The sequence below is a fragment of the Osmerus eperlanus genome, chromosome 3, assembly GCF_963692335.1.
Source record: "Osmerus eperlanus chromosome 3, fOsmEpe2.1, whole genome shotgun sequence".
In the NCBI taxonomy this organism is placed as follows: Eukaryota; Metazoa; Chordata; class Actinopteri; order Osmeriformes; family Osmeridae; genus Osmerus; species Osmerus eperlanus.
Genome location: NC_085020.1, coordinates 14537189 through 14609277, shown reverse-complemented (window position 1 = coordinate 14609277; position 72089 = coordinate 14537189). Strand labels below are relative to the sequence as shown.

General features: G+C 41.8%; 1 protein-coding gene across 1 annotated transcript; it reads right to left on the bottom strand.

The window, feature by feature from the left end:
* Positions 1-16559: 16559 nt before the first annotated feature.
* On the bottom strand, positions 16560-47720 carry LOC134017606 (transmembrane protease serine 3-like). Its single transcript, XM_062457437.1, has 10 exons — positions 47641-47720; positions 29239-29355; positions 28954-29077; positions 28548-28676; positions 28258-28304; positions 27970-28135; positions 26310-26479; positions 17271-17366; positions 16969-17111; positions 16560-16736 (listed from the first exon to the last, which is right to left on the bottom strand). Exons 1-10 carry the CDS (start codon positions 47705-47707, stop codon positions 16560-16562), a joined length of 1236 nt encoding a protein of 411 aa, XP_062313421.1. The 5' UTR covers positions 47708-47720.
* Positions 47721-72089: the final 24369 nt, after the last annotated feature.

Below are 72089 nucleotides of genomic sequence, written 5' to 3'. Positions count from 1 at the left end.
GAGTCAAACATTAGCCTACGTGTATATTATAAACATAAGACTCAATTTACTGTGTATTTTGAGAAACTTTACCTTTATTATCTATATGAAAACGTTCAGACAATGTAGTTTTAGCTAATGTTAGCTAACAGCTAACCAAAAATAACTCACACTTTTACTCACGCCACCTAGTAAACCATAATATTATCCGTATTCCTTGACTTGGCTATCACTTTCAACATATTTTACTATTGTACAACCAACCATAGATCGAAAATAATAGATATACATTCACAAATATGCATCTAAAACATCCGACATTCGTCTGTCTTTCGTCTCGTATTTACTTGCGGCCATCTTCGATTTTTTTGTGTTCCGGCAACAAAGATGAACTTTGATGATGTACCACTTGACCCCGTACACCTCAGTTTTTTCTTGTGAGAAGAGTAGGTTATCTCGTTGACCCTTTGACACCCACAATGCATTGAGTACTGATCAAAACAAAAAACATGGCAGCCCACATGATCGGTTATAGCCAAGTTAGCTTGTCGACAGCTACATTTACATTACATTTACATTTAGTCATTTAGCAGATGCTCTTATCCAGAGCGTCATTTGACATGGCCAGGAATCGAACTGGCAACCTTCAGATTACTAGCCCGATTCCCTAACCACTCAGCCACCTGACTCCCCTCCTACATACGATCCTATACCATATCCGATCACTGTGGATTCACTTATATGAATATTTCAAATTCGGAACAGTAATGACAGTAATAAGTTATAACCCTAATTCGCAACAACCTATAAAAAACCCACACAAACACGTTTCTTAATTTTTACCACAGTATTACCGAATTTGTTTCAGGCGTTTTCAGGTACATGTCCAGGAAAGGGTACAATCACGTCACTCTCACGTTACATATCAAGGAATATTATTAGCACAAACATTGAGCCATAAAACATCACAACTCAAACATGTACAGCATGTTTGAGTTGTGTGATGTACTTGCTATATTTAGGACCTTTACACAGGATCCACTATGGACATCCAGGATCATGATGGGCTTGGGATATCTGGGTCTGTTGACTTGACAAGTCAACTGGCATTTATTGTCATCATACACTTACATTACACAATGAAACAAAACAACATTCTTCCAGGACCTAGACATAACCTAGACAACTACAACAACTAAGTAGAATTAGGTAAATAAAATTGGTCCAACAAGACAAGATGAAATTTGTGACAAATTCCCCAAGACACAAAGAGGTGGGGATACTTCAAGTATTTTATTGTCAGATGCACAGAACACCACAAGGTCAGACTGGGCACTGAAATTCTTAGGACAAGACAACACAAGGCAACCTGGCATAAGATAACATATAAGTACACAGAACATAGATTACATCTATGATAATCTAAAATATAGGGAACCTCCTAAATATACAGATAATATACAATATGTGAATGTGAACATAACATACTAATACCATATGTGAACATCAGTTATTGAGGTAGCATCCTTATGCAAAAATATTGAGTGGAGTCTGATGATGTACAGGTGCGTGTGGGGTGCATGGGTTTGTCCACAATGCGTGTGGCTTTGCGGATGCAGCGTTATAAATGTTTGTGAGGGAGGGAAGAGAGACCCCGACTATCTTCTCGGCTGTCCTCACTATCCTCTGCAGAGTTGCGGTTCGAAGCGGTGCAGGACCCCGTTCGTCGTAAGTGTTCGGTCGTGGTAATCGTAATAAGACCAGGTAGAGTTAGAGTTGGATTCATTGTCTCTTTACTTCACTCGCTTGCATACAACACAGTATACATACATTTCCCCTGATGCAATGCGGGGGTTGTACCACGGATGTCAGCGAGGAACATAATACATAACAACTCCTCCCCCCTTAAATGAAAAGTACCACCTTGAAATGCAACAAATAACAAACCCCACTTACAGACTAACTCTACCCATAACCACACTACCTTAATCTCATGTGTGTGTGTTCCTAGGCTATGCTACGGAAATGAGGGTAGACTGCCTCAAATCCCGACATCACCCTGGGGATTATTCTGCCCACAGCACTGGGTATGTCACCTATCTAATACCTCAACCGGTCCGGTGGTCGGTGTTCCCTGACTGGATACCGACGAACAGACAAGTCTCTGGGTGAGGATACACCGGGGTTGACAGGCAGTGGCACCGGCGCAGATGGAGATGACATAGACTCAGCCATTGGAGAAACTGGGTCTAGCACGACTGTGGCAGACTCTGGAATTTGTGCTGGCACACTGATGGTAGCAGGTACCTCAGTGGGAAGTGGTGGCACTGGTTGTGGACACCCCCCAGGTGACGACAACACTGGAGTTGCTGCTCCCTGTAGCAGTTGATCTGTGTGTCTCCTCCAGACCCTGTCCTCAGTTGTTTGGATCGTGTAAGACACAGGACCCGTCTGTGCAATAATTGTGCCTGGAACCCATTTTGCACCACTTGTATAATTACGTGCCATCACCGGGTCTCCAGGACAGAATACTTCGTCTCTTGCCATCTTCTGCCGCCTTTGTATCTGCGCCTGTTGTTCACGCCACACCACCAACTTAGTCTTGGGAGGTTTCAGAAGATCGAAGCTGGTACGCAAACGTCTTTTCATCAGAAGGGTTGATGGACTCTCTTTCGTCGTGCCATGTGGCACATTCCTGTATGACAACAAGAAAGCGTGCAGTCGTTGATAGAGGGAACCTTGTCCTTGTGAAGCCTTGAGTGAGTGTTTCATGCTCTGAATAAATCTTTCTGCTGATCCGTTAGTAGCGGGGTGATATGGAGCAGACCGTATATGTTGAATTTTGTGCCTTTCAAGGAACTTGGCAAGATCCTCAGAGACAAACTGCGGACCATTGTCACTCACCAGCTGTTCTGGAAAACCAAAACGACTGAACATTTCCGCCAGCTTCTCAATCGTTTTCTGGGCTGTGGTTGATCTCATAATTGCAACTTCTGGCCACTTACTATGTGCATCAATAGCTACCAGCAACATCCTCTCTTCAAATGGCCCGGCAAAATCGATATGTATCCGTTGCCATGCTTCCTCAGGCCAGTCCCATGGGTGCAGAGGGGCCAACGGTGGTGTGTTGCGGACGCTCTGACATGAGCCACAAGACTTCACCCTGTCTTCAATATGACCATCGAGTCCTGGCCACCAGAAGTAGCTCCTCGCGAATTCTTTCATGCGAACCATTCCACAGTGCCCTGAATGTAACTGTTGTAGCAGCGCTTCCCTCAGCTTTGGTGGAATGATTACCCTCTGCCCCCATAACAGACATCCTGCTTGGACCGAGAGTTCCGTCATCCTTGAGAGATACGGTTTCAGTTCTGCTAAACTCTCCACTTTCCTTCCACTCACCACAACATCAATCATCTTAGAGAGCACAGGGTCATTTCTGCTCTGACGTCTCACCTGTGTACAGGTGATTGGTGTCCCGTCTACCTGCTGGAAGTAGAAGATGTCTGCTTGCTCAGACATGACATGAGTGTCAGGCAATGGCAGTCTGGAGAGACCATCAGCATTTGAGTGCAGTTCAGACTTCCGGTACTTAATGTCTAGGTGTGAGCGGAGAGAATCAATGCCCACCTCTGCATCCGACTCGCAGCCAACGACGGAATCCCGGTGTGTGGCCCAAAAATGGTGGTAAGAGGACGATGATCTGTTAGCAGAGTGAACTTCCTCCCAAACAGGTATTGGTGGAACTTCCGGACACCAAAAACTATCCCTAAGGCCTCCCTCTCTATTTGGGCGTAGTTGCTTTTGGCCTGGTTGAGTGAGCGTGACGCAAACGCTATTGGTCTTTCCTCACCATTTGCCAGAACATGTGACACCACGGCACCTACGCCATACGGCGATGCATCACAGGCTAATTGTAGCGGAAGCGAGGGGTCAAAGTGTATCAATGCCTCTGATTTCACTAAAGCTTCTTTGGTTTGTGCAAACACCTGCTCACATTGAGCTGTCCATTTCCACACCTTGTCTTGGCACAAAAGCTGATGGAGTGGCTTCAACATGGATGCCAGATTAGGAATAAACTTCCCATAATAATTAAGCAGACCAAGATAGGAACGTAGTTGACTTACATTTTGAGGCGCTGGGGCCCCAGTGATGGCTCGGACCTTTGATGGAGCTTTGTGCAAGCCTTGGGCATCAATCACATGCCCCAAGTACTCCACAGAAGATTTAAAGAATTCACATTTAGCCTTGCGGACTCTTGAGTCCATATTCTTTCAGTCTTTGTAGGGTGGCCTCAAGATTTCTCAAGTGCTCTTCCTCAGTCTTCCCTGTGACTAAGATATCGTCCAGGTAGCACTGTACTCCAGACAGACCACTTAAGACCTGATCCATCGCTCGCTGAAACAAAGACGGGGCAGATGTGATCCCAAAAGGCAGACGGAAGTATCTGTATAGCCCCTTATGAGTGTTGATGGTCAGCTGCTGTCGTGACTGCTCCGCGACATGCATCTGCAGGTATGCCTGGCTCAGGTCAATTTTGCTGAATTGTATTCCTCCTGCTAGGCCAGCAAACAGATCCTCGATGAGAGGGAGTGGATATTGTTCCACTTCCAACACCGGGTTAACTGTCACCTTGAAATCCCCACAAATTCTGAGCGCGCCGTTCTTTTTCATTACAGGAACTATGGGCGTTGCCCATTCACTCACACTGACAGGCTCAAGCACGCCACTCTCTACTAACGCTTGCAACTCTGCTTCCACTTTTGGTCTAAGATCATAGGGCACCGCTCTGGCTTTCATGAACCTTGGTTTGCTACCAGCCTTCAGATCTAGTTTAGTCATGATATCCTTCATGCTTCCCAGCTCGTCTTTAAACACCTCTGCGTACTTCTCTAAGACGGTGGTTAGACCTGGCTTCGCCTTGGAGATCATGAAGATGGTTGACCAGTCAAAACGCATCTTTTCCAGCCATGCACGACCACAGAGAGATGGAAAATTGCCTTGCACGATGTAGAGCGGCAATGTAGCTGTTTGTTTATTCAGTTGGACCCCTACCTCAACTAAGCCGCTGACTGGCACTGTTTCACCAGTGTAGGTCTTTAAGAGGATGTTAGACCTTTTTAACGGCAGATGTTTTAATGCCTTGTTGTAGACGCGGTCTGATACAATTGACACTGCTGCCCCAGTGTCAATCTCCATAGGAGTGGGTTGCCCTTCCAATAATGGAGTAACAGAGTACCCCTGTGACCCTCCGTTAATGGTCAGTATGTGAACTCTCCGATCATCTGAGCTGCTACTATCTCCAGATGAGTCATTCTGGTAACCCACATTATACACCCCTTTCTTCTTCCAAACCCGTTTTGGTGGCTGAGGCTCTCTTTTACTGTTGGTGACCCTTCTACTCTGGCAAGCACGTTTGATGTGACCCTTCTTCCCGCACTTCCTACAATCTAGGTCCTTGCTCCAGCATTCAGATGCTACATGTCCCATCCTATCACACCTGTAGCATTTGATGTGCTTTTCATAAGTGTCACTTGCAATCTTATGCAGTGTGGTACTTGAACTCAGCTGATGGGCCTCTTTAGCTGCCATCTCCATGGACACGCTTATTTCCACGGCTCTGTCTAGTGTCAATGCCTTTTCCGTAAGCAATCTCTTCTGTATGGCTTCACTCCTGAGACCACACACCAGTCTGTCTCTTATTACTTCGCTTAGTGACTCTTTAAATTCACAATGCTCAGCTAGCCTTTTCATGGTAGCAACAAACATATTCACGGACTCCCCCTCCTCCTGATTCCTCTTATGGAAACGGAAACGTTCCGCTATGGTCAATGGTTGTGGCGAGAAGTGCCTTGCCAATGTTTGCACAATCACATCATACGTCTTGACACCGGGTTTATCCGGCTGTATCAAAGAGCGCAACAGATTAAACGTCTTAGCTCCCATCACGCTAAGAAACGTGGGTACTGTCTTCTCCTCGCCAATGCTATTTGCAGCTACAAAGTATCCAAAACGTTCAGTGTACGCGGCCCATGGTTCAACCAGTTCATCAAAAGCACCAATGCTCCCGATTATCCCCGCCATGTCTTCAAATTTTCACTTTCTCCAATACAGGTTTAAGCAGAATGCACTGGTCTCTTTTACAGTCACGTATCCCCGCAGTCGCTGCACTCACAATTCCTTCCTTTACCGCTCCTCTTGTAGACTCGGTTCGTTAGCTTGCCAGCAACGGTATCCACGAAAAGTTAGTATCCCGGTCGATTGCAGTTTTCCAAGCGCTAAACACGTCTTCCTAGCCCCACAAACACGCATGCATCCGCCATCCTTGTCGCCAGTTGTTCGGTCGTGGTAATCGTAATAAGACCAGGTAGAGTCAGAGTTGGATTCATTGTCTCTTTACTTCACTCGCTTGCATACAACACAGTATACATACATTTCCCCTGATGCAATGCGGGGGTTGTACCACGGATGTCAGCGAGGAACATAATACATAACAGTAAGGTTTGAAGCTAAGTTAATCAATTGTCCCTTTAGCCCGTTAACATTAGCGAGCTGATTGAGAACAGCAAATATCGGTTCGTCAACGGCTAATCCGCATCGAAATCATGTGGTTAATTTCAATCAGGCTAAACTTATCAGGGAAATTGCATGTGCATGTCCTACTTCAAAAGGCAGGAAAGGTCGATCACCAAAACCGTGATTTTCTAACAGTATGATGGCGGAAAAGACGAAAGAGAGAGCGGTGATATTCTCGCCATCCGAGCAAACTATTATAATGAGTCTCTACGAAGACAATAAGCATATTATCATGGCTAAGTCAAACACAGCCACCGCTGCCAGAGCAAGACAAGCAGCTTGGCAAAAAATTGACGATAAGCTAAATGCGTAAGTTTTGGGAAAATGTATAGGCTCATCTTAAGTGCCTCATTACCCCAATCAATCAGATCACATTTCTTTAAATGTGCCTGCTGGCAGTAGGCTTAATGGAAATTAATAATCGAATGAGATCTTGCTAGCGAAAATAATGATCTCAACTCTTTAAGAATAAGTAGATAAAAACAAGGCCAAAGAGGAGCCTATCTAAATGATACGAATTCATAGACACTTATGAGGATATATGTACTGAAAGCGCTTATATCATGTACTATATGCATGTAGGCCTATGTGTAAATCCCTCTTTGATTTCATTGACTGGGACATAGCAGGGAATATGATGAATTGATTCATCAGCTGGTTAAGCGCCAAGTACACTTTTATTACAGCAACGCATGCTGCGGCTTTGCCAATGTTTTCTACATCGCCTATAGACACGTTTACACGCCAAATCCCAGGGGGCCGCCATAACTCTACACAAATGCATTTCATTTCCGCCGGAAGTGGTTTGCAAAGCGTCTGCCGGTGTGAACACAGCGATGTTGATGCTAGCTTGGGATCACGGTTCTACTACTTTGACATACTTGTCGTTTGACATTTACTACTGGATAAGTTGCCAACGTCGTCGCCATACTTTTAAGTACATTTTAGAGTTATAAAGCTTTTGCCAGTCCATCATTTTGTAGCTTTTAACATGGAGCAAAGGCAATGTCAGAAGATGACTTTAGTCGGTGATTCATTAGAACATTTGTTGTCTAGCTCTTCAATCTCTCAGCAAAATGTAGGCTAATTATTTGGCTAAAGGATGCCACACGTATCAGACAGAAGTTGTTCTATAAATTCGTAGCCCGACATTAAAAACATTTATAGTCGGTTGACTGATCGCGTTGTTGTACCCAGTCAAAGGAATAAACACACAGGAACATCATGAACATTCAATGGTCTTGCCCGTTATCCTGGCAAAACATGTAGCATAATGTTCTTTATTTATTGCCAGGACACGGTCCAAGTAGCCTAGGTATACATAACATTGAAAGCTAATTCGTTTGGAATTTCTAGGCTATTGATGTTACATGTTGATGTTCAGCCTATTCAATTTAACAACTTCAGAAGGACAAGACAGGCAGTACACTGTTATCCTTATTTAAGTGGCTTGTCACTGCCTGAAGTGCCTACTTATCTATCTATTCTTCCTATGAACCCGGTTATGACTGCTTTAAACAAGTAAGTAAGTAAGACTTTATTTATATAGCGCATTTCATACAAGAATTGCAGCTCAAGGTGCTTTACATAAAATCAATAAAAACAATAATACAAGTGATAAACAATTCAAACAAAAATAAAAATCCCAATAAGATCTCTGTTCAAGAGAGAAACCAACTTTAAACATGCATCTTAAAAGTAACCATAATATAATTAATAAAAGTAGGAAAACCCTTTTGAGATAAAATTACTTAAATGCTTCGGTAAAAAGGTAGGTTTTAAGCTGTCTTTTAAAAATGTCTAGAGTGTTTGCTTCCCTAATATTTATGGGTAATTTGTTCCATAGTTTTGGGGCGTAATTGACAAAGGCCGAATCACCAATCTTCTTATGACTGCTTCTGGTGACCTCTAATAGGCCTGCATTTGATGATCGCAGTGTTCTAGCTGGTGTGTAGTTTATAAAGGAGTTAGCAATGTAGCTAGGTCCTTGTCCGTGTAGAGCTTTGTATGTGAGGAAAAGGACCTTAAAGTCAATTCTGAAGGTAACAGGGAGCCAGTGTAAAGTAGCTAGGACAGGACTAATGTGTTCTCTCCTTTTAGTTTTAGTTAATAATCTAGCTGCAGAATTTTGAATGAGCTGTAGTCTTTCAGTGGTTTTCTTGGGAAGACCAGTGAAAAGTGCGTTACAGTAGTCCAGCCGGCTGGATATAAAAGCATGAATTAACTTCTCTGCATCATTTTGGTTTATGAATGGTCGTACCTTTGCTATATTCGTCAGGTGAAAGAAAGCTGTTTTGGTCACTTTATTAATGTGAGAGTTGAAATTCAAATCTGAGTCCAGGATTACACCGAGACTTGTCACCTCTGGTTTAAGACAGGGGGTTAAACCTCCAAGATTCTTAATAAGCATCTCTCTTTTGGATTTGGGGCCACATAGTAGGACTTCGGTTTTGTCTTCATTTAATTTAAGAAAGTTAGCGTTCATCCATTTGTTTATTGCCAACAGGCAGTTGGTAATGGAATTGATGGCCGTTGCATCGTTGGGTTCAGTGGATATATATAGTTGTGTGTCATCCGCATAGCTATGGAAATCTATGTTATGTTCTCTGATTATGTCGCCGAGTGGTAACATATAAAGAGAAAAAAGTAATGGACCTAAGAAGCTTCCTTGAGCAACCCCGTAGCAGTTCTCATGTTTCTTGGACCTATGGTCACCTAAACTAACATAAAACTTCCTTCCTGTGATATATGATTTCATCCAGTTCAATACACTATCCGTGAACCCAATAAGCTTTTCCAGTCTATTGATTAGGATGTCGTGATCAATTGTATCAAATGCTGCACTGAGATCTAACAGGATAAGGATAGAGACTTTATTTGCATCAGAGTTTAGTCTGAGGTCGCTAATTATTTTGGTGAGAGCAGTTTCAGTACTGTGATATTTCCTGAAACCTGACTGCGAGACTTCCAGGATGTTATTTTCTTCAAGAAAATAATTTAATTGGACTAAAACTATCTTTTCCAGTACTTTACTAATAAATGGAAGGTTTGATATTGGTCTGTAATTTGCAAGTAGACTGTTATCCAATTTGGGTTTCTTTAATAGGGGCTTTACAACAGCTGTTTTGAAGGCATCTGGGAAAACGCCAGTTCTAAGGGATGTGTTTATAATCTCTAGCACCGGACCTGAGACACTATCAAACACTCGCTTAAAGAATGTTGTGGGTATAGGATCAATATCTGAGGTTGTGGAGTTAGATTCGCTGACAATTTTGGAAAGTTCACTAAGTGTGATACAGGTAAATGTGCTCATGGTTATGTTGCAGAATCTACTGATGTCAGTTTCGACCCCACTATTAATAATACTAGCTCTGATCAAAGTTATTTTGTTCTTGAAGAACAAAGCAAGCTCTTCACATTTAACTACTGAGGATGGAGGTGGAGCAGGGACAGTGTTTAGCAGCTGGTCAATGGTGGAGAAAAGAACTCTGGAATTTCTGGCATTTTCTGTAATAATGTTGGAGAAATATTCTCTCCTTGCTAGACGGATGGTTTTGTTATAGGTGGTTAGTGTATCTTTGTAGATATTGTAGTGGATAGTGATCTTTGTTTTCCTCCATTTTCTCTCTGCTGCACGGCATTTTCTTTTTGTTTCACTAACATTTTTATTTCTCAGCCATGGGGAGGTTCTGCTTGTGCACTTCTTTTTGGTTTTCAGTGGTGCAACAGAGTCTAACACAGATAATAGTGCATCATTGAGGTTCTCTACCATTTCATTCAGAGAGCAATCATGGTTAGTCGGCTCATATAGAGCAAATTGTTCAGAAAATTTCATCATAGCTGTATCGTCTAAATATCTTCTATGGACTAAGAATTCTTTTTTGTTTTTTGTTAGGATAATTTCCACATTAAAAAGTATATAATGATGGTCTGAGAGAGGTAGATCAGTTATTGAAATATTATTGATATTTAGTCCAGTTGTTATCACTAGATCTAGTGTGTTTCCGTGTCGGTGTGTTGGGTCTGTTATGTGTTGAGTTAGATTGAAACTGTCAAGGAGATTTAAGAGCTCAATAGTTCTTGGGTCTGCTTTTTTATTTACTTGGATATTTAAGTCTCCGTTTAAAACTACTTTGTCATATCTAGTGACACATAGTGATAATAGTTCAGAGAATTCTTGTATGAATATTGGCGAGTGCTTGGGTGGCCGATATATAATAACAAAAAGTATTGATTCGGTTTTGAGCTCTATAGCAAGATATTCATATGATGTGAATTCACCTAGCTCAGTGATTTTGAACAACAGTTTAGAGGAGAAAATAGCTGCAACTCCTCCACCTTTTTTTGATGTCCTAGAAACTTGGTGAAAGCTGTAATCGGGCGGACACGCTTCTATCAAAGTTGCTGTTGCCGTGTCATTGTTTAGCCAGGTTTCTGTTAGACAGATGCAGTCTAAGTTGTTTTCTTTGACCGGATCATTAACTAGAAATGTTTTGTTATTTAGTGATCTAACATTTAGAAGGGCCAGTTTCATCTGTGGGGTATTAACAGATAAAACAGGGGTAGATAAATCTGTTGGAAGAATATGGATAGTTCTGTGACTTCTAACACTAGTTTCAGGTTTGTAACCATGCATTTTACCATGCCATTTTCTGTTTGTGATGATCTGTTCTGAGCTGTTCCATCACAAGGGAATTCATCCGGGGGGTGCAGATCTGTGCAGGGCCCATGTCCTTGCAGGAGGCTGTTTGAATGTTCTGTTCTGTTCCATGGGAGGTTGTTTGGGATGCGTCAGTCAGCTTAGACACAACAGGGATAGGGAGAGAAGCTTGATTTGTGGTCAGGAGCACGTGATTGATATTTGCTGTTAGTAGTCGAGATCCTCTACGGTTTGGGTGGAGTCCGTCAGCTTGAAAACGGTCTGCACAGTTCCAGAACACATTGAAGTTGTCGATAAATCTCAGTTTGTGTGTCAGACAGACAGATGCCAACCATGTGTTGAAAGATAGTAGTCGACTGAAGGCTTCTTTTCCTCTGCGAAAGCATGCAATCGGTCCACTGATGAATACATCTTGATATCCGTTGAGTGTGTTCAGTAGCTGGGTGAAATGTTTTTTAAGTATCTCAGTGCCAGTTTTCTTGTGTAGGATATCAAACGAGCCAGTGTGGATGATAATCTTAGGGTTGTTTGGTTTATTGTTGAGGATTGTTTGTACCTCTGACGACAGTTCCTCGACAGATGTGTTGCTAAGACAAATATTTTCTGTCTTTGCCAGTTTAACATGTGCTGTCATGGCATCTCCAATCAAGATAGTGGCCATATGTGGTGTTGTGTTTGCCTTGTCAGTAGCTGCGGGGCCAGTTCTTATCTTATTTGGGTTAGCAATGATAGGACCTTGTGCTAGGCCAAGGTTAGACACTGCGTTAGTGCTAGCAGTAGATTCTATAGTGCTAGCAGTGTTAGCTCCTCTAAGTGTTGATGGGCTGTGGGTAGTCTTAGCATACCTTGGATCTTGATAATCCTGTGATATTGTTGTCTGATTAGGCTTGATAGGGGGTCGAACAGCGCCCCGAGTGGTCCGAGAGGGGCTTGGAGTGAAATGGGGGACTCCCGGTCGCAGCAGACGATGATGTGTTGGATTTGCATGTGTGTAGTAGCTACCGTCATGGTGTGTCGGCGATCTGGGCCCTTCATGTTTGTTAGCTGCGTGGCTAGCACTCCTGTGCCTCTTCGCCTTGGATTCCACACACAAGGGAGAGAAAGTTCCCAGTGGTTCGAAACTGTTTCTGAGTGTGACAGGAGGAGAGGTGATGCGGGAAGAGTTTCTGCCTCGCTTTTTTTGCTGTTTATCCTTGGTGACAGTCCCATCTCTGATGAAGGTAGAAGCGGCGCTAGGCCTCTTTGGTTTAGCGCCGAGAGCAGGCCATGACTCATCCTGTCCAACGGCCGGTGGAGAGAAAGCTGATTCCAAGGGTGGCTCATTGGCAGGTAGCTTAGCCTCCGGGCTAGGTAGCATGGAATCTATAAAGTCTTCGGTCTCTCTGATATCTAAGAGGGTTCTGACTCTTAGCTCCAGTTCGACTATCCTCTGAGTAAGTTGTTTGCAGTCATTACAAGCCATAGTTCTACAGGGAACAAGCTTAAGTTTGCTTGCCTGTGGTCAGTCTTGGAGGGCAGCCCAAAATACTTCTGTTCTCCTTGGGCTTCAGTCCTCTTAGGTTGTTCCTTTTTGTAGTATTTGATTTTGAGTAATATCTTCAAAAACTATCCAAATGATTGAAACTTCAGAGCATTTCTCCGTGAATAACTAGACAATACGATAGAAGCCAAGCAGGGAAGCAAGCAGGGAAGGTCAGGGGGAGGAGAGGGAAAGCACCGGTTGGCTACACACCTCATGCCGGGCTTGTACAGATGTGTGTATTGGCACTTTGAAAGGTTTGAATTATTATATCCACATATCAATGTATAATTATTAAATCCACTGCAACAATAGGACAAAGGAACACCAACAAAATGTGAATAGCCTACAAACAATAAGCATACTACTGTAGTATAACTGTAACAGGCTAGAGGCGATTCTAGGTTTTAAAACTGGTGGTCGTAGCACTATCTAACCACTCGTTCAGGTGCTTTCTCGAGTGTTTGCAACCAACTACCGCTCATGTCGTTCCCGAACCACTTTTCTTCATGTTGTAAATTGTATATCCTCTTTGTCACTGCGATATCAGTGCTTTGTCGGCACAACGGAGCTAGCTAGCAAAACAAACCCAGCCCGCCAGAACGGAAGTTAATTGCATCGAACTGAGGAGTTTAGGAAGTAGAGCGGAAACGGCTCATAAACTTGTCTATACTGTATAAAAATGTACCTGACGCAAAAAACCTCAAGGCTATGCAGAGAGTCTGAAGCACAGTTAAAGTTTCAAGTAGCTTTATTGTCAATTTCTTCACATGTCAAGACATAAAAAGGAATCGATATGACGTTTCCCACTCTCCCACAGTGAAACATAAAAAGCATAGGCACAACAGATAAGACAAGACATTTCCTAAAACATAGCGTATCTGTTTTCAATCGTTAAAATAAACATTCCTCACAAATACATTTTCGTTGTAGGATTTATTATGACATTAGATTACAAGTAAACGATTTGTGGGTGAAATTATCATTACCTGTGGTGTCAAACCAGTGTAGCTCACTGCAACGCTGTAGCCTAGTCTAGTAGCTAACAAAAACATCTCCACAGCTGTTTACAGTATGAAGTCAAACGGCGGCACATGTTCGGCACTACCCTTACTTAAATCAAAAGTCTTTCAATAGGTAGGAAACTATCTGACTAGTGACTACTAACCTGAACTCCATTGCCACAGCCTAAACTTTGTCAATCTGTTCATGAAAATGATTCATTTCAGCCTAAACCGTACAACGGAACGTTAAATCGAATTCAACCAAGGCAATCGCTACCAAGACGAGCACAGTCTAGTACTATACGGCCGCGTCAATTCGGTTATTATGAAAGGTTATCAATGGTCAGGCTTGATATCTCACAAGACATCAAGAGACAAATAAATTACTTCAACAAACACTTCAACAGTTATTAGCCAAAACACGTTTAAGCTTCCGGCCACGCCCCTTTTTAGTCACGACACAATTTTTGGAGGACATCCTCAGAATTAGGTTCCGAGTAGGCGTACCAAATTTGGTGTCACTGCCTCAAAGATCTACTGAGATATGACTTAACTTCCTGTTTGGTGTCTTTTCTGCTGAAGTTGATTGGCTGTCACGGACAAACGGTTGTGGGGATCAAAATTCTTTACCATAACTTTTGTAAGGCTTGGTCTGAAGAGCATATCTGGTAATTTTGAAGAAGATTTGACAAAAATTGTAGGAGGAGTAGGCTTTCAAAGGTTTTTGATAAAACCGGAAATGGCGGAAAATCTATATAACCGGAAATTGACGCCATGGTGTGCGTTGAATTCGGCTTGATCCAAGGAATCCAACGGTACCTCATTTTTGACAATCGGACATGCGGTTCAAAAGTAACTTATGTAAACGCAACTCCAACTTTGACCCATTGGTGGTGCTAGAGTGCCCAAGTATGAGACATGAAACTTTCTGAATTGGAGCAGGGGAATGTCCCCAATGAGCGTGCCACTAGTAATTGGGTGTGCTCAAGCCTTCGGCGAGAGCACAACCTTTGTTCTCTCACATATATATTAATATTATTTATTTTTGCCCCCCTAAAACTAAGTCAATATTTGGCCTACATAGACAACGTAGGTGTCAAAAGTTTCGTCTTGGTAGCGATTGAGTTGCTTGTATTGGGATTTACGTTCCGTTGCACGGTTTAAGTAGAAATTACGTTTTTGTGTCGAAAAGTGAAGCTAACGGTGGCTAACTTGCTAACCACAGTCAATGACGCTACTTACGTCACTAACGTCACGAAAACTCACGTGACTACCTCTAGCAGAATATTAGTTTAGCAGCTCGTTAACTTCTGGGAGATAGCTAGGCTAACTATAGCTTTACTGCAAGGCAGCTGCAGAAACGCCACAAGCAAAGAGGCCAGGTGATAACTATTTACTAATTTTACTTTGTGATATGACACACAATTGTGATGTGTAATGTACAAAATAAGCTGATATTATTAAGGAAGTACATCTACTTTCGGAAACAGTAGTCTACTATTTCACTGAAGTATTAGCATCATGACATTAGCCTGTGTTGCCCGGGCAACACATACTACAGTGGTCTATGATGTAGCGTTATCTGTTTTCAATCGTTAAAATAAACATTCCTCACAAATACATTTTCGTTGTAGGATTTATTATGACATTACATTACAAGTAAACGATTTGTGGGTGAAATTATAATTACCTGTGGTTTCAAACCAGTGTTGCTCACTGCAACGCTGTAGCCTACCCGAGACACTACAAAAACATCTACACAGCTGTAGGAAGTCAAACGGCGACAGAACATGTTCGGCACTCCCCTTACTTAAACCAAAAGTCTATCTAACTACTAACCTTAACTTCATTGCCACAGCCTAAACTTTGTCAATCTGTTCATGAAAATAATTAATTTCAGCCTAAACCGTACAACGGAACGTTAAATCCAATTCAACCAACGCAATCGCTACCAAGACGAACGAACACAGGAGTAGTCTAGTACTGTACCGTAGTACCGGGGCAGCTTCTCCACACAGGGCTATATCGCACTTGGCGTTGTTACTGACAATGATCGCTACCACTGAGCTTTTTATGAAAGCGATTTTCCACTAAATAAATGTCAAGCTTATTTACGTTTTTGGGGGCATATTTTCAGTTAGCAGATGGTACTGTTTGAATCGCGATTCCATCTTCTACTGCCGGTAACGTCGTAGAATAATCTTCAAAGGGGGTTCTTTATTCATGAATGAATGCAATATGAGTAGACTAAATTCCTTAAAATATCACGAGAAGGGAAAAACTTAAAAGGACGTTTAAGTCATAGAGATTAGGTCAATTTTTACACCGGTCTGCCAAATGTATTCGTTTTGATTCAACGATGAGGCTGCCTCTTGCAGGGGAAATGAGAAGACTTCTATTTCATTCTACACGTCACTCGTATTTTCAGTTGTAAATGAGCAGCAAAAAAAAAAGCTTTTAAATCTATATAATCTTTATAAATAATAAGTATGCATTTTTATATAAAATATACAGAAATATCAGTTGTAAAAATGTCATTCAAAAACGGACCCCTGTGCAACCGACGCAAGCAAGCACACCCTACAATTTCCCCAGAAATTGTACCCTCTCTAGTGTAAAGTAAAGTTACTCGTTACCTAACAAAGGTAGTCTGACTACTGTAACGCGTTACATTGTAATGTTTTACACCCAACACTGGTCGATATTAATGTAAAAAATCTTGGGTGCCTTAGACTTTTGCAGAGTACTATGTATGAATTGTGGCACATTGTGACCCATCACTACATGTTTCTGTCCACTGTCAAAATTAAGTAAAAATTTGAAATTAAGTCTCCCCTTCCCGACTCACCTCCATCTGTAGATGGATCCAGTATAGGGACTGAGTAATGCGGGTGTATACCCCTGGCTTGTTCCTCTCCGCACAGCCCTGCCCCCAGCTAGTGGCACCCACTAGCTTCCACACTGCCATATCTTCACAGGCCAGAGGACCACCGCTGTCCCCCTGCAGAAACACACGCACTGTTAACACACACAGGTAACAAACACTGGTGAAACACAGTGGCTCTTGAAAATCATCCAAATTGATTGTGTGCTTCAAAAACACATTGTTTTGATTTGAACAAATTATTTGGGGTACTTTTGCACTAATTACAATCTAGAATTTAAATGTATTTAGAATCCTACATAATTACAACCTGAAATGTCCACCTTAAGCCTAGAGCTTTTTTACCGACCTGGCAGGAATCTGTTCCTCCCTCAAGATAGCCAGCACAAATCATCCAGGAGGAGATGAAGCCTTGGTAGACACCTGGCTGACTACACACTTTAGTGGAGATGAGGGGGACCCGGGCAGAGTGCATCGAAACACTGCCCTCGCCTGGTCAACACAAAAACAAAAAAAACTCACTTGCTGTGTGTGTGTCAGTAACACTCGGTTAAACCTGAAAGAACCTGAAAACCTTGGTTTGACAAACATAAACCTCTTAAAAACAAGTGTACAACAAGTGACGCCTGTTTTAGGAATGTCTGGACTCACCTCCATCCTCCGAGGCCCCCCATCCTGAGATCCAGCATATTAATCCATCTTCAAAATTCTCCCCAAAGTTAGGCAGACAGATAGGCTCAACATAACCTGGTGGAGAGAAGGTAGATGGGTGAAACCAGAAACAAGACTGTTTTCTAGCAGAACCTGCATCACCCTAGCAGAACCTGCATCACCCTAGCAGAACCTGCATCACCCTATCAAAGACTCCTTGTTATTCATAGTTTTCAGTCACGTGACATCCGCGGTGACCTGGAGGGCAGAAAGCTGCTGGCGATGGCGGCTCACACTGTTGAGACGTAGCAAAAGCCGGCAAATTTATTTTCCCACGTTTCTTTGAATCACCTCTTAGCTAAAGAAAAGGAAAGATATGGACACAAATTGCAAGTGTTGGGCACTTGCGATCCATATACAGCACCCGCTGCCGTATGTCTGCCCCTAAAAACCGCAAGGTTTTTATATATGTGATGACTATGTGATATCATTACAGTAAACTAGCTAACCCCTCTCTCTTAAACAACTACTAACTATTCAAACGGAAAGTCAACTTTTCCTTACATTTTGGAATGCTGTGAAAAATGTAAATAAAAACAAAGGACCAAATGAGTATGAAAAACCAGTCTTAACACAAGCCTCACACATTGTCTTTGTTTTACATTCAGTTGAATATCGAAAAAATACCGTAATTAATATACCTGTATATTCTTGTGTTTAACTTTACTTGAGCGTTCCAAGGGGGCATCCCCCTTGGAACGTGACGTCCCGTGAAAACTATGAATTGTTGCCCTTGAAATCTTTAAATATTTCTATTTTTAAATATACATTGAGAAATAATTTTATGATTCAAAACATTTGTTTTTTATAGCTATGTGTCTTTGACCTGTGCTACTAAATTATCATATATAGTAAGTGTTTATTCATCAGGATGTTTGTTTTATGGTCTGTGACAGAAACAACACCATATTCCGTGAAGAGAACAGGGGGGTGTTCCATCAACGTCTTGTTTACTTCAGTGAGAGTTGTGTTAAGGTGGCTTATTCTAGTTCTAGCTACGTAACCAAGGTAACTTATACTTCTGAACTAGCCTGCTCCGTGTTAGGCTAAAAGTCAAGCTAAATAAAGATGTGTTGCAAATCATTTAAAACAGGCGGAAAAAGAATCTCAAAAGACAGTTCCGTCGAGTAAATTCCAGTGCACAAAGCACTTTAGTCCGTGTTCGGAAACATAAGTGCAGACTGTGAAGTGCAGACATTAAAGAATTTACGTGTTTACTTCATCTCCAAAGAATGTATTAATTTAAATAAACAAGTTAAGAAATAATGTCACTTTAACTGTTTTCAAAAGCCATTGGTTAATTGACATAAAATAAGGCCTTAGAAAATAAGCAGAGCGGTTAGACAAGTTACAATCAATTATGGCATATCCGTTCTTTGACAACCCTGTGGATGAAGGTGCTCAGACTATACAAAGAGCGTTTATCCCACCAGCCCCAAGGGTCTTCAGAGACAGAAGTAATGTTTCCCTGACCAGTATCTGTGGAAGAGGTATAGGTTCAGCAGGCCCTGCATAGTTTATCTAGATAGATTTAATTGTCATTCTTAAAAAATATATATAGAGAAAAACACTAGCAACTCATAAGAATGGCAATGAACACATAAGAGCAGCCTACCATCCTTAGTAGAAAGGCTAGTAGTAGACTATAATAGTAGAAAGGAGGGTGGTAGACTGCAGTCTATGTAGCCTAGAGTCTAGACTACAGGGTTTTTGCTGGGTCAAAATAGGTCTTTGGTGCTCAAAAAAACAAAAACAACGTATTGCCGTGTCACCTTATTAGCAGACATCTATGTATTTATTTATTTTTTACCATTTCATAAATAATGGAGGCTATGCTGGAGGAAATCATTTTGCTTTCACTTTAGATTCAAATAGATAGGCTAATAGATTGACAATAGTCCAAGCCCCATGGTGCTATCATGTATGGTTCAAAGATGATCAAGGTTTACCTCTTTACATACATATGCAAACTACTGAAATGTATATCAATAGAATCTAAAACTAACCAGTGGTCAGAAATGGAACAAACAAATTATGAAATTCAAGTTTATCTAACTGTTTATCTAACTATCTAACCGCCAACTGATGAAGTCAGGATTCCGCAGGTTGATAATTGGGCGCTTGCTTAGAAGCAAGCTATTGTTCGCGCACATCACAGTTGCGTCTTGATCAGACAAGAAGACACTCGATCTTTCTATCAACGCGATTACTATTGATCAAAACAGAACGAGGGTTTTGGCTGTACCTACTATTAAACATATTCGCGGACATGCACTGCATGAGTGATTAATTGCGATGACGGCTCTAATAGAAGTTATAGCAAGCACATATAACTTTATATATATTTTCTAATCAATGTATTTATTCCCAGGTGTTTTGCAATTTCCTTCTTCGTGCCTACACTATATATTATCATTCCAGGTAAAAAAATAGCCTACCAATGGAGAGGGCGTTGGAAATCGTTAAAGATCCTGTAAAGTGGAATTAAAAACGAGTTTCAAGTTCACCACACCACAGAATAATGTATTATTAACCACCCATCCAAACTCGAATGAAAAAAACACCAACCAAGTATGTTAAATTAGGCTTTGAAATCGTTATAAAATCAGCAGTCTTCTCTGTTCGAGACTGGGGGGGCATGTCGCCTGAAGGAGCTGAAGCTCGGCCCCCTCGTTGGAAGGCGCCGCCTCTCTCAAGTAAGCTACCTACGACCCAGATAATGAACGCTACGTCAAGCCGAACAAAACAGTATAGAATTCAAATGTATTTGTTCAATGAGTGAAACATACAGATGCATATAAATGAAATATTCCCCTGAGCTGTAACACAGGAGTAAACATTTACAGCAGAGACAGCAGACAGCTCTCCAACTACTTCTAGCACATTAGCTAGGTTACCGTTTCACCAAAATACCATCATTCTACACCGAGTAGCCTAATATCAAGTTAGCGGTTTGCACTAATTATAGCAGAGATACCTCTGGAAAAGTTATCTATTATAATTATAACAAGCACACAGAACTGAGTGATGAACTGCTGGCGGCGGTGGATGGTCCAGGTGCGATCGGAGGATGAACGGCGGGGGGGCGATGCTCGGTACGGTTCCGCGCTGCAAGAGAAGCCGTGTGTTGGTGAACCCCGTCTGTATCTGGTCCATGTTAAAACTGTCCGCCGTGAAATGTACTTAGAAGCTTAACTTAAATACTTAGAAGCAAAACATGGAATTTACTTTACAGGATCTTTAATCAAACTTTTGTCAGCATTTTGAGTGGAAATTTCATTTGCATTTGTACAGGTGTATTCGTGCACGTCGGGCTGGCCCTCGCAGCGGAACGACAGTTTACTGGCCGCTCTGTCCATTCGCGCACCTCACAGTTGCGTATTGATCAGACAAGACACGCTTATCAACTCGATTACTATTGATCAAAACAGAACGAGGGGTTCGGCTGTAACCTACTTTAAACATACTATTGAGAACATATTCGCTGACATGCATTGCACGCGTGATGAACACAGCTTCACAGCAGTGGCGATTTCTTTAAGACTGCAAGGGAAGCTCAGCTTCCCTTAATATTTCAAAAAATTCATGGTCAAATATTTACTATTGTGTTAACATTTTAAATGCGTTAGAACACGTTCATATCGAAGACGAGTTCGTTCAGAATCAGCTACATATATTAGCAGGTCGACTGACTGATTTTCATCTCATACATTCCCGTAGCGCCACAGTGCATTTCCCTGTTGAAGCTCAGCTCCATGGACTTCAATGGGGCTGCGTTGAACAGTTTTTTTCAGTGCTTCGAAACTATACGGTCATTGGATAAATGCTGCGATTATGTCCCGCCTCGGACGCTCAGCGTCTCTGGGGTTGAATGGAGGAGTGGGCTGGCCTGGACGCTGGGCTTCCGCGTGATGATTGGAGGGCCTGTCGAAAGACTGCATCTCCTTTTGATTGACAGTGATTTTGTACTATAAAAAGTCGCCGAAGCTATTCAAGCTCAGTCCCATCACGGATTTTGCAACTGTAGTTGAAAGACAAACTGCTGCAACCTATTTCTTGGTATTTGCTTGGCGAAATTGCTAACCAATTTTCATCATACATTTCATACAATTATACATCACATTCCTTGTTTCAGTTTAACCTAATTCCCATATTTCCTTCGGGTTTAAATATTTTTTGGTTAGATCGTTCGTTCATTCATTCATACAGTAGGCTAGGCTAGTGTCGTAGGGGTGAACTAGCCAGTGAACTGAAAATGTATATGATGTAGGCCGAAAATGAGCTTCCCCTGTTTGAAAGACCAGCAGCCGCCACTGCTTCACAGCTTCTTCTTTTTTTATCGCAGACTTTTTTTTTTGCCTTAGGCCCTCGGGATTTGTCATAGGCGCTCGGGAAAATGGCTTTGGCGTGCGCCTAAATGTTCTCTATGCAGGAAAAACCCTGAGACTATGTAGTCTGCTGGAATCACACACAAGGAAGCAAACTCACTGTAGCCAAGCCTTGACCACTGTTCAGTCTGTCTGCATCTCTGTGTGTCTTTGCATGTGGGACATTCTTGAACAGGGTTGGTGACTTAAAAAGGTTTAGCAAAGGCAACTATGCCAGGAAATACACTCCCATGTTACCCTGCTCCTCATCTCCCTCCACTGGCTTCCCATCATGGCCCGTATAAGATTCAAGACCCTGGTACTGACCTTCCGAGCAGTGAACGGGACTGCTCCCAACTACATCAAGTCTCTTCTCCAGCCTTACACCCCCACCCGCCACCTATGGTCGTCTTCTGACAACCGTCTGGTGGTCCCACCTCTCGAGCGCCCGCTCCCAACCCAAGCTCTTCTCCTGTCTGGCCCCCCAATGGTGGAATCAACTCCCCACCTCCATCAGAGACACTGACTGTCTCCCCACCTTCAAGAAAAGGCTTAAGACGCACTTGTTTCCGGGAGTACAACGGTACTTAGGAATGATTTTCTGGACCTGATGTTAGCTTCCTCCAGGAACACAATGACTCTTACTGAGGGACTTGTTGCTCTTGTTGGTTAGTTGTAACTGATTTAACTTTCTGTACTCGCTGTGAATTATATTATATTATTGTTGCTTGCTTTTTTCTACAGGTACACTCTTGCACTTTTGAGGTTCATGTTGTTTAATTTGTAACTTGTTTAACTACATGCTCTTATGGTTCTCCCCATTGGCACTTATTTGCTTTTCACAATGTATGCTTCATGTTTGGCTACTCGCAATGTTTTGGGGCTATCTCGTTGTTATGATCAGTGACCTATGATCTTTTGTAAAGCTCTCTCTTTGAAGTCGCTTTGGATAAAAGCTTCTGCTAAATGAATACATGTAAATGTAATGTAAATGTAAATATGACGGGTATACCTTGCTCCAAAGCAATACCTGAATATTATCATCAGTTTACCAGGTCATCTTGAAACACAAAGAATCAAGGAGACTTCTTATTCAATTGTATAAAGTATGTTCATTGTTTAAAGTAGACTCTATATTACTTCACCCTCTCCTTCTGGCTTCCCCAATGTTATAGGTGCAATATACTGTCCCCATGGGTGTATCCAGGCCCACTGGAAGACTCAGGGGGTGACTGCCTGGTAGCCCCCAGGGTTGAAAAAGTGTTTCTAAAATGCCCTCTAGAGTGGCAAAAGTTAGACCAAGTGCCCTACTGTGCACAGTGCCTCTGCCTATTCCTGAACGACCCTGTTATTCAATAAACCTTCTGCACTTGGATCCTGAGTTGGTCTGGTTACATATACACACTCATTTTTGGAGGAGAGGGAATGTTCCCAAGAAAAGAAGGGAGGTAGGCCTGCAGAGAATTGTGGGAGAAATCAAGGATTTCCTATGTGCTAATGTCAATCACAATGGGTAGATCTGCTTTGCCGTATTTATTTGTCTTGTACTTGATCTCAGTTTTCATTACTATTTACTGTATATGTGTTCCTATTGTAAACTCACTGGCCACTTTATTAGGTATACCTCGCTAGTACTGGGTTGGACCCCCTTTTGCCTTCAGAACTGCCTTAATTCTTTGTGGCATACTTTCAACAAGGTGTTGGAAACATTCCTCTGAGATTTTGCTCCATATTGACATGATAGCATCATGCAGTTGCTGCAGATTTGTGGAAGGCCATTGGAGTACAATGAACTCATTGTCATGTTCAAGAAACCAGTTTGAGATGATTTGAGCATTGTGACATGGTGCATTATCCTGCTGGAAGTAGCCATCAGAAGATGGGTACACTGTGGTCATAAAGGGATGGACATGGTCAGCAACAATACTCAGGTAGGCTGATGCTCGGTTTGAACTTCAGCAAGTTGTCTTGACCACGTCTACATGCCTAAATGCATTGAGTTGCTGGCATGTGATTAACTATTTGTGCTAACAAGCAATTGAAGAGGTGTACCTAATAAAGTGGCCGGTGAGTGTATGTTGTGTATACAGTAATAGTCAGTGTCTATAACAAACACCTTTTGGCTGTGTGTTCTGTTTTTCTCTTCACTATACATTTTGTCCTCTGACCATGCCTCAAAGAGACTTAGGTAGAACATGTCTCTGGATAAGAGCGTCTGCTAAATGTAAATGTAATGTCTGACCTGGGGCCTGTACTACGAATCAAGATCAACATGCTCTGGATCCCTTTCAGTTACCCGGCTACGCGAAGCGTAACAATCGCAATCACGATAAGTGGTATCACGACGGCGGTTATCAACTCTCTAACTCAACCCAGATCTTTCCAATCTAGAGACGTGCGCGTTCACATAAAGGGGCGGTGTTTGCACCGTATGTCCAATCGCAAACATGGACAAAACAAGAGCCGCATATTTCACGCAGGAGGAGCCGACAATAATCTTCCAAACTTTGTCTACTCCTCCTGCGTGAAATATTGTAATACAAACATATCAGGAATACAGACATATAATACAGACAAAAATCAACAAAGTCGCTGCTGCCAAGCTGGCAGAAAATAGCAGACGCTGTAAATGCGTAAGCTACATGACTTATTGATATCTTGTGTGACCATAATTACACGTGTGCATTCCATAACGTTAAACTTGTGTTGCTGTATTATTTTAGTTGCAACCCTGGCAGTGGCAAACGATCGTGGGAGCAAATACAAAATTAATATAAAACCATAATTCAAAACGGTAAGTAGCAGTAGGCAATACTTGCACATATTTTAAGGCCAACAAGTACAAGGCTGAATTGCCTGAGTCAGTCCCTTTTGTAGGATATTGGTATAGCTACAAAGGGCCTATAGAACAATGAAATTGCTTGCAGCCAACAGGAAGAAAAATAAGGCAAAGAAAACTGGGGGGGCCCCCCTCCACAGGACTTCACTCCTGCTGAGGAGCTGGCCCTCTCCAGCTATCAGAATGAACGTGTGGCTGGGATTGAAGTGTCTGTAATGACTTGCTAATGGTGGTGGTCTGAACATGAGACACAAGTCCTTACAGTGCTCATTTCAAATATGACTCAATTGATTAAATTGCTATGGTGTTAAACTCAGCTGGAAGAGGAACGTCTTCCTCCCCCTGAGCCTAGGGCCTCCACTTCAAGGCCAAGACAAAGACACAAATTATAAGCAATGAACCTTGAAACACAGTAGTCAAATGGTCACCTTCAACTTTCTCCAAGTGTGCCCTGCAAAGGGACAATGTTCTTTATTTGTTTCAGGTTGGAGCAGACAATGCGAGGGCCCTGTATAAAAGAACCCTGGAGCTCAATATAGAGTATAAGAGGCTCGATATAGAGTATAAGAGGCTTTTAATGAAAAAAACAAGGCTGGCTTTTCTGTGTTCCTATAGGAAGGGAGAACACATAAGGATGTATTTGTTAAACTTTTTTCTACGTTTTGGTCTTTTTATACCTTTTTGTGGCTTTTTTGTTGTGCATTTTGAGTCTTTTGTGGGGTTTTTCACCAGTTCTTTCTTTCAATGTCCTATTTATTCTTTTTGAAAAATGCTATAAAAGTGAATGAAATATCCAAATTCAATGAAAGTAGTGAAATTATCATTTATTTAACTTGTGAAGAGCAAATGATGCATTAAGTTGTAAAAGATGATATAATGTGCATACATTTCCAGAACGGAAATCAGAACATTGCATGAAGACAGAATGAAAATCCTTGTTTCATTTTGTCAACATATTAGAGTCCAAAGTTTTTACAAAGGGAACTTTGGATATCTCTTTTTCATCACTCCATTAATCAGAATATGGTGGCAACAGCCATTGAAGAAAATCCTTTGCAAATTGCGCGGCAGACCGTGTTCTTGCTCAGGTTCTCCGCATCACCCACACTATAAAAGTAGGTATAGCGGTATGTAGGTATAACGAAACGGTATAGGCCTATATAGTCTGTGGGACTGTGAGCGCACGGCTTCGATGTGTCGCATTGGCAACATACGGCTCAAGAAGCTGGCAAAGATACGTAATTCCCTCTGCTGAGAATCTATATCTTTCATAAAGATACTCATGAGGGAATGCGAAAGAGTTTTGTCGGTCTCTAAATGTTCTGGCTCTTCTGAGCACACCTCTCACTATCCGCGCACCAAGCTCCACAGGATCTTCTATGAACGGAGACGGCATTATCCTCAAGAATGAGTTAGTGGGCGGGGCTTTTATACCGGTTGATCTCTGATCTCCAACTTAACCTGCTCCCGACCAGGTTAGCCGTTCAGCATGTGTTACCATGGCGATCTACCCCGGTAACAAGTGATCCTCCGTCGTAGTACAGAAAACCCTGGGTTGAACCTGAAGTTACCTCGCTAACGCCAAATCTTGATTCGTAGTACAGGCCCCTGATCATTATTCTTGTAAAAGTGTGTACGCTCTCAAATCATATGGTTGTCTTTATACTTAATCACATAATTTGGATTTAGTGATAACGTTCTCGTGGAGACAGACAGCAATTTATTTCAGAGATGCTGGCATGGTCATTAATACAATTATTAACTGTCCCATACCGTTAAATATCAGTGGTTCTGCCAATTTCATCAGAGCAATGTCATAGTCCAGGCCTTTTGGGCGGTAGCGATCGTGGTAGATTATCTTCTCCACAGCCAAAGCCTGAGCTCCGTTGACTGGTTGCTCTATCAATCCTACATGCAATGCCCACAGGGTAGGGTATGCAAACCTGAGAAGGTAAGTGTAATGATGCTCAGTAGAGGGTAGGTTCAATTTATTCACTGGGTATGAGGCTAAGACATATATGGACTAGACTAGATGAAAAACCATTCAGACAGAACTATAATTTAACTACGGATGCACCGAATCCAGATTTTTGGGGTTCAGCCGAATACCGAATCCACTGGTCCTCCTTCCGAATCCAAAACCGAATACCGAATCCTACTCCCATCCTCAGTCCATTAACACAGTAAACATATTAATGAAGTAAACAATGTCCATAGCAGTGTATTTTTCATTTTATTTTAACTGAAAAAAAAAGAATAGGCAACATTATGCCAGGAAGACAAGTGGGAAAAACTATTTTGACAACTGCCATATGCCTATGTTTACCCTATCTCAAGATCCAATCAATATCCAAAATATTAGCCTTTTCGATTTCTTGATTTTTTTCTGATGTTTCATAAGCAAATGTTTAGGGTCCTTGCCACAACGAGAAAAATCGGCATTGCAAATTGAACATATAGCTCGACTTGAATCGCCTTCTTTTGACTGAAAGTACTGCCAAACAACACTTTTTCTGCTCACAAGTTCCATTTTCACTTTCTCTCAGCCTACTGCATTGAACGGTCCACATACATATACACCTTCCCATAATTAACGGCGGCATAGGGTTCGGTGGAAAAAAATTCTAAGGTTCGGCCGAAACCGAACCCCGTCAAAAAAAACAATATTCGGCCGAATCCGAAACCAAAGCCTGGATTCGGTGCATCCCTAAATTTAACATGCCAACAGACAACAATTGACTTCACCATGATTGGGGTAAACATGGGGCACATCCCAATACCCATACTACGATACTAGAAAGTATCCCAGAAGAAGATTTAGAATGTCCCAATACATAGTATGTCCAATGCAGTATGCCAAAATTACCAATGTCTTACGGAATCCGATCGCTTTTTGTAGTATGCAAGCCAGCATGCTTTTCTGGCTATTATGACCCACAATCTTCAGTGTAGCAGACAATACGTCACATAACGCAATGTTATAATGAAGTAGTATTTCCCAATTGTATGTATACTGTTGCAATAGTACGTACTATATGCAGGTGCAGTATGTACTAAAAGAAGAAGTATAATATGTGAGACGCAGGGAGGGACTTAAATAACCAAATTATAGACAAGACAGCTGAAACTAACAAACCTAACAACTTAACTAATAAGCAAACTGAAACTAAGATATAGACAACCACACACAGGAGAAACTAATCAGATCAGGGACGACAAACACACTGGTGGGAATTTCAACATAAAAGACATGGCAAATAAGGTGACTAGACATGGCCAAAAAAAGTTTGTTTGTTGTTTGTCTTTTTTGGTATATTTGTATGGATATGTTTGTGCTTGTAGGTCATTGTATGTACGCATGTGTGTGTTGTGTGCATGTGATTGCATGTACGTACGTGTATGTGTACTATGTTTTTTTTTCTTCTTGACTCACCCGTACACACAGTGAGCAGCAGTTAGGATCCATTGAGACGTTATGATTGAACCTCCACACAAATGTTCATTCTGGAAGTGCAGGCTCACCTGCCAGGGGAACTGACCTGATGCAGACACGTTACCCCCTACAATACGTCTGCTAAAGCGAGGCCTGGTGCCACAGTCTGTTCACAGACACACAAAGTACAGTTTATGATTATATGATACATTATGACATTCACTGGAATATTTAAATTATTTATGCATTTTATGCAGAAATTCATTAATCAATTATAGTTTACTTCACCTAGACATTTTATTGTGGTCACCCTGCCTGAGCTGCATTGGGTCTTACTGGAGAGAGAGAGTTAGGAGAGGGAGGACAAGAAAATATCACCCTCATGTAAACTTGGTTTGCTGCTTTATCCAAAATATTTTCAAATCCCCCCTATAGATTCTGAAATAATTCAGGTTGTTTGTTAGCATTTTTTAAATGCTAGTGGAAGTGATGGGGGGCAGTTGTATTTGCCTGCCCTGTCAAACCACATCTCATAATTTCAAGTAAAATCATGACAATTTTACATCAGACTACTGTACCTGAGGTGGCTGGCATTATGGATCTTAATGGCCTGCTGCAATCCAGAACGGTTTATGTTGATGGAGATCAGATTGTTCTGGAAGTCCTGCTCTATGGAGGAACAGGGAAGGGAGCTGGACTCCACGTATCTGTGGGACCAGATCAAGAGAGGTCAGTTATACTGTGGCTACGGCTCAATTGTCCAAAGTGAGACCCGTCCTCCCTGTTTCATTTGTCAACACGGTGAAGGTGGCCGGGTCAAAATAAGTGCTTATTATAAGCAAGGTGAGGAGACAATTTTGACCAGTTGAGATATATCCACCCAACGTGGTACAGTATGCAGTACAAAATGGTAAAGTATGTGAAGTTAGACGGAATTGAATCTCCATAGGACGTCTACTATAGTTCCATGCATCCTTGTCCTACCTGGCATAGCCCAGTTGTTTGCAGGCGGAAACGCCAAGGGCAGAGTTCCATTCATCAGAGCACACTGTCTTCCACTCCCCTTCACTACGTACCTGCAGCACAGAACTCTTCCCACTCAACCTCACTGTATAAATAGGCAACAGAGAGAAACATTAACACTGTATAGCCACAGTCTTAATGAAGAACATGCCTTTAAAAGGTAAACTGATAAAATGATAAAAATAGTGAGGGAGAATATTGTGAGCTTTTGGTAAGTCTACTATGTGTGTGCACGTGTGCGCGTACCACAGCTGAGCTCGTCCTCGCCTTCCTCACAGTCCACAATTCCATCACACTGAGCCGAGATGCTGATGCAGCGGGATGATGTTCCACAGCGGAACTTCCCCTCACAGCTCAGACCCACTGGGGGGACATTATGGGGATGCAGATAAACCACATAAATGAGAAACAACAAAGTCTATGGACTTTGTGACAACATGGGTGACACAACATTGGGTGCACTCCACTGATAGGCAAGGCAAGATTATGTGTATAGCAGAGGGTCTCAGCAGACATGCAGCTTTCAGGGACCTTGTTCCAGATATGTGGAGCAGAAAAACTGAACGCTGCTTCTCCATGTTTAGTTCTGACTCTTGGAACACAAAGTAGACCAGTCCCAGATGACCTGAGGGGTCGGTTCATAAGGTAGCAGCAGATCACAAATGTATTTCGGCCATAACCATTCAGTGCTTTATAAACCAACAGCAGGATTTTAAAGTCAATTCTTTGTTGGACAGGAAGCCAATGCAAAGACCTCAGAACTGGAGTGATTTGATCCACTTTCTTGGTCTTAGTGAGGACTCGAGCTGCAGCGTTCTGAATCAGCTGCAGCTTTCTGATAGACTTTTTACTGAGACCTGTGAACACACCGTTACAGTAGTCGAGTCTACTGAAGCTAAATGCATCCTGTTGAGATATAAGTCCTCTAACCAGTGGTGTAGTGGTAAAAATAGAGGTGGGTAAACTAAGAATTGTATTATTTATTTATTTACAGGGTCGTCAACCCCCCCCCCCTCCCCGAGACGAGCTTTCACGTCTGTTTCAAACCCCCCCCCCCCCCCCCCACGCATTGACCGGACCGTGAGACACACGCATTTCAGCCCCTTCATAGAGGCTTGACAACCCTGTTAATTTATTATTTTTACGTTTCATTAGGCCTATTTGGATGGAGCCGGTAAGGTTGGCTTGTATCTGCATTATCGTAATTAAGAGAACGTTAATAATAGTAGGCTAGCCGTTTGTCCCTGTCTTAATGCGATGTTGTGCACACCAAGATCCTGATTGGTGTCGCCGCCGCAGCCGCAACGCATTGATTGGAGGGTCACAGACCCTACAGCGCAGATGAAATGATTCAGACTACAGCGTTTATATGTTAAACAATATGACATTTAGTTTTTGGTGTTTTAAAATTACACCAAATTTATTTCGGATTATTCCAACGGCAGAATACGAGGCGCAGGGAATTTAGATGTGCGTAAACGTGCATAAACGCTATTTAGAGGTGGATAAACGCAATTTCTGCAATTTAGAGATGGATAAACGCTATTTCCGAATTTCGGGAGGTGCGTAAACGGCGTTTACGTGCGTTTAGCCCCCATTACATCCCTGCCTCTAACCCTTGATACATTCTTCAGGTGATAGTAGGCTGATTTTGTAATTGTCTTGAAATGGCTGTTCAGGTTGAGGTCTGAATCCATAATTACGCCTAGATTTCTTGCTTGGTTTGTGGTGTTTAACATCAGCGATTGAAGCTGAGCGCTGACTTTCAATCGTTCGTCCTTGGGACCAAAAACAATTACTTCTGTTTTATCTTTATTTAATTGAAGAAAATTCAGGCACATCCAGTTGTTGATTTCTTCAATGCATTTCCCTAGCCCTCGTATGGGATTATAGTCCCCAGGTGATGAAGTTATGTAGATTTGTGTGTCGTCTGCATAATTATGATAACACACTTTGTTGTTTTTCATAATCTGAGCCAGTGGAAGCATGTAGATGTTGAACAGAAGAGGCCCCAGTATTGAGCCTTCACATGTCATCCTCGTCAGCTCTGATCTGTAATTAGCTAGAGACACAAAGTATTGTCGGTCCTTCAAGTAAGATGCAAACCAGTTAAGTGCTGCGCCAGAGAGTCCTATCCATATTTTGAGTCTGTCTAGTAGTATGTCATGATCGACCATGTCGAATGCAGCACTAAGATCCAGTAATACTAAGTAATACTGATACTCACATCCTCTTACACTCATATTTTCAAGCACAGGTTACAAGGGTATGCTAGGATGTTTGTGAGAGAATTGAGATGGGAACCAGATGAATCTGTTAGGTCATCTTTTATTTTCTCCGGCAGATCTGGCAACCCATCTTCTTCATTCAAACAAATCTGACCTGGCCCATCGTAACATGCTTGTTGCTGCTTTTGAACCTAACATGCCTCATTCGGCAGGCAACAAATGACTGCAAACACTACACCAACACTCTTCAGTCTTATTGTAGATTGATTAGGGTTCCTCTGGTAGGAGGACTACATGTATTGTTTTTGTTAGTATTCTTATTATTAGGGTTCCTCCGGTAGAAGGGGAACCTATTGTTTTTGTTGGTATTATTACTTTTCTTCTTCTCCGTGAAATGGCTCAATAGCTCAAAAAGTCCTTGACCTGATTTTTTCAAATTTGGTCCCATGATACTACAGGTCACTCACTACTCCCAGATGGCTAGTGGCCCACGTACGACCATAGGTGGTGCTTTAAACCACGCCCAAAGTGTGATTTCTCCAGCGCCCCATTATTGAAAAATGCCTGAAAATTTGTATACATGCCTTATTTCTCATGGGGAACAAAAAAGCCTCAAGAACCCATAAGGTCCGCCATGATAGATTTTGCTGTACTTTCCAAATTTGGTACAACCTTCAAAACCCTTCTCCTCATGAACCATAGATCCAATCGACTTGAAAGTTGTTACAGATGTGTAGAATACATGTCTTTATATAGGGTGACATGGAATAAGAAAGGCAATACAAAATGGCTGAAAGGGCTGTATTTATGTAAATGTCCACATTGCCTCAATATCTTTGAGTCAATAAATCTAATATAATTTTGACTGATGGTTTTTCAAACCTAATAGGGTTCAAGATGACATCACTCTGAAGTACCATAAACAATTTCACCAACAATTTCGTCAAAATATGATTGAATTCAATTGAATTGCTTCACAGCGAGCGCTCCAAATTCTCACAGACTCATCCTGCCCCTTGACACTAGGGTGACCACCTGTCCCGCTTTGCGTTGTGTCGCTTAGCATTTTCACCCCTTATCTCGCATGTCGCATATTGAAAATGCTGTGCGATACAGCGCAAAGTGGGACAGGTGGTCACCCTACTTGACGCACGCGCAAGCTTGGCGAGACGCACACACAGCCTTTCTGGGAATTGTCTGCTGACCAAGCCCCCACCCTCGGTTTTTAGCTTCTGTTTCATTTTGCTTCCAATCGCAGCTCGCCGTTAGGAATATACATTTTTTTCGCCGGCCATTGTTGTTTTCAACTGGAATCGCCTCATAGCCGTGTTGGAGGCAGCCACGTTCGGTAAGTCATGTCACCTATTTTTACACATTTTAGGCTAGAATCAATGATTGGGTTTGTGAAAGTACACTACTCTTGAATTATGGTGAAGGTTTGAGCACTTTTAGACATTTAGTCTAACCGTGAGTCTGAAGTGACGGAAAACCAAACTCGAAAAGTAGCTAGATTTTTCCCTCTGTGTTTATAATTAGTGAATAATTTTGCATCTCTGCGAATTCTTCACCAAAAAGGTTGAGGAGGGCAGACTTTAGGAGAAAAAGCGATCGCCCACAGACCTGTCGGCTCAGAATTCTGATTTGGGTCGTGAAAGTCTTTGTAATTGGATTAATTTCTGACGCCAGGGAAACTGCATAGGCTTAGGCGGCAGCCATGTTTTGGTCGCGTCATGTTCATAAGTTCACCATTTTACAGTTCGGTTAATTCTACACCAACCAATAAGTCGAGCAGGGCAGCCTTCAAGAGATGTGGGAATTGTGCTTTTAGCCAGATGCTCCGATTATTTTTGTGATTTGTGGAAACCTTGCAATTGGAGTGAGACTGCGTCCCGGAGGTACATTGTTTTGACGTTAGCCTCAGAGTCAGACTCGGCTCGCTCACTGGCAGTGTGTAAACAATTTTGTATTTCACTCAATTCTACTCCAAAAACGTCAGGGAGGACTGCTTTTTGTAGACAAGAGCCTGCTAAAGATGGCCAGTATCTCGGATTTTTCAAGGCGAGCCTGTTTCATCCCGTTCCACCACATCCCAGTGTGCTCTATTGGATTGAGATCTGGTGACTGTAGAGGCCATTGGAGTACAGTGAACTCATTGTCTTGTTCAAGAAACCAGTTTGAGATGATTTGAGCATTGTGACATGGTGCATTATCCTGCTGGAATTAGCCATCAGAAGATGGGTATATGGTCAGCAATAGGGGTGGAACGGTACACTGAAGTCACGGTTCGGTTCATACCGCGGTTCAGACATCACGGTTCGGTACGAGTTCGGTACAACGGAGGGAAAAGCAAAACAAACCAGGTTCCTCTACGAGTGAATATGGGCGCATTGAAGATGACATGTAAATTCCGATTGCGTCAGTGATTTTTTGGGCCCTATTTGTATGTGTATCTAAAGGCTGGTTAAGCACTATAGGTAGGAGAAGTTAGACAGTTTTTTTTTGTCTCGTTCCAGTGATTGGCACACCTGGGTGATGGCGTCGGATATTTTTAGTCATTTAGCACACGTGTGACGGGTATGTAACAGCCGTAGCCACGCTCCGTCTGACAAGGTAGTTCGCCACTCACGGGATTCGAACGCTCGGCCTCCGACTTGCCAAGCGCGACCACTACCAACTACGCCAAAGAAAAGCTAGCTCTTCTTTGACGCGGGTGGCCTCTTACATACCTGAGGAGTGAGTCTCACGGTTCTCATTCCGTTACCATCACCCCTCTGAAACTCACTCCGGCGGTCAGCTGACGCTAACCTCGTGAATCCGGGTCACGGCACCAATGCGACGGGTCTGTAAGAGCCGTAGCCACGCTCCGTCTGACAAGGTAGTTTGCCACTCACGGGATTCGAACGCTCGGCCTCCGACTTGCCAAGTGCGACCACCAACTACGCCAAAGAAAAGCTAGCTCTTCTTTGACGCGGGTGGCCTCTTACATACCTGAGGAGTGAGTTTCACGGCATGCACAAGCCTACCGGCATGTGCATTTTTGGGGATCTGGACGAAGGTTTTGAGCTGCTTCCTGATGGTTCTCCGTCCGAGGATCCCTGCATCGATGGGGTCGGTGAAAACTCTGGGCGCCAAGTCAGGCGCAGTTCCCGTTTGGCCGTGAATCGCTCAACATTAAGGATTGTCCATTGTACAAGATCTCGGAGGCCCTGTATGACAGGGCATTACAGCCCTGGGGTTCAACCACGAGGAGCTGTTCCTGTTTGTTTCTCGAGTGTGGCGAGGCCGTTCCATCCGCGCCCCCTACGTGCTTCCCCGGGGACGGCTCTGGCTAAGCATTGCTCCATTTCCCATGCTGCTGTTGTGCTGCCCTCAAAGGGGTCTTGTGAAGGAAAATTCTAGTGGCACTGTGTAATCTGAATAGTCAAGATGGCGGTTCAAATAAAATGTATTTAGTTTGTACAAAACTTCAGATTAACAGAGTACTCTGTGACCCGTCATAACGGAGGACATGTAAACTGTAAGCTACAGGTCGTTCTCAAGAGAGGTAAAGAACATCCATAAGCACTGCCTTATATAAACTTCGAACAAAGGATCTTCTAGAGGTTCAATCAATTAATATAGTGGTCTCTGTGATTGGCTAACTCTACTCAGTTACAGTTTAAGACAATAAAACTCCATACCAAGTGCCCCACAGTTCTTTGATGTCACAGGAAATTACGACCTGAGCACCAGAGAATCAGTTATGGCAGACCTGGGCATTGTACGGCCCGCAGGCCACAACCGGCCCACGGGCTGTCCCAATCGGGCCTGTGTGAGGTAAATCGGGCCCGTGTGAGGTAAAGAACATCCATAAGCACTGCCTTATATAAACTTCGAACAAAGGATCTTCTAGAAGTTCAATCAATTAATATAGTGGTCTCTGTGATTGGCTAACTCTACTCAGTGACAGTTTAAGACAATAAAACTCCATACCAAGTGCCCCACAGTTCTTTGATGTCACAGGAAATTACGACCTGAGCACCAGAGAATCAGTTATGGCAGACCTGGGCATTGTACGGCCCGCGGGCCACAACCGGCCCATGGGCTGTCCCAATCGGGCCTATGTGAGGTAAATCAGGCCCATGTGAGGTAAAGAACATCCATAAGCACTGCCTTATATAAACTTCGAACAAAGGATCTTCTAGAGGTTCAATCAATTAATATAGTGGTCTCTGTGATTGGCTAACTCTACTCAGTGACAGTTTAAGACAATAAAACTCCATACCAAGTGCCCCACAGTTCTTTGATGTCACAGGAAATTACGACCTGAGCACCAGAGAATCAGTTATGGCAGACCTGGGCATTGCACAACCGGCCCACGGGCTGGCCCAATCGGGCCTGTGTGAGGTAAATCAAAAATCAACTAGAGAGGGTACAATTTCTGGGGAAATTGTAGGGTGTGCTTGCTTGCGTCGGTTGCACAGGGGTCTGTATATTTTATATAAAAATGCATAGGGCCTACTTATTATTTATAAAGATTACATAGATTTAAAAGCATCTTTTTTTTGCTGCTCATTTACAACTCAAAATACGAGTGAAGTGTAGAATGAAATATGATGTCTTCTCATTTCCCCTGCAAGAGGCAGCCTCATAGCTGAATCAAAACGAATAAATTTGGCAGACCGGTGTAAAAATGGACCTAATCTCTATGACTTAAACGTCCTTTTAAGTTTTCCCTTCTCGTGATATTTTCAGGCATTTAGCCTACTCATATTGCATTCATTCATTAATAAAGAACCCCCTTTGAAGATTATTCTACGACGTTACCGGCAGAAGATAGAATCACGGTTCAAACAGTACCATCTGCTAACTGAAAATATGCCCCCAAAAACGTAAATAAGCTTGACATTTATTTAGTGGAAAATCGCTCATTCATAAAAAGATCACTGGTAGCGATCATTGTCAGTAACAACGCAAAATGCGATATAGCCCTGTGTGGAGAAGCTGCCCCGGTAAATTCTACTACTACAGTACAGTACTAGACTACTGCTGTGTTCGTCTTGGTAGCGGTTGCGTTGGTTGAATTCGAATTAACGTTCCGTTGTACGGTTTAGGCTGAAATTAATTATTTTCATGAACAGATTGACAAAGTTTAGGCTGTGGCAATGAAGTTCAGGTTAGTAGTCAGATAGTTTCACCTATTGAAAGACTTTTGATTTAAGTAAGGGGAGTGCCAAACATGTTCTGTCGCCGTTTGATTTCCTAAACAGCTGTGTAGATGTTTTTGTAGTGTGTCTCGCGTAGGCTACAGCGTTGCAGTGAGCAACACTGGTTTGAAACCACAGGTAATGATAATTTCACCAACAAATCGTTTACTTGTAATGTCATAATAAATCCTACAACGAAAATGTATTTGTGAGGAACGTTTATTTTAATGATTGAAAACAGATGCATCATATACTACAGTGGTCTGTGTTGCCCGGGTAACAGAGGCTAATGTCATGCTAATGCCTCAGTGAAATAGTAGACTACCGTTTCCGAAGTAGATGTGGGCCTACTTCCTTAATAATATCAGCTAATATTGTACATTACATTTTACAATTGTGTTTCACATCACAAAGTAAAATAAGTAAATAGTTATCACCTTGGCCTCTTTGCTTGTGGCGTTTCTGCAGCTGCCTTACAGTAAAGCTATAGTTAGCCTAGCTATCCCCCAAGTTAACAGATGCGAAACGAATGTTCTGCTACAGGTAGTCACGCGTGTTTTCGTGACGTAGTGACGTTAGTAACGTCAGTGACTGTGGCTAGCAAATTAGCCACCGTTAGCTTCACTTTTCGCCACAAAAACGTAACTTGAGCCTAAACCATGCAACGGAACGTAAATCCCAATAGAAGCAACTCAATCGCTACCAAGACGAAACTTTTGACACCTAGGTTGTCTATGTAGGCCAAATATTGACTGAGTTTTAAGGGGTCAAAAAGAATAATAATATATATATGTGAGAGAACAAAGGTTGTGCTCTCGCCGAAGGCTTGAGCACACCCAATAAATGTGTTGAGTGGTAGTAAATATGTAGTCTTGAAAGACTACAGTGATCAGGCGATTTACATATGTGCGCTTGCGCAACTTCACCGACAGGAGAGTTAGCTGTTGGTTAGCCCTCGAAAATGAAAAACGTTTTTAACAAGACATGGACTTCTAAGTATCTGTTTACTGAGGTCAAAGCTGTGTTCATAGTTTGTGGAGAACAGGTCGCTGTGTTGAAGGATTACAATTTGAATCGGCACTAAGGGACTAAAGGAAATAACTAAAGCGGACATAATAAGAACTTGACTGATTCAGTGGGCGCAGGCTGATGGTTTGCTAGTTAAACTGCAGACCCTGATCATCACTTGTCAGCTGTCCTTCGCATATCCACCTCAGACATTCAGCCAGATTTCGATGCACTTGTTCAAGCCCACTGGATTTCTCTCACAGAACAAAATGAACTGAAAAAATGTATTGTTTTTTGTATAAAGTTGATCAATTGCATATCTTTAACATACTGGAAAACAACTTTTCAGTGTTTGTGAAGATTAACTAGTTATAAATAAAATGAAACACTGATGTAATGATTGTTTTTGTTTTTACTATTTATTACTTCTAGTCTTTTCCTATTTGACCTACTCCAAAATGTAATATTTATATAAATATTTACAGAGTATCCTTATTCTTCTGATAACCAGTAGCAGCTAATCAAAATATATACTTTACTGCTTTTTACAATGGGAGAAAATGAATAGTGAGCAGAATTAAGTTCAAGTTATTGTTGATGCGGCCCTCCAACACATTTCAGGTTTCTTATGTGGCCCCTTGTAAAAATTAATTGCCCACCCCTGAGTTACGGAGCTGGACCATGGAGCTAACCCATGGAGCTAGGATTTTGATGCTAGGGAGTGTGGCAAGCTGGTTTAGCCAAGGCCAAAGGGCAAGAAGGCCAAATTACAGGTGTTGGCCATCTGAAGAGCATGCGACAGCAAGGGGGGACCTGCTATAAGACTTTGAGCCATGAAATGTTAGGTCTCAGTTCAGGGAAGCACTTTTAAACAGTAGCACTTTCTATTTTGAAATGTTTTATTTTGCTTAAAATGTTTTAGTTTGGCAGCTCAGTGAAGCACTTAAAAGATTGTTATTTTTATATACAGTATAATTGTGCTTCAAATAAAAAAAATATTTAGCTACACCTTATTCTTGTTTAAGATCATTTACATAATATATATGAATGTATATGGAGTGTGATAAAAACCTGACCTTGAAATTGTGGCGACGCAAGGAAAAATTTGGGTGCACCTAAATTTTGTGCTGGTGCACTTAAATAAAAAAGTTAGGCACACCAGTGCAACCAAGGCAAAAAGTTAGTCTGGAGCCCTGATTACTAATCTGAAACTCCAATACTACATGGCCTACGGCGGAACGTGTTCTGAGAGTAGCAGCCTACCACAATGCCTGTCTGCGAAGGCCGGAATACATGCCTGCACCTCCAGGAATAAATGTGCGGCTAGACTGGTCGGCGAGGGACCTCGATTGAGCGGGGTTTACCGGGCACACCGGGCCCCCCTCCTTCTTCGTTTGCGAATCCCTGGCTCTCGGTAAACCCATGTCCAAGAACTGCATATATGTGTCGGCCTTTAAAAACAATGAGGCACCACGCAAGGCCGTATAAAGGGCGGGCGGAGGACGGTATAGGACGACAAGTCGTCCGCTGTTGGCCCAATGCTGTGTATTGATTTCAACGTAAATGTATGTTGCTATGCTGATCGCAATATCTGCATGTTAGCCTACTGCGGGGACACATTCCCGATCTGTGCCCTCGTCGGGGCCGCCTGGCCCCAAAAGGGCAAGTGAATATACTGAAAGTTGGAGACTTTGTGCTGCACCAGAAGCATCCCAATCATTGTTTGTGTACTTGCTAAATGTCATAACCTGACGGTTAGTAATGTGTGCAATAGCCTGCGCTCCGAGAGCCGGGCGTTGTGGATGCACTCGTCCAAAAGAGGTAGCCATGGGTTCATGATAGGGCTTTTTTAGATATCTCCTTTTCTCTGTTCATTCAGGCTAGTCCAATAGGCGTAGCCACAAGCTAATAGTCGGGCAAGAAGTGCCTTACAATCGACCTGTCGGTGCCACACGGCGGCGCATTGGCCAGCATTAACAACTTGATTCCACGCGGGCCTTTTTCCTGTATTACGCTAGTGTGGACAACGCCATCGATGGGGGTCCTGCCTCACCACCTGTCTTAAAAGCGCCTGTTCATTGTGCGCTGGCGTTTCAACAGTTTTCTGTTCGGTTGACATTCGGCTGCCGCAGTGGTCCGCGCATCTTCGACACACTGTCGGGAGCGCTGGGTTGGATTTGTTGAACGAGCGTTCTACACTTGCTGGACGATTTTAGTGGCAGATTTTCCGTGTTCTCCTCCGGTTGCATTTCCGTGCTGGATTAGGGCCAGGTGGTTCCATCACGGTGCTGCTTTACTTTTCATCTTTAAGATCCATAGATGGTTATTGTATGCACCTTATTGCCACAATAAATTTTTTGTTTGTGTGAACTTTCTTGACGAATAAAGCAGATTCTGATTCTGCAGCAGCACAAAGCCTATTATCCGCCTGTCACTACATGAAGTCGGGTGTGTGCACTTCCACGTAAAAATCCTATGACTTTGCCTGGCTTTAATATTCTTATAGGCTTACATACTGTGGTGCATTCTCTGTGAGCCCTCTGCCTGTAAACATGTCCGTGCTGTTCGCTTTCATGGTGCACCAATTTGGGTCCTGCAAGCCGCAACCGTTGTCCATCAAAGCATTGGTGGCAGGTGTCCGGTTGTACGTTCGGTGTGCGGATCCTTCATCATGCAGCCTTCTGGAGAGCCCGTCGATCTGTCTTCTCATGAGCGGTGTACGGAAGCAGCGGCCCGAAAGCAAAGATAACGTCTTCCTATCACTCTCCCTTTACTGCACAAACTACAGTAGTGTCCGCTCCGAGACAGGGGTGCTTCAGGCTTTATGTCGACACCCAGCTCAATACAGTGTTTCTCAGATTTCTGTGGTGCGGTGGTCTACATGACCCTCTAGATGCGCTACTCTCTATCCGTCTTGGGATGTTCACCGTTATACAGAAGTATAACGGTGAACTGGGATGTTCACCGTTATACAGAAGTATAACGGTGAACATCCCAGTTCCCATTATGAAATCGGACATGCATGGTGAGATCGTAAGACGGATAGAGAGTAGCGCATCTAGAGGGTCATGTAGACCACCGCAAAACTGATGTGACATACAGTTAGGTCCATAAGTATTTGGACATTGACACAATTTTCATCATTTTGGCTCTGTATACCACCACAATGGATTTGAAATGAAACAATCAAGATGTGTTTTAAGTGCAGACTTTCAGCTTTAATTTCAGGGTATTTACATCCAAATCAGGTGAACGGTGTAGGAATTACAATACATTTAAATGTGCCCCCCCCCTTTTTAAGGGACCAAAAGTAATTGGACAATTGGCTGCTCAGCTGTTCCATTTCATTGACAAGGAGCAGATAAAAGGTCTAGAGTTCATTTCAAGTATGGTATTTGTGTTTGGAATCTGTTGCTGTCAACTCTCAATATGAAGTCCAAAGAGCTGTCACCATCAGTGAAGCAAGCCATCGTTAGGCTGAAAAATCAAAACAAACCTATCAGAGAGATAGCAAAAACATTAGGTGTGGCTCAATCAACTGTTTGGTACATTCTTAAAAAGAAAGAACGCACTGGTGAGCTCAGCAACACCAAAAGACCCGGAAGACCACGGAAAACAACTGTGGTGGATGACAGAAGAATTATTTCCCTGGTGAAGAAAAACCCCTTCACAACAGTTGGCCAGATCAAGAACACTCTCCAGGAGGTAGGCGTATCTGTGTCAAAGTCAAAAATTAAGAGAAGACTTCACCAGAGTAAATACAGAGGGTTCACCACAAGATGTAAACCATTGGTGAGTCTCAAAAACAGGAAGACCAGATTAGAGTTTGCCAAAAAACATCTAAAAGAGCCTGTACAGTTCTGGAACAACATCCTATGGACAGATGAGACCAAGATCAACTTGTACCAGAATGATGGGAAGAGAAGAGTATGGAGAAGGGAAGGAACTGCTCATGATCCAAAGCATACCACCTCATCAGTGAAGCATGGTGGAGGTAGTGTTATGGCGTGGGCATGTATGGCTGCCAATGGAACTGGTTCCCTTGTATTTATCGATGATGCGACTGCTGACAAAAGCAGTAGGATGAATTCTGAAGTGTTTCTGGCAATATTATCCGCTCAGATTCAGCCAAATGCTTCAGAACTCATAGGACGGCGCTTCACAGTGCAGATGGACAATGACCCGAATCATACTGCGAAAGCAACCAAAGAGTTTTTTAAGGCAAAGAAGTGTTCTGCAATGGCCAAGTCAATCACCTGACCTAAATCCAATTGAGCATGCATTTCACTTGTTAAAGACAAAACTGAAGGGAAAATGCCCCAAGAACAAGCAGGAACTGAAGACAGTTGCAGTAGAGGCCTGGCAGAGCATCACCAGGGACGAAACCCAGCGTCTGGTGATGTCTATGGGTTCCAGACTTCAGGCTGTCATTGACTGCAAAGGATTTGCAACCAAGTATTAAAAGTGACAATTACATTTATGATTATGTTAGTTTGTCCAATTACTTTTGGTCCCTTAAAAAGGGGGGGGCCACATATAAAATGTGTTGTAATTCCTACACCGTTCACCTGATTTGGATGTAAATACCCTGAAATTAAAGCTGAAAGTCTGCACTTAAAGCACATCTTGATTGTTTCATTTCAAATCCATTGTGGTGGTATACAGAGCCAACATGATGAAAATTGTGTCAATGTCCAAATACTTATGGACCTAACTGTATAAAGGCACCCCCATTGTGATTGGCCAAACTAACTACCTTTTGTCCCCTCTCCTTCATGCGCCAGTACCTGCTATGCCGTCCCTGCGCGACACCTGATGAGCCCCTATTACCAGGGACGTGCCTGATGCGCTAAATTAGCCATCAGAATCCACAGTGTCTACATGGGAATATTCGTTGAGATGCCCTGGACTCCCAGGGAACAGCGGATGCTCCGCTGACACATTTGTTTTCACATCCTCATGTAACATCCATGTCTGCGCACACAGGCACCTTCACTTACATCCTTTGGGTTGCCGACGGGCGCTAGAGAGCTGGGGCCTCATGTATAAATGTTGCGTACGCACAAAAAGCTTGTGTACGCTGGTTTTCACGCACACGGTGTGATGTATACAAATGAACTTGACTTGAGAATGTGTGCGCCGTCCGCAAAGTCTTGTCTGGCTCTGTAACGTGGCGAATTCTAACTGAAAAGTGGCGAAACTCACCAAACATTACAAAATAACGTTTCCACTACAGTTACTGTCATACGTCTATGACGTTGACTAGCTTATTCAAAAAACATAAATACCTCAGCTAATAAAAGTTTGATCATTGATGTGGATGATTCACATCAAAATGCCAAAACCCAAACGGGAAATGATATTAACTGTTTAATCCACCACCACTTAATAACTTATTTTAAACTTGAGGGTGTCAAACGAACAACAAAATCACTCAAATTGCATGAAAAGCATGTCACCCTCTGTATATGGTTAATATTGCACGCAGCACGGATGATTTACCACAGATGAAATATATACTCACTGTGCTGTGCAACTACAAGATTGGCATGGGAAAATGCAATTGTCTCTGTGAGCCTGACTCTGACTCATCCATGACCATTTCTTCTTAATTTCTGCCATGTTCCGGTTCTCCGAACCCACATCCAGGCCCGTAACGGAAACACATGAGGCCCCCCCGCAGAATAAGCCTGAGAGCCCCCCCCCCCACCACATATGTAACGGATAATGTAATACAAATACCGACGGGACGAACAGGACCCCGACGCGATCAACTGAACTTTTTGGAACATTCTGAAGAGCCGTGTAATAAATGCAAGATATTAAAACTCAAGCTTGTCTTGTGAGAGAAATGTATTCAATAAGAAAAAAACGCTCAAACGGTTTGCAGGTGAATAGCCTACACGTGCGCGTCTTTTAGCAAATCTGTGTGCAAAGTCTTTTACCACACTCTTTACATCTAAACTGCGCGCACATTCATTGTCTATGCTAAGGATGGCCAGACCTGACAGCCTCTCTTGTGACATGGAGCTTCTGAGATATGTTTTGATCAGTTTCAGCTTGGAAAATGACCTTTCAGCGCTTGCAACAGTCACGGGTATTGTCAGAAATAATTTGATGGCCGTGGCTACATCAGGCACACTTGATAGTATGGAGTTGTGTTTATTATTTGCGTGTTCGCTAAATCATAAATGGAGCCATTTTTTGTCGTGTGAATCTTGTAGAAAGCAATGACTGTACGTTTTACACGATCATAATATGTATATAACTGAAATACAATGACTTATTGTAACTTTGATTATGTTTTTTGTATGTTTAAATAGTCAAACGCAATCGCTGCAACTGCACGATACTACTGTCGCATACGTTATCATGTTTGCTAATAATGTCAGTTATGTAGCCTAATATATTTTATAATTAAGCACTTTTTCTACTTTCTCTTTTTTTTGTAGTTTCACTCCATTTCAATGTTGTCAGCTTGATAGGAAGTCAATAAAGGAGCAAGGCTAATTTTCCTGGTTCTTGGAAAGAAGGCTCTGTTAACGCTAGGAAGCACAACACATGGCATTTTAATCCGACACAATACTTAAGTCATATTAAAAACACAAAGCAAAAATAACAATGTTGTATATTTGTATATTTGTGCTAACGTTAGCTACGTGGTACAGTAATGTTAGCTATAGCAAACAGTACAATACCTGTCTCTTCTGGCAGATGAGTGCATCCTTCACCGGCTGGTCGAAAAATAAATTTGTAATTTTGGGAAGTTTGGCATTTAATTCAGAAATGTTCTGTTTTGAATGCCGCTTTTGGGCACCGCTTTTAAATGTGCGTTTCATTTTTCCTAGCTACAGTTAGCTATTTGCAGCGGGCTCGCCGGTCTGTGTGATCATATGACCTTCGTCATGTCACTTACCTAGCTAACAAAGAAAGCACAATTACATATACTTTCCTTTATTTTTATATCAACTCTGGAAACACAGACAAGACAATAAGACATCCCATGTAATTCAAATTGGATAAAAAATAAAAAAAACGGGGGGCCTGCCACGCGAGGCCCCCCATCCCTGTGGGGGCTGCGGGGGTAATCTTTACGGGCCTGCCCACATCATTTACGGCCCTAGTGACAGTTTTCCACTCCGCCGACTTTCCTTTGTTGCTAATACCTGATGACAGGCCGCGAAACAGGACACATTTCCTCGCCTCCACCTTTTTTGTTAGATCCTCGATCTCACAGTCTATGATTATGATATGATTATGTAACGTTAGTCAATTAACACAACGATGGCATTAACAATAACAGTAAGCTAGTAATAATAAAGCAACACTCATCATCATCATATAGTAACATATTGTAGCGACAATGCTCTTGGTACCCAGAATGCCGCGCGGCAAGCTGAAAAGCAACGTAGTTAAGAGGGTTAGCTTAGTTAAATAAGCATTGTTTGGAGTTCTATTGTTGTGTTCGTTCCGTTTTGATATGTGTAACCCTATGGTCTGTTAGTTTGGATAATTCGAGCGTTCACCTTGATTGTGAATGTTATCTAGTTAGATGGCTATCCAAGCTGTCCAATGTGAGTGTTCCTGGGTTTAATAAACAGTCGTGAACAATATTCCTCGTCTTTAATTCTCAACGCTAGCCGGCGCTACAAGATATGTAGGCCTTTTTCCCCTTGCTTTACCGAGCTAGAACAACGACGGAGCCAGATATTCAAGTTTACAGTTGATTTAATCCGACACAATACTTAAGTCATGTTAAAAACACGAAGCAAAAATAACAACGTATGTGGTGAGTTCCATCTAGGATTATATTTCTAAAAACCAAGTGAAAGGAATACTATAATGTACTAATAGCATTGTTTTTCATAAAGTTCACATGATGTATCTGCTTCGTGATTGGATTTGTACCCCATTCTGCCAGTTCTGACTCGACTGCAATGCCTTAGCTCCCACGCTCACGACTGGTTGTCGCAAAGTATGATGTGTATAGCTAGTTGCTAACGTGTACGAGCCTCGGAGCTAAGAGCATGGCGAGCCACTGTTCTGCGCAAAACCGGAGGAAGGCCTGAACAGTTTGATCTCTGGGGTTGGAAATGTGTTCGTAGAAGAAGGTGATGCCTTTCCAGTTGGACAGAAGGTGTTGCCAGAGGTGGGGCAGAGGAGGAGAGGCGGGGCGAGGGCCAGAGGCTGGGGGGCCATAACCGTGAACGCTAGGGAGGAGTGAGAGGACAGAGAGCTGGGCAGGGCGGAGCAGGCAACGAAGATACAGCACGTGATAAGTGTAGAAGCCCGTGCCCCCAAACCGCAGGGTGAGCTGGAGGAGGAGAAAGAGGTAGACATCCAGCTCTGCACAGTGCTCGGGAAAGGAGGAGCAAATCCCGGCCCTGTACAGGAAGAACACTTAAGCGAACTCGGGAGCCTTGACTTCCCGTCACCGTGAGGGTTCCAGGTGGCGGAGCTGGACAGGGCATGCCGGCCCGTCGATGGTGCGGGGTATGGAGGTTTGGAAAGGCAGAAGGTCAGCCAGGTCGACTTAACTACCTTGGAGGATGGTCGCCCGGAGGAAGGGAGAAACCAGTGAAGGTATGGAGGCGGAGGATGCCACAGGGAAAGAGAGACGGAAAGAGTCCGGGGTACTAAAGAGGAGGGGGGAGAAGGGCGCTTTGGGAGGACGGGCGAGGCGACAACTTGGAGGCTCTCTTCTGTGGCGGCAATTCACAAAAACATAGGGTATGGCATAATTCGCTTTGTCCATACAAACACTACATTCCCAAGTAATGGAACCATAAAACCACATCATATCTAAACAAAATGTCTACAGAAATCCACCATGAAGGAATCCAAGGAGTCAACGGACATGCACAGACTTCCAGATAAAAATAATAGAAAAGCAATCAAAGGTGTAGGTTTGATTTCAGCTCTTGTAGGGACATCAATAGTTAATGCGGGTGTGCAAGCCACATTGTTTGCATTATTTTGAGCACAAATACAGTTCTTTTGAGCTTTTATAAGTCCATAGTGATAGTATTAGTCCATGGTATTAGTTTTGCAATAATATATAGGCCTACATATGGCTTGAGGATTGTGGGTGGGTGAGATTGTTATATGTTTTATATGTGATTTCTACATCGTAAAAAAAACCCTGGCCATGAGCCAGTTTTTCCTTGACTACAGAATCTGAATTTTGATTTCCATACTAGACTCAACAGTTGTCTTGACCTAAGCCCATTTTCTGTCTTTAAGTTAGACCATTTCATTCTGTTCATTGAAACCAAACCATCTCCCCTACCAAATTTATAATCTAACTTTAATAAATTCTTTGGATACATTATTTGATGTGTGTGTGTTCACCATTGCTATGATATGCCCTACTCTTATATAATAATTAATTCCTTTGGAAGACTGATTTGTACATATTAAACACCGCCCTCGAATAAACGCCGCACCAAAAATGAACGTTGTGTAACAAACGCCGCCCTTGAATAAACGCTGCACCAAAAAAATCTGAAAATGGTTATTTAATTGGTTAAATTCAACCCCAGTATTTATTACACATGTACATAGCTGACAAGGTCAGCGGTAGTAAATGAAACCTGCATTGTTAGCAGCATGATTCATTTGTCACAATGCCAGCAACGAAGTTGTCTATGGCTGCACTGCAGCTACAATTCACGAGATCACCCTTACTAATTAAACGCCGCCCTCGAATAAACGCTGCCCTCTAATAAACGCTGCACCAAAAATGAACGTTATTTAATAAATGCCGCAGCGTTTATTTGAAGAAATACGGTATATGTTTTCCTTGATTTGCCATAAGGTAATATTAAGGTGGTGCCCTATTAAAACGATACGTCCTTCTAAAGTAAGTATCTCATTCTTAACACCCACACCCCGCTACAGCTGTGTAACACATAAAAAAAATATATATTGCTTGTGTGGGACCACACATGGCATAATTTGGTTACAGCCTACTGAATCAGAGGTTACAGCCTAATCATCTTTTCAGCCACCCATGTTAGCTATGAGCTTAGTGCTATTCGACGTATTGTAAACTAACACCATACCAAGGTGAGTCTGTGTCCTCTGCATAAAAGGCTTTTGAGAAATGAAATTACACTAGCGTGAAGGCCCAAATTGTAAAACTGGATAGGGCTCATAAAATATTTCGAAGTAGAGTTGGTTAGCGCTTGAATTACTATAGACCACATGGCCTAGTTTGCACTTACCTCCCAGGCCGATACCAAGCGTGAGAGTGACTACCACTAGCACGCACCCTCCAAACAGCAGCTCCATTCGGCACGCAAACAACCTACCATGCCAGGTTTTTTCCTCTGCGACTTCTGTAGTATTGAGACAAAATACATTTTCCTGCAATTTATTCACTTACCCCTTCGGAAAAAAAACCCTTTCAATTTAATTGAGTACTATAATAATCCTTACTTAACACATTTATGTATATATTCTCATCGGTTAGCTACCTTGGTTTACTAATGCTTGTTCACATGAATCAAACAGTGCTATTAAAAGCTCTATTGTACTTTACCATTCATGAAAGGCTGCACCTTGGTGACTGGCATGGTTGGGTTTGGTGGGACTTGCGTTTGGGGGTCATAGATGGGGTTTCGAACTTGATCAGAGTGTTTTTCAAAACTACTGTCAGGTGGAGGAGTGTTACTACGGCTAGTCAGGGGGCTGACATTGATGGTGGTAGGGGTCTCAACCGTTGGGAGGTCCTCGTCAGTCACAGAGACCACCTCTATTCTGCTTGGGTCTGTCTTGTCTTCCTGAGGTTCCTGTGAGGTTATAGAGATGCATTGGAGCTATAATATTTGACCATGACTTTCAATTAACTATACAGGCCCAAATGATTAAACAGCACAACTTTTTTTTTTTACAGTTTGTATTGTTCCCTGTCTTTTTAACCTGTTCAGTTCAGAGAACCTAGATCCAACTATGAGAAAGCTTTTTTTCCTTAGAAGAACAGGAAAACAATGTTACACTTACTGTGTTCTCAGCAGTGGGTGCTACCTGGATCTCAGTGGATCTTAGGGCAGCCATGTCTCTCTCTCACACACTGTCATCTACTACCCATACCAAGAAAAGCACATCAGCAATCAAAATTGAATACATTTAGTCATTTAGCAGACTCTCTTATCCAGAGTGACTTACAGTAAGTACAGGGACATTCCCCCTGAGGCAAGTAGGGTGAAGTGCCTTGCCCAAGGACACAACGTCATTTGACATGGCCGGGAATCGAACTGGCAACCTTCAGATTACTAGCCCGATTCCCTAACCGCTCAGCCATCTGACTCTGAATAGAAAGGAGCGAGAGAAAGGAGAGGGACGACATAGAGATAAAGGGAATGGAGTTGGGTAGGCCAGAGGAGATGAGAATGGAGAAGAGAGAAGATGGTTTGAAAGAGAGAAGTTAAAAAGTGGATATTCAAGGAAAGGTGGTCCTGAGATCAGGAGTAGCCCTTACAGAATTCCTTAGATGCCAACGAGGAGCATCTTTAAGCATCCAATGCGTTTTTGGAGTGTGTGTCCAGTTTGTGGCCAATTCCTCCTACATGCGCCAGGTCCCCAATCATGTCCCTTGCAAGTCCACCTGCCACTCTTTGTCTGTCTGTCTCTTTTTCTTTTTCCCTGCTTTCTTCCGATCCCCTAGACTACATGAATTGAGATCTTATAACCCCTTCTACTGTGTTTGCCTTGCCCGTAGGCACATAGGGACACCTGAGCAGGTGACTCCTGATAAGCACTGCCACTAGGACACAGGGTGATCAGGTCTCACCAGGGCTAGGGTTACACACAGAGTGTGTGTGAGGTTGTAACAGAACCAGGGAAAGAAATGTGGGGGGAGGGGAGTGGGGCAAGCTGGGCAGAAGTTAGTCTTATGGCAGCTGGTAGTTATTCGGGGACAGTTTCTGTTTTCAGATCAAAGTAACCAACCAATTAAACAAGTATGTTAAACTACATTCAACATACTTGTGAATAATTTATGTAATTTTTAAAATAATTCTATACATGACAGTTTTATTAATGATAAATGAAAAGATTCACGTTCACGTGATGGCGGTGAGTGTTTTGGGCTAGATCTCTATGCTACTCAGTTTTAATTATTCAATTACCTTGACAACAACCATGCATTCCACTTTTGGTATACCCAAAAAAGATACCCTGTCTGAACCTGGCGAATACACACAAGATCAACCAGTCCAAATCTAATATCTCTGAAAAACTTGACCAAGCCTTCGCTAAAGCCTTGAATTTGATGAGTACCTATATTATAAGTCACTGACAAAAAAGCCTGTCCTATGGTTTAGAACATATTCATAAGAAATGCCTAATTTGTAAAGTGGGAGGTCCCGGAGCGCAGAGGGGGGGTGGATCCGACGACTCAAAACGGGGGTTGGAGGTAACGGAACAAAAGAAAATACACTGCCTACGTAGCTTCTCTGACTAAAAAAAACTAAACAACACTGTGTGTACATCAGGGCAATGTTTATTTTCATTTCAGAACATGCACTGCATGGGTGCGAAATGTAAAAAAAAAAATTCTGTTTCTGTCTTACCCTCAAAACGCATTGAAAATGCAAACACAAGATTTTTGTGGAACTTCAATGGGGAACTAGAGAGGGTACAATTTCTGGGGAAATTGTAGGGTGTGCTTGCTTGCGTCGGTTGCACAGGGGGGTCCGTTTTTTTATGACATTTTTACAACTGATATTTCTGTATATTTTATATAAAAATGCATACTTATTATTTATAAAGATTACATAGATTTAAAAGCATCTTTTTTTTGCTGCTCATTTACAACTCAAAATACGAATTAAGTGTAGAATGAAATATGATTTCTTCTCATTTCCCCTGCAAGAGGCAGCCTCATAGGTGAATCAACGAATACATTTGGCAGACCGGTGTAAAAATTGACCTAATCTCTATGACTTAAACGTCCTTTTAAGTTTTCCCTTCTCATGATATTTTCAGGCATTTAGCCTACTCATATTGCATTCATTCATGAATAAAGAACCCCCTTTGAAGATTATTCTACGACGTTACCGGCAGTAGAAGATGGAATCGCGATTCAAACATTACCATCTGCTAACTGAAAAAATGCCCTCAAAAACTTAAATAAGCTTGACATTTATTTAGTGGAAAATCGCTCATTCATAAAAAGCTCACTGGTAGCGATCATTGTCAGTAACAACGCAAAATGCGATATAGCCCTGTGTGGAGAAGCTGCCCCGGTAAATTCTACTACGGTACAGTACTAGACTACTGTGTTCGTCTTGGTAGCGATTGCGTTGGTTGAATTCGATTTAACGTTCCGTTGTAAGGTTTAGGCTGAAATTAATTATTTTCATGAACAGATTGACAAAGTTTAGGCTGTGGCAATGAAGTTCAGGTTAGTGGTCAGAGACTTTTGATTTAAGTAAGGGGAGTGCCGAACATGTTCTGTCGCCGTTTGATTTCCTAAACAGCTGTGTACTGTAGATGTTTTTGTAGTGTGTCTCGCGTAGGCTACAGCGTTGCAGTGAGCAACACTGGTTTGAAACCACAGGTAATGGTAATTTCACCAACAAATCGTTTACTAATGTCAGAATAAATCCTACAACGAAAATATATATGTGAGGAATGTTTATTTTAACGATTGAAAACAGATAACGCTACATCATAGACTACTGTAGTATGTACAGGCTAATGTCATGATGCTAATACGTCAGTGAAATAGTAGACTACTGTTTCCGAAAGTAGATGTACTTCCTTAATAATATCAGCTTATACTGTACATTACACATCACAATTGTGTGTCATATCACAAAGTAATAAATAGTTATCACCCTGGCCACTTTGCTTGTGGCGTTTCTGCAGCTGCCTTGCAGTAAAGCTATAGTTAGCCTAGCTATCTCCCAAGTTAACAGATGCGAAACGAATTTTCTGCCAAAGGTAGTCACGCGTGTGTTCGTGACGTTAGTAACGTCAGTGACTGTGGCTAGCAAATTAGCCACCGTTAGCTTCACTTTTCGCCACAAAAACTTAACTTCAGCCTAAACCATTCAACGGAACGTAAATTCCAATAGAAGCAACTCAATCGCTACCAAGACGAAACTTTTGACACCTAGGTTGTCTATGTAGGCCAAATATTGACTGAGTTTTAGGGGGGCAAAAAGAAATAAATAAAATAAAAATAATAATAATAATACATATGTGAGAGAACAAAGGTTGTGCTCTCGCCGAAGGCTTGAGCACACCCAACTAGATACTGATTGGAAAGCACAAGTAAGCTACTACCCACTTCTAGCTTGTTTGTGAGAGCCTTTTGTCATTGGCTTCTTTAATTTAGTTAGTCATCAAGTTCTGATGTAGTAAACCATTATCAAAGCATTGCACTACTGCCAGAGCTCTTCAGTAATTTTGGATCTCCATAATGTTTGTTTTCCCTTTTACACTTTCCCAGAGAGGTGTTTAGTTGCCTTGCACATCAAACAAATGAAATACTCATTCAGCGTTGTCAGCTTCTCTTATACTCCTTTTATATCAACCTCTCTCTCAATCCTAGTTTTCGGGCCTACTAGCTTGCATGTTTTTAGATGTTTATCTGCTACAAATGAATGGGTTGTCTACAAAATGAGTTGGAAGCAAAATACCACTTAAGTGTGCCCTTTGCGCCCCTCCCCCCACCTGTCACAGGGCCAGGCTGCTGCTGTAACTTGCTAGCCAACCTTAACTGAGGGGACTGTTTGAACGCGCTGGAATTAAATTTTTTTTATCTTTCTGTATATTTGAGACCACACATTCGTAGATGTACGTTTCCACTATATGTATACGGATTTTGAGGTCGAACCGATTAAATGAGCGAAAACAAGGCACATCTGTCCATATTTTGTTAGTGAAGCAGGGAGAGGAATGCTCGTGGCAAGCTAACTAGCTGGATAGAGCGATGGGGAGTTTGTTAGCACTCAAAATGTAGCTCTAAAGAGGGGCACTCCTCGGACATAAGCTCGATTATAAAAAATCCCCCAGCTGGGAAATGTTAGCGGTTTTCACAGTCCTGTAGAGGAGACCTTCATGAACAGAATGACATCAAATTGAGGCTGTGGCATTGAAGTTCAGGTTAGTAGCCAATGGCTCAAAGTACTCTCAGCCCATTACAGACGTCTTAAAATGGGAAAACCTCTGTGCCACATACGGGATGGTATTCGCACAGGGATTGGCTCTAATTTGAGTGACAGGTTGATTCACCAATTGAAAAACTCATCTGGGAATTTTGATTTTTGTAAGGGGAGGGCCGAGATTTCACTGTCGCCGTTTGGCTTCCTAAACAGCAATAGAATTAGAAGTTTCTCTAAACCGCGTTGCGTACAGCATAACAGTGAGCTACACTGGCTTAAAACTACAGGTATATAATGATAATTGTACCCATTAACTGTTTCCTAGTAACATTATCTCATAATAAATCATAAAACGTTCATTGATATGTGAGCCATGTTTATTATTTTAACGATTGAAAACGGATGTATCACAGACCGCTATCGTATATGTCGTCCAACAGAGGCTAATTATGCTAACGTCTCAGTCAACAAGCGAAAATTGACTACTGTTTTCGAAAGTAAATGTACTAATAATATAATCGTACATCGTATTGTACATTAAATCTCACAAGTGTGTTTTTTATGACAATTTTAAATGAGCAATAAGTTCAGTTTAGCATTTGTTGACGCTTGGAACTCTCCGTTGTGATTACATTGAGAGCAGAACGTTTGTCCTCCCTATAGTGAGTCTACCCATTCCAGAAAGCCTTGTATCTTTGTGCATCAGGGCGTGGCCAGTAGCGTCACCTATGGGTGATGTTGGGCCATTTGTGGTGTGGTAGTTACTCTTAACCTATACTATCAATGTTTCAGGATTTGGAGAACTTTTTGCCATTGCATACAAAATCGGAAATGCAATACTGTAGCACAGTCCACAGACAAAGCACGGTACCATCACACCTTCTCCTACCCCTGACAAGGAAAGGGTCTTCCCCCTTTGTCCTTCTCCCAGAGGAGAAGCTTCAAAGCTTCTGGCCCAGCATGGGGTCAGAAACAGAGGCCACACGGCCCACAATATCAGACAAATGATTTATAAGGAAGAACTTTCTTATGTGGATTTACAAACATATTCTCAAGGACTACATGGCTCATGGACACTATTTCAATGACAGTAGTTGATGTGTTATAATGTGTGTTTTTCTCATTTACTTAGAACGTTGTTTATTTGAGGTTTGATTATAACTTCCCTTCAAGTATAGTTAAGTCAGCCAATCTTGATATCAAAATGATTGTACCATACTAACAAAACCATTTATGAATGTTGTATTGTTATATTCTGAAGTTTAAGCATTCCATGGACAGTTGAAATAACGGAACTCAAAAGGTACAGCCACTTCACACCTAGGCAGATCTCAGGACGACGCCCAGGTTGGGGGAAACTGACCAATGAAAGAGGTCACCTTCACGGGGACCCCCCCCCCCCCCCTTGTTCTTTGAAGTATAAAACCCCCAAACGTACAATCACCCCCGCTTGTTCGTAGGATTAAACTGAGGTGAACGCGTCACTCTCTAACCTATTCCTCTCAATTGGCACATTCACTGAGCGCCCGGAACTTTGACGAGAGATTCCGCTTTCTATTCGTTGGACATAACGAACCTTTGACTCCTTCTTCAAACCGACAAAAGTAACTGCGATTTGCAATATTTCTTACTTGTGACATATTGGCATGTTGTGATTAAATTGTTGATGTTTGATTGTATTTTACAAATGAGTTAACTTAACCCTTGCTAAGTCAATTGCCCTTGCTCGTCCATTGTTACCAGAAAGGCCTACCTGTCCCTCTCTACCCCTCTCCCACTCTCTCTCTCCCCCCTTCACACACGCTCTATACAGCCATTGTGTTGCTCGCCCTCATTTGCATACAGCCACTGTACTACTCTGACTAACCCATAACTTATCTGGTATTTTTTCATTATAATTACATTCTCCTAAATAAATCATTGTGTATAATATTCGCGTATCACTCACGTTATCTGATCTGCTCTACTTTCATAGAAATTCACTACTTAAGATTAGACTGATTATTACGAAGGCTATTATTCAATATTATTCAATAAGGTTTCCTCTGTCCCTTTAACAATAAGAGGTGGTGCCCCTAAGAACTACATACTTTATTATAAATTAAGTATTGCTAATCTTAAACGAGCAAACCCCGCTACATATTGGTGCCGTGTGAGGCTTTGAAACAGATTGAAATGAGCGATCTATAACGGAGATACATTTTCCATCTGAAACCCACCCTCCCACCCTTTTGGTTAAATTAACGTTCCGTTGTATTTAACTATTCCCCCAGATAGCTACGGGTTTAAGCACTGTTTGAATACCGTGCTGTGTACTGAGTGAATTGGCTTTGTCGTGAACAATTGGCTGTCTGAGGAACTGGATAGAGCTAAAGCACAGCTAATACAACAAGAAACTAGTGTCATGGAAATTTTGGAATACAGTTATAATATGTGTGTTTTATATGAGGAATGTGTTTTAAGGGAAGTCTGAAGAAGCTTAATACAGTGACAGTCGATTCAACCCATTTGGTAGAGATGCCATTTGCAGTTTTATAACTAGGAGACGTGAAGTCTAAGAGACGGGAAGTCTGGGTGACCTGAGAGGGTTCTTGTCACCTGGGGAGGAAGAGACAGTTGGTCTGGAGACAATGTGGATTCAACAGTATTGTTATTGTGATCTGCTGCTCTGACCCTTCCTGTTGCATTGGGTGGGGTTAATCAAATACTTGTTTGAAGTGCCCACACAAAGGACAGTTGACCATTTGACTGGTGAACCCCTGTGGTTTTACTATCTACTGGTTTGGGGAGAGAGGCCACAATAGATATGAAGTCACTGTCACTGAGCAGTGCTGACCAATCACAGAGTTCAGAAAAACCATTTGATCTAAAGTTTATATAAGGCAGGGTTTTGGGGTTGTTCTGTATCACTCTGGCGAACGACCTGTTGCTAGCACCTCCTTCGTTATGACTGATCACAAAGTACTTTGTTAAATCATGATCTGTATAAGCAAAATAAATTGTAATAAACCCACATCTCTTGACTACTCAGATCTACACAGTGCCGCTTGAATTTCCACCATTACACTTGGTGGCCAGTACGGGGATCCTCGTTGGTCTACGGCGTTCAGCAGGCGGTTCCCCTCGGCGAATTGATCTTCCGGCAAAAAGCCGCCTTTCCTTCCGCCATGCGTGAGACAGCAGGGCCAAGGGGGGGCGCCCGTTGGACGTTTTGTGGCTGACGCGGGGTCTTCAAAAGACTGTGTGATATTGAGTTGTCTAAATGTGTGTTTTTTAGGCTATTGTCAATAATTCGGTTAAGTAAGTAATTGGGCAGAGGTAAAACTGTCCTGTACGTGTAAAGTCGTACGAATTAATAAGGTAAGGTTGTTGAACCTACCTTTTACGTGAAAGTCGTAAAAGAAATGTCTGCAGAAGTGTGTCGACGGACACACACAGAGGTAGTGTTGTTGACGAACAAACACATAGAGGGAGATAAATTCACATGTTATATCGTGTTATGTGTCTTTTTGAGACCCTAAGGATTAGAATATGTTGGGTTAGTGATAGTTTGAGAAATTGTATTGGCATTGGTGCAGTTCTTATTTATTAACGGCCTAAACGTGATTCTAAGTCCCGAGAGAAAAGTATACTTGTGAGGAAATCAGCTGTGTGAGTGAGAGTGTTTACAAAGGGTTTGAGTCCCTGAAGGTGGAGAACAAAGAAAAGAAAAAGGTTAGGTTTTAAGTTTGCAACACGCGTGTTCATTTTTTGTTTTAATTGCAAGTTATGTTTTTTTGAGGTTAAAAGAAGTATGAGTAACTAATGGTGTCTATTATTCAAGCTATATACAAATTACAAAAATCCAAATTTTAATTATTTTTCGAAATTTTAATTATTTTTTCGGTTTGAATATTTGTAATTTATGATTGTGCAGTTATTTTCATTGAAAGTTGGGAAGTCGGAATTTAATTGTTTTTAGAAACGAAAAGGAGTAATTGTGTCTTTATTTTCCGTTGTTGGTTATCGTTTATGGATTGTAATTCTGAAAATGAATGGTCTGGAGGCAGAATTGACCTGTCCAAACATCGATTACATGAAACAAAAGTATGGTAACGATAGTTTATTGCAAATGCAAATATGGATTGATAAATGTGGATTTTCGAGTGTGGAGTCGTTTTGTTTTAAGGACCTTATTGTATTGCGAAATAGGTTCGTGGGGAGAAATAGATACACGATTTTTTTTTGAAGTGGAGAAAAGAATAGATTTTAGCCTGATTGGAGAGCTTTTTCTGATTGGATGGAGATAGGTAGAGGGATAAAGAAATATTAGGACAGAATAGTGTGGGGAATTTTTCATCTATTTCCCCACAGATTCACGATTGATTTTCTGGCTGTTCCGCAAACAAATTTCGCCTCATCCGCAGCCAGGGGTGTTGCGGCAGGATGCGCGGGCGCATGAGGGTTTGCGGGAATGCGAGAACAGAATACGAAGAGGTCAGACATTTGCCATTTCTTCTGACAGCCGGTTATATCTAGGAAAAGTCAAGAAAGTAGGATCCTGGAATGTTTTTTATAGATTTGCTTTGGATTCCCGCAAAGATTGAAGCTTGTGCCTTGACTTGCAATTGCCATTGTGTTTCAAAGAAGGAAAGGTTAAAGTCCTCTCCGGAACAAAGGGTTTGAGTCCCTGTTGTGTTTGGAATAAGCGTGTTGTGGGCTATGGTCAAAGCTGATGCAGAGCGTGTTGACATGCTGTTGAAAAACATGTAGGCCAACACGAATTGCTAGGTATGGTCAATCCAAAATGCGTGCTTTAATTGTGGGAATTTGAGCAAAATGTACGTGAATGTCCGGAGATGTGTCATCACTTGAAAGTTTTTTTGGGGAAATTGTGAGCGAACTCTCAAATCAGAGGGGTTCGTGACTGGAAGTTGAGTTCCGAACTGGTGACGTACAATGATTATCGGTTGACACTGTTGGTAGAGGAGAGACGATTGTTTTACAACTCTGTGTTAACCGTTATATGTTTGATGTTTACATCGGTCTGATTACCGCCAGAAGGCATTTGTTTTTGAAGACGGAGACATTCTGTTTTGAAAATGCTAGTGTTAATTCTTTGACTGAATTCTCCACTTGAAAAGAGGCGCATGCGCTTGAGCCTAGCGGAAGTTGATTCTTTCAGTGAAGCTCATTATGCATGCAGTGGCCCACCCGCCATGAGTGCAAAAAAAAAAAAAAAAAGTGAATTTGACGTTGAATTGTGAAGTATATTGGTTGGGAAAACAGATGTGTGTTTCTGTTTCTTTGTCGAACTTAAGAAAATATTGTGAGTTGCCATACTCTTGATTTGGAAATTATGTACAGACCGATTTTCTATATTATGAGCTTGATTCGTTGTTGAATAACGCGCTGGAAATTTAGTGTTTGGGTAGGATAATTGGTAAAAGGCCAGTTTTGGCAATAAAAGCGGTATTCATTTGAAGAATTACAATCCCGGGGTTATTGAAACTTTTATAGAAAGTTATGTGTTCAAACAGAAATGTTATGTTGTTTAAGGAATATTTTTGTTTATGTCTGGAAATGTTCGATGGTTTTATTTTTAATTTTGTGGGAGTTCACAGATGTTACTGTTGTTTAAAGAAATATGTAAAGGGTTATGAAGAAGTGATTAGAAAGATTGAGCCAGTCCGAGGGACTGAAGTGTATACAAGGGGAACTAGTTCGAGAGACCGAATTGCGTTTGTTGTTAAGGGCAAAGGTGCTACATATGTGTGTTTATTGCTGCTGAGATGATTTGTTGAAATGTGTTGGGTTTGGTGGTATTCATATTTACCTATTTAAATGGACTTGAAGTTGAAGCTTTGTTCAACCAGAATGCTAATACATGGGTAAACTGTCGTTCTCTGACGAGTGATATTAGGTGCATATGTAGATTTCGGAGCCTAATTTTTATGTTGAAGTTAAAATAGTACTAATAGTTGATAGAATTGTAAATATTGAGGTTCTGTTGTAAATATAACCATGGGTAATTGTTTTACATGTTGTAAGAGGGTAGACTTGTCCCTAGAAAGAAATCCGAAGGCTGACATGATTCTAGCGAATTTGCCAGTCCGCTGTCTGTTGAACCAAGTCTTTTACAAATTGCTAGGATAGCTGGGATCTGAGAGGAAGAAAATCTAGGCTGTGACTGTTGGTTAATGGCTAATGGTGAAAACGTGGAGGAAGTGCATTTTGTTCTGTCCTGAGACAAAGGAGAGTCCAGGAAGTTGAATTTGCAACTATGGCAACGACATTGGCTAACAAACTAACAGACCGACAGGCGGGTACAGGCTAGTAAAGGAATTGCAGCTTGATATTTGAGATCCAGGATGAGTAACCGCATGACGCATGCGCAGATGGAAATTGAGAAATTGACTAAGACGAAAATTTAGAGAAATAGATAAATTTGAAGCGAATTTACATATTAATTTGGGTATTTTTGAAATATGTTGGGTGATGAGTATTTTGAGACATTTGCTAACAAGGTTTTGTTTGTTTGAGGACATTTTACATGAGTTTCAAAAATTCCGAGGAAAGGTGGGGGCTAAAAAAAGAGTCCCGTTACGTTGAGTTTTACAAAGGTGATCCCAGAGGGTGTAATTCTGCATACTTATGTGAGTATTAATGGTGAAAGATGTGTCCGTTTAGATGAATTCGAAGTTTGGTGGTTTACGAATGTATGATTTAACATTTGTTCTAAATCCTAGCCAAACTGGGAGGTAGGAGCCTTTCAGACCAGGACTTGTATTTACGAGCGGAACATCTGTGGTGTGTGATGGTACTCAGTAAAATGCAGAAATTAAACCCCTGGTTCATAAATTAGTTCTAATTGAATTGGAAAAGTTATACTTTAGCAAAATTAAGTGAATAGATGGTAAACGCCAACCATCTGTGTTGTTTAGAAGAAATGAAAAAAGGTTGAGAGTTTTTGCTTTGTTCCAGAGCGCGCTGTTTGATTCGAGTTTGAAATGCGCGATTGTTTATTTGAGTTGATTCACTAACAAAGAGTAATTGAGATAGCTGGTAAATATAGGAATATTCAAAGGTGTATACATTACATGCTTTGATAAAACTTTTGAGGTGTTAAAGAATAAGGTTTTGTTTTACGGGTTTATGTTAAATTGTGAATGTAAAGGTTTAAAAGAAAAAGGGAGAGTTTATATTTTCTTTTGTCTTAAGGGGTCTGTGGGATACACAGTTAGGCTGTGATGAGGTTGTTTTATTATGGTATTGGTTCATAAAGAGGGTTATGATAATTTGGTTTTGAAATAATTTGGGAAGACTCATTAAGTCTGATAAATTGTGGTGTGATGGTTGTGCTAAGTAGCTTGTTCTGGACTGCAGCCAAAGCAAGTTATGAAGTTCTACCTATCTAACCTATATAGAAATATAGATGGGGTATAAGTTTGGCTAATGGTTACATTAAGAATATTTTATGGTCTATGTTTCATTTTGGAATCATACAGATTAAATTCTGGTTTAGGGTAGTGATGCTAGTTTTCTACATGTCTTGGAAAAAGAGAGATTTGATTTGGTGAATTTAAATACAAAAAAAAATTAAAAGGGAATCTGAAATATAAAGGTATTCATTTGAACTGTTCCTAAAGGTTTTTATAAGAAAAGATAATATGAGACTAAAAGATGGGGTAATTTGGTTGTTTTCTAAAATAGTTTTATTTTATACAAATTAGTTCAAAAGTTGTTTGCTTCAGTGTAAGCTTGTTAATTCATAAAAGGGAAAAGAGTTAAAATATTTTTACTGATAGTTAAATACATCATTGGTGTTACATATGATTTGGGGAAAGGTATGGAAACAGGAAGTTTCTTATTTTTCACTTATAGAACAACTTGCTGAATGCAAATGTGGAATTCACTCTAACAATTATGATTATTCCACAGGGAAAATGCTAGTGCTGATACTAGCTGGAGCAGTTTCTAGATTGTCTGAATGCATTGATGAACTAACTAGAATATGTTTTTGATGTTGATATGTTTACAGTGTAGCACAGTCCACAGACAAAGCACGGTACCATCACACCTTCTCCTACCCCCGACAAGGAAAGGGTCTTCCCCCTTTGTCCTTCTCCCAGAGGAGAAGCTTCAAAGCTTCTGACCCAGCATGGGGTCAGATACAGAGGCCACACGGCCCACAGTATCAGACAAAGGATTTACAAGGAAGAACTTTCTTATGTGGATTTACAAACATATTCTCAAGGACTACATGGCTCATGGACACTATTTCAATGACAGTAGTTGATGTGTTATAATGTGTGTTTTTCCCATTTACTTAGAACGTTGTTTAATTGAGGTTTGATTATAACTTCCCTTCAAGTATAGTTAAGTCAGCCAATCTTGATATCAAAATGATAGTACCATACTAACCAAACCATTTACGAATGTTTTATTGTTATATTCTGAAGTTTGAGCATTCCATGGACAGTTGAAATAACGGAACTCAAAAGGTACAGCTACTTCACACCTAGGCAGATCTCAGGACGACGCCCAGGTGGGGGGAAACTGACCAATGAAAGAGGTCACCTTCACGGGGACCCCCCCCTTGTTCTTTGGAGTATAAAACCCCCAAACGTACAATCACCCCCGCTTGTTCGTAGGATTAAACTGAAGTGCTCGCTACATTTCTAAACTATTCCTCTCAACCTGCAAATTCACTGAGCGCCCGGAACTTTGGCCAAAGATTCCGTTGTTCTATTTTCGTTGGACGATAACGAAACCATTGACTCTACCCTTCTTCAAGCCGACAAAAGTAACTACGATTTGCAATATTTCTTACCTGTGACATATTGGCATGTTGTGATTAAATTGTTGATGTTTGATTGTATTTTACAAATGAGTTAGCTTAACCCTTGCTAAGTCAGTTGCCCCTGCTCGTCCATTGTTACCACAAAGGCCTACCTGTCCCTCTCTACCCCTCTCTCTCTCTCCCTTCCCCCTTTACACGCTCTACACAGCCATTGTGTTGCTCGCCCTCATTTGCATCCAGCCACTGTACTACTCTGACTAACCCATAACTTATCTGGTATTTGTTCATTATAATTACATTCTCCTAAATAAATCATTGTGTATAATATTCGCGTATCACTCACGTTATCTGATCTGCTCTACTTTCATAGAATTCACGACTTAAGATTAGACTGATTATTACGAAGGCTATTATTTAAATATTATTTAATAAGGTTTCCTCTATCCCTTTAACAGTAAGAGGTGGTGCCCCAGACTTTATGATAAATTAAGTATTTCTATCTTCAAACGAGCAAACCCCGCTACATATTGGAGCCCCGTGATAGGCTTTGAAACAGATTGAAATGAGCGATCTATAACGGAGATACATTTTCCGTCTGAAACCCACCCTCCCACCCTTTTGGTTAAATTAACGCTCCGTTGTATTTAACTATTCCCCCAGATAGCTACGGTTTTAAACACTGTTTGAATACTGTGCTGTGTACTCATGGAATTGGCTTTATCGTGAACAATTGGCTATTTGTGTGTAGCTAACTAGCTTCGGAAAAGCTAGACTTGAGCGGAGGTACGCGCGTGCGCAGTGACACTGTGACCCGTCTCATTTCATCTTGTGAAACTACAAAGGCAGCGCTTCTAAATGAAGGCATAAGAACCTTTTTATAGAGTCACAACACTACTATTTTGGTACCATACACGCTTCGGAAAGGTGTATTATAGTAGTGTTGGCCATTTGGGTTGAGTAAATCAACCAAGCAACTGATAAGTTGCCATTGTCTAGTTAGAGGTAGATAACAGACATTGATCAGTCCAAAAGGACTTTGATTTTGAAGGAGACTACGCAGCTCTCTACATTAAGCTATATGCTTCTACCTTGTTAAACAATTGGTAAATTGATTAACTTAGCTTTTCGGAAAAAGCTTCACTTTGTTTTGCATGTAATTCAACATTAATGTAAACACTCAACCTCTAGAATCAGTAAAGTAACAGTAAAATAATTATTGAGACAGGAGAAGCTGCTTATTTAAGGACCTTTATTGTTGCTTAACCGGAAATAGTTACCTTTCGTGAACAAAGACCTGTAATTTGATTTTCATTCCGCGCACTTAAAAGTGGAAGTTGTCAGAATATCGGCGTTGTTGACCATACTGAACTGTAATCCTATTTACCCCTCATCAATATACAACTTTAACAACAATCGCAAAATAATAATTAAACGTAAAGTGTATTATTTTTAGTTTGCACACTCTATCTGCGATCAGTCCAAAAGGACTTTTGTTTGGAAGTAGCCGAACAACGCAGCCTGTACTGCCACAATATTGTTAAACAATTCCGAAATTGATAAAATAGCTTTTCGAAAAGAAGCTTCACTGTTTCGCATTCAATTCGAGGTGAATGTAAAACCCTTGCCCAATTTAAAGCTACATTATAGATGCAGCAACAATTTAGTTCATTATCTGTTTGATTCTACAAGCTAAACCGGCTAACTTAATGTGCTATAGTATTTAAATACATTGTACTTTCTCAGTCCAGTTTAGGCTAAAACAAATCAACAGCTACTCAATCTAAATTCTCTAATCGTTTATAGATACTATAACAAGATTACTGAAATTAAGATTTAATATAGGCCTAAAAGAATAAATAATTTGTTTGAATCTTTGATCCTGGAAGGTGACTTTAATATTAATTTTAATTTCTGAATATTAATCTCAGTTTTTGATTGTTAATCTTTGAATATTAACTTCTGATTTTAATTTTAGTATTAATTTGGTAAACAAATTTTTTTAATCTTTGATCCTGGGTGGTGACTTTAATATTAATTTTAATTTCTGGATATTAATCTCAGTTTTTGATTGTTAATCTTTGAATATTAACTTCTGATTTTAACCTTAATATTAATTTGGTAAACAATTTTATTTATTTTCTGAACCTTTGATCCTGGATGGTGACTTTGATATTGATTTTAATTTCTGAATATTAATCTCAGTTTTTGATTGTTAATCTTTGAATACATGAATCTTGAATCTTCTGATTTTAATTTTAATATTAAGTTGGTAAACAAAAAAAAAAGGAAAAAAAAGTATATATATTGTTGCCAAAAAGAGAACCACTACAAAACTAAAGTGCCTATCAACATTATCACAATAGCATTGTGTTAATAACTTCCAGTAGCCGAACCAAACATGTCTCACCTCACGGAAGCTGAGAAACTGATTGTCCACCTATCCGAAAAAGAAAACCCAAGATATGTGGAAACGCTGACCGATCTAAATTCCGATATGATCACCAGGAAAACTCAAGAAGTGGTCATAGAAAATGTAGGCCAAATATTGAGCAAATCCCAAATTGTCAAATGCCTATCCAGCCTCGGTCTCAACTATGCTGCACTACTCAGGTTATCAATAACAAAAGTCAACACACAATGGACACAGGCTCTCCAGGATCGAGAGGATGCTACCAAGGCGGCACAAAGAGAACAAGAGCACAGGAAACGATTGGAACAGGAAACCAGCAACCTGGCTGTGGAACTGGAAAGAGCTAAGACACAACTAATGGAAAAGGAAATAACCCTCAAAGATGCCCTCAAAGAAAAAGAAAAGGAACAGGACCGACGGGAGCTAATGGAACAAGAAACCAGTGACCTGACTGGAGAACTGGATAGAGCTAGACAACAGCTAATGGAACAAGAAACCAGTGACCTGACTGGAGAACTGGATAGAGCTAGACAACAGCTAATGGAACAGGAAACAACCCTCAGGGATGCCCTCAAGGCGAAAGAAACTGAACAAGATATCCGGGAAACACTTCAACAGGAGAACAAGGAACTCGCTACGGAACTGGGAGACCTAAAAGAAGAAATGCAGGGGGTTCAAGAAAAGCAAAAAGGACTCAACCGCCCTCATGGAAAACACAATTAAGATGTTGGATGAAGCTAAGGAAAAAGTAGCAGACTACGACCACCTAAAAGAAGAATTGCACACTCTCTACACAAAATTCCAACACCTGGACCAAGATCTCTCACACATCACAGCTGACAGGGAGACAATGAAGGAGGAGTTACATGAAACAAAAGTGGAACTACTATCTACCATTCATAAGCTGAACAAAGCGAACGCCACAATCCAGTCCACAGAAGACCCCAACACCAACCGAAGGTGGGGAAGAGACGACAGAGAAGTAGATCGGCATTCAAGAAACCAAAACCCAAGACAGCTGCAATCACCTGAAGCACCGCTCCACTCAGAATACGAAACAAGAAGACCATATAGGGAGACATCCCCTCCCAGCCAATCTCTGTACCAAGCTGACACGAATCCACGAAGAACGAGGGGAACAGAAGATGTGGAGCAGCAGAGCAGAAGACTGGATGACCAGAAAATGGAGCTACAATTCCAACCTGAACGTCGCGGTCAAACCACCGCCCCGAACAGATGGGATGATGAGGAACTCTCAAGCCCAGCCCAACAACAGAATGCAAGGAAATCGCATGTACTGCAATCAGCAGTGTCCCTAGAGCAGCTATCAAGAATTAGCAGGAACATAGAAAGGTTTGATCCGGACAATCCCACTCAGTCCATTGAGATGTATCTAGAACAACTGAACTACAATCTGGAACGGCTGCCTACAGCTACAGACGCGGACAAGCTGTACCTGTTAAAGAACACCTCTTCCAGCTCAATCAGAGCCCTGCTTGACAGGCAACCTGCTGGAGAACGCCACAGCTATGACATGGCTTGCCGAACCCTCAAGGCTTGGCACTCAGAAAGTAAAGGCTCCTGCTGCACTACCGCCCTGCACACAAAACAAAAGGCCAACAAAAACCCAAAGACATTCTACGAGAGGCTCCGGAAAGCCTATTTCGCAACAGAAAACCAACCCGGAGGAGAAGAAACTCCCATGTTCAAGTCAGTGTTCATCAACAACCTCTCCCAATCCATAAAACCCTTCATGACGACCTTCGCGAACCAGGAAACCATGACGGCTCTGCAGCTGAGGGACATGGCATATAAATCATGGGCGAACAACAATCGATCCCAAGACTCAAATGTCCATGTGGTGGAATCAGACTCACACCTACAACTAGAAGGAAGAGAACTCCAGAGACCCTACGAACCCAGACCCGCCTGCAAGCAACCCTCCTATAATGCACTAAACCACTCAACAAGACCCGAACAATATCAAAACAATTACAACAGACAACCCGACAACAACTATGAATACAAACAACACTCCTATCACGCAAGAAACCACTCAACAAGACCCACACCGTACAAAAACGAACACAACAGCCCTGGACGACATCCGTCAGACCCAGCATGACTAGAAGGCCCCAACACGGAAAACACACCTCAAATGCTCCCCATTGGATGGAAGAAAGGGAACAGGACCCAAAAACACCACAAACCCACAAGAAGACGACCTCCAGAAACAACAACACACAAACAAGCCCCACAGTTACACACATTTCTGGGTGAGCTTTCCAGAAAAGGAAGAGCTAACCAAAGCTATGTCCCCATCACACTTGAAGATGAAGTGCCCTGCGAAGGATTGCTGGACACGGGTGCAGAAATCTGCCTGATTGCACCCACCTTGGCCGCTCAGCTAAAAGCAATAGCCAGGTCAAACAGAAGATGGATTAAAAGTGAAGATAGTGAATTCAACATCACAAGCTTCACCCAAAACAAAGCTCCAGTCACAGAGACGCTGTACTTGAAGCTAACGTTTGGGGAAATGTCCCTAATCCACCCCATCCATGTCTCACCGCTTGAGACCGAAAAGCTGCTGATTGGACACGATCTACTCAACAGACTGGAACCCCTCATTGACTTCAAACGAAACCAGATGTGGACCAACGTCGAGAAGCCCTATCCACTGCCTCACCCTGAAGTCCAAAACACAGTCTTCACAGTAGAAGGGGGGAGAGATTCCACGTCTGATCCACATCTCTCAGAAGAGGACCGAATCCATGAGTTAGATGGCCGCTCCAGACCGCCCCAGAGCTACGCCACTCACCCATCAAGACACAAGACTCAAACAAAATCAACACAACGCCATGACCGTCGGGGGCCATCAGAAACCCACCTGCGACGAGAAGCATCACAGGTCCAAAAGAAGTCATATGATGCCAACTGGATGAGAGTGCAGAAAGTAGGAAGACCTACTATGGCCACCAAGCATCCCAGAAGAAGCACCCCAGCTGCAACAAGCTGGCAAAACCCCCGGAAGAAACCATCACTACTCGCGGGGACAACAGGCCATGCACAGAGGCCTGGCCTGGCCTTATACCAGCAACCTGACCCTGTCAAATTGCTGACGAAACAAGTGCACAACAGGTGCCTTAGCCAAAATGCCTCAAAGTTCAAGAATGAATGTTCCTTTAAACCAAAAATAATAGGAAAATACTGTCATGAGACAAATATGGCTCCACCAATCTATCAAATTTTTTAATCTGTTACCAGAAAACCCAACATGAATGACCTTGAGGTACTGTCAAAATAATAGGCTACAACGCCTCATAACCAAACTACCCTGGCCCCTGACAAATGAGGTTTATGACTCCAGGAAGTCAAAGCCCACTCCCACTCCTATCATTTTATTTTATTTTAATCTTTCTCCTTTCTTTCCCTTTCCTTTTTCCTTTTATTTCCTTTCATTTTTAGGCATAGAACCTTAGCCCAGAGAAACTTAGTAATAGGACCCAAGTTAGCCCCATTGATTCCTACATTGTTTAGAGTCCACTCATGCCAATGTGTCCAGTAGAAATGCTATCGTACTGTCGTGTTTGTCTGTTCTCTGCTCTTCTTACGTGCCAACAGCCCGACGACGTCGAATCATCGGACGTTGCCAGCAGGGGGATATGTAGCACAGTCCACAGACAAAGCACGGTACCATCACACCTTCTCCTACCCCCGACAAGGAAAGGGTCTTCCCCCTTTGTCCTTCTCCCAGAGGAGAAGCTTCAAAGCTTCTGACCCAGCATGGGGTCAGATACAGAGGCCACACGGCCCACAGTATCAGACAAAGGATTTACAAGGAAGAACTTTCTTATGTGGATTTACAAACATATTCTCAAGGACTACATGGCTCATGGACACTATTTCAATGACAGTAGTTGATGTGTTATAATGTGTGTTTTTCCTATTTACTTAGAACGTTGTTTATTTGAGGTTTGATTATAACTTCCCTTCAAGTATAGTTAAGTCAGCCAATCTTGATATCAAAATGATTGTACCATACTAACCAAACCATTTACGAATGTTTTATTGTTATATTCTGAAGTTTGAGCATTCCATGGACAGTTGAAATAACGGAACTCAAAAGGTACAGCTACTTCACACCTAGGCAGATCTCAGGACGACGCCCAGGTGGGGGGAAACTGACCAATGAAAGAGGTCACCTTCACGGGGACCCCCCCCTTGTTCTTTGGAGTATAAAACCCCCAAACGTACAATCACCCCCGCTTGTTCGTAGGATTAAACTGAAGTGCTCGCTACATTTCTAAACTATTCCTCTCAACCTGCAAATTCACTGAGCGCCCGGAACTTTGGCCAAAGATTCCGTTGTTCTATTTTCGTTGGACGATAACGAAACCATTGACTCTACCCTTCTTCAAGCCGACAAAAGTAACTACGATTTGCAATATTTCTTACCTGTGACATATTGGCATGTTGTGATTAAATTGTTGATGTTTGATTGTATTTTACAAATGAGTTAGCTTAACCCTTGCTAAGTCAGTTGCCCCTGCTCGTCCATTGTTACCACAAAGGCCTACCTGTCCCTCTCTACCCCTCTCTCTCTCTCCCTTCCCCCTTTACACGCTCTACACAGCCATTGTGTTGCTCGCCCTCATTTGCATCCAGCCACTGTACTACTCTGACTAACCCATAACTTATCTGGTATTTGTTCATTATAATTACATTCTCCTAAATAAATCATTGTGTATAATATTCGCGTATCACTCACGTTATCTGATCTGCTCTACTTTCATAGAATTCACGACTTAAGATTAGACTGATTATTACGAAGGCTATTATTTAAATATTATTCAATAAGGTTTCCTCTATCCCTTTAACAATAAGAGGTGGTGCCCCAGACTTTATGATAAATTAAGTATTTCTATCTTCAAACGAGCAAACCCCGCTACAACAGGAAGTGATGAGATGATGTTGCTATGTCCGGATGAGCCTAACTTGACAAATTTGGGCTTACAGGACTCTTTTGAGGAAAATTGTTGTGTGACCTTGATACAACATTTGTTACAGATTCTTTAAGGGAAGCGCAGGCTTCTTAGAGAGGAAGAGATGACGTTTAGGAATTTATGACTGACTGATGACTGACTGATCCAAACAGAGAGTGACTATGGGGGTTTTATGGTTTTATGAATTTAGCTTTAGTAGTTTGGATTTGTGATAGGATTGTGAGGATTTGATATGATATTGCTGAGTTGAAAATATTGGACTGTATTTAACCCAGGGTGAGAATTTTGTTTTGTTTTGTTTGAGTATATTTGATAAGAATTACAGAATACAGCGGACAGATGGAGAAAGGAATGGTGGAATGGAGATTCGAACTTGGACAAATCCACAAGAAAATGCGTTTTGGAAAAAGGAAGGATATGAGAATAAAAAAATGGAGGTTGTATGGTCTGCATAAAACATTTATCTTGAGATTTTGCTAAGTTAACACATGGAAAGATCATGCCTCTACAGTTTGTGTGATATCAAGAAGAATGCATTATTTTAGCATACAAGAGGATTTGTAATGGATGCATAGTCATTTTGTTAATACTTCATATGTGGGACAAGTATTATGAGAAAAGGAATTTAAACACGATAAGCTTCACAGTTAAAGTTAGAGAAACTATTTGGGTATTGATAGATGGATTTTGTAGAGTTCAATTTTTGGAGAAGTGATACTGTTTAATGATTGTTGATGGGAAGAAGTTTTAGACTTCTCAGGGGCTCAGTGATCAAGCTTTTGTTAATTTCGATTATTTTCGATGGGATTTTTTTTCTTTGAGGTTATGTAATGATAATGGGTCACACTTGTTTATGGAAGTTATTTTGGTGTTGATAGGATTCAACATTGTGTTAATCACTTCAGTTGAATGAGAGAACAGAACTTTGAAGACTAAGTCAGACGACAAGAAGTCAGTTACCTTTAACTGACCTCTGTGAGGATGTGCTTGTTTATCACTGTGCAACCCTTTTTGGAGTCTATTTTTGTGTGAGATTCACAGGCAGGTGAAGGAGGCTATTCCTATGACTGGACCGCTGCATGATTTGATACCAGATGACTGGATCGTGGTGAAGGACCTGAAACGCCTGGTAAAACCCAAGGTGGACGGGGCCATACCAGATTCTCCTGACGACTAATCCGGCGGTTAAGATCGAGGGGAGAGCAACGTGGATACACGCTAACCATTGCAAGCGTGCACCTTGTCTGAAGACGGAAGCAGAGGATACGCGTTCTGCGTAGTACCAAGGAAATTTCCGAGCTGTACGCGAAGTGCAGTGTCGTTGAAAGTTGCCCTGAGCAATTTCATCGTCGTTTGCAATCGATTCGACTAGACTACACCGCCTGACAGAAGTTTGTCTACAAGCCAACTGAAGATGGCCACTACGGATGCACGACCATGGCATCCGTTCCGACAACCTGGACTTTGTGGTGTACGGGGTACAATGGGTTTTGTCTTGAGACTAGCATTTCTTATGTTAATGTTTGAATTATTTTTCTTAATTAACTGTTTGGGTTTATGGAATTGTAAAAAAAAAAAAAGAATTTGGAATACAGTTATAATATGTGTGTTTTATATGAGGAATGTGTTTTAAGGGAAGTCTGAAGAAGATTAATACAGTGACAGTCGATTCAACCCATTTGGTAGAGATGCCATTTGCAGTTTTATAACTAGGAGACGTGAAGTCTAAGAGACGGGAAGTCTGGGTGACCTGAGAGGGTTCTTGTCACCTGGGGAGGAAGAGACAGTTGGTCTGGAGACAATGTGGATTCAACTGTATTGTTATTGTGATCTGCTGCTCTGACCCTTCCTGTTGCATTGGGTGGGGTTAATCAAATACTTGTTTGAAGTGCCCACACAAAGGACAGTTGACCATTTGACTGGTGAACCCCTGTGGTTTTACTATCTACTGGTTTGGGGAGAGAGGCCACAATAAAGAACCGTGGGAACTAGATATGAAGTCACTGTCACTGAGCAGTGCTGACCAATCACAGAGTTCAGAAAAACCATTTGATCTAAAGTTTATATAAGGCAGGGTTTTGGGGTTGTTCTGTATCACTCTGGCGAACGACCTGTGGCTAGCACCTCCTTCGTTATGACTGATCACAAAGTACTTTGTTAAATCATGATCTGTATAAGCAAAATAAATTGTAATAAACCCACATCTCTTGACTACTCAGATCTACACAGTGCCGCTTGAATTGCCACCATTACACTAGAGAGGGTACAATTTCTGGGGAAATTGTAGGGTGTGCTTGCTTTCGTCGGTTGCACAGGGGTCCGTTTTTGAATGACATTTTTACAACTGATATTTCTGTATATTTTATATAAAAATGCATACTTATTATTTATAAAGATAACATAGATTTAAAAGCTTCTTTTTTGCTGCTCATTTACAACTGAAAATACGAGTGAAGTGTAGAATGAAATAGATGTCTTCTCATTTCCCCTGCAAGAGGCAGCCTCATCGTTGAATCAAAACGAATAAATATGGCAGACCGGTCTAAAAATTGACCTAATCTCTATGACTTAAACGTCATTTTAAGTTTTTCCCTTCTCATGATATTTTCAGGCATTTAGCCTACTCATTGCATTCATTCATTAATAAAGAACCCCCTTTGAAGATTATTCTACGACGTTACCCGGCAGTAGAAGATGGAATCGCGATTCAAACAGTACCATCTGCTAACTGAAAATATGCCCCCCAAAACGTAAATAAGCTTGACATTTATTTAGTGGAAAATCGCTCATTCATAAAAAGCTCACTGGTAGCGATCATTGTCAGTAACAACGCCAAGTGCGATATAGCCCTGTGTGGAGAAGCTGCCCCGGTAAATTGTACTACTACAGTACAGTACTAGACTACTGCTGTGTTCGTCTTGGTAGCGATTGCGTTGGTTGAATTGGATTTAACGTTCCGTTGTACGGTTTAGGCTGAAATTAATTATTTTCATGAACAGATGGACAACGTTTAGGCTGTGGCAATGAAGTTCAGGTTAGTAGTTAGATAGACTTTTGATTTAAGTAAGGGGAGTGCCGAACATGTTCTGTTGCCGTTTGACTTTCTAAACAGCTGTGTAGATGTTTTTGTAGTGTCTCGCGTAGGCTACAGCATTGCAGTGAGCTACACTGGTTTGAAACGACAGGTAATGATAATTTCACCCACAAATCGTTTACTTGTAATCTAATGTCATAATAAATCCTACAACGAAAACGTATTTGTGAGGAATGTTTATTTTAACGATTGAAAACAGATGCATCATAGACCACTGTTATGTGTTGCCCGGGCAACAGAGGCTAATGTCATGATGCTAATACTTCAGTG

Coding starts and splice junctions, on each gene's coding strand:
- LOC134017606 (XM_062457437.1), bottom strand. CDS start 47,707: ATGGAGCTGCTGTTTGGAGGGTGCGTGCTAGTGGTAGTCACTCTCACG. Junction 17,112..17,270: donor GGGGGCCTCGGAGGATGGAG/GTGAGTCCAGAC, acceptor TGTGTTGACCAG/GCGAGGGCAGTGTTTCGATG. Junction 16,737..16,968: donor GAGGAACAGATTCCTGCCAG/GTCGGTAAAAAA, acceptor GTGTTTCTGCAG/GGGGACAGCGGTGGTCCTCT.